This window comes from Carcharhinus amblyrhynchos, chromosome 26 (assembly GCF_965287045.1).
Source record: "Carcharhinus amblyrhynchos chromosome 26, sCarAmb.v2.hapA, whole genome shotgun sequence".
NCBI lineage: Eukaryota > Metazoa > Chordata > Chondrichthyes > Carcharhiniformes > Carcharhinidae > Carcharhinus > Carcharhinus amblyrhynchos.
This window is the reverse complement of record NC_137349.1, coordinates 16,459,968-16,532,056: the sequence shown is the minus strand read 5'-3', so window position 1 is coordinate 16,532,056 and position 72,089 is coordinate 16,459,968. Positions and strand designations below refer to the sequence as shown.

General features: G+C 43.8%; 1 protein-coding gene and 1 non-coding gene across 3 annotated transcripts; both read left to right on the top strand.

The window, feature by feature from the left end:
- Nucleotides 1-5,780: 5,780 nt before the first annotated feature.
- Nucleotides 5,781-5,853, top strand: trnak-cuu (transfer RNA lysine (anticodon CUU)). Its single transcript has one exon. It is a non-coding gene; the product is annotated as a tRNA-Lys (tRNA).
- Nucleotides 5,854-33,657: 27,804 nt separating this feature from the next.
- On the top strand, nt 33,658-66,803 carry LOC145358783 (midnolin-like). Of its 2 annotated transcripts, none has more exons than XM_080213071.1 (8): nt 33,658-33,836; nt 36,253-36,690; nt 37,021-37,108; nt 37,242-37,304; nt 51,380-51,766; nt 53,944-54,061; nt 54,526-54,810; nt 63,591-66,803. In XM_080213071.1, the coding sequence occupies exons 2-8, from the start codon at nt 36,479-36,481 to the stop codon at nt 63,851-63,853; spliced, it is 1,416 nt and encodes a 471-aa protein (XP_080069197.1). In that variant the 5' UTR covers nt 33,658-33,836; nt 36,253-36,478; the 3' UTR covers nt 63,854-66,803. The 2 variants fall into 2 exon arrangements, with proteins under 2 accessions (XP_080069197.1, XP_080069196.1); XM_080213070.1 differs by having other exon boundaries at nt 36,075-36,690.
- The last annotated feature ends 5,286 nt before the right edge of the window (nt 66,804-72,089 follow it).

Here is a 72,089-nt window from a genome sequence, read left to right as displayed (position 1 = left end):
GATTTTATGGTTGCCCCAGTGAGTAGGTTAGTAGGCTGGTGGGAGGAGGTTTCCAATATTGCGTGCCATGCCATGGGTAGGCATGCTTTTACAAGAGATGGCAGAAACATTGAGAACCCTGCCCACTCATTGGCCCATCAGCGTTGAGGAAGGAGGGTGCACACACTGTCCAGTTTCACTGGGCAAGCTGATGGCTGGGAAGGGCTGCCATCTTTACAGGCCCTCTGTGCCCATTGGGGATGCCTTCAAGCCCTTCCCACACCTGCTTTTCCCTTCCCCCCCCCCCCTCCCTATGCACCCCAGCCACTGTCCCCCTCACCAAGGCCTGCCAGCATGGTCCCAGTGAGATCCCAAACTTACCTTAAAGTCCAGGTTGCATCACATTAACCTTCGGTCTGGGACCAGGCATCTCCCATACGCTTGATTGACTAGTACTTCTCAGAGACTGGACCTCGCCCCCAATGAGAGCAGAAGATGGCACGGTGGCACACTGGTTAGCACAGCTGCCTCACAGCGCCAGGGACCCGGGTTCGGTTCCCAGCCTTGGTCACTATCTGTGCAGAGTCTGCAAGTTCTCCCTGTGTCTGCGTGTGTTTGTCCGGTAGCTCTTGTTTCCTCCCACTGTCTGAAAGACGTGTAGGTTAGGTGCATTGGCCATGCTAAATTCTCCTTCAGTGTACCCAAACAGGTGCCGGAATGTAGTGACGAGGGGATTTTCACTGTAACTTTATTGCAATGTTAATGTAAACCTACTTGTGAGCTGATAAATAAACTTTTGGGTGGCATGGTGGTTAGCACTGCTGCCTCACAGCGCCAGGGATCCAGGTTCAATTCTGGCCTTGGGTCACTGTGGAGTTTGCACATTCTCCCCGTGTCTGCATGGGTTTCCTCTGGGTGTTCTGGTTTTCTCCTACAGTCCAAAGGTGTGCAGGTTAGGTTGATTGGCCATGTTAAATTGGCCTAGTGCCAGGGGGATTAGTGGGGTAAATATGTGGGATTACAGGAATAGGGATCTGGGTGGGATTGTGTTCAATGCAGACTTGATGGGCCAAATGGCCTCCCTCTGCACTGTAGGGATTCTATATTAAAAAAAAGACCTGCCTCAGGACAATTAACAGTCCAATGGTCATTAAATTGCTGTGGGCAGGCTGACCATGTAGAAGGCCCTGCAAATTCCAGCTCCATATAAACAACTTTTGCTGTTCTACCATTATCAATCCACTCTGCTTTTCATCAAAGAACTCTATCAGGTTTGTCAGACATGATTTGCCGTAACTAATCCTTTCCAGCTGGCCCTATTAACTCTTGTTTCCCAACTGAGAATAAATGGCTGGAATTCTCTGGTCTCACGTGCCCTGCTACCGCTGCCTGTGAGAAAATGGAGAATTCGGCATTCAGCCAAATCTCCATTCATAGCAGCGGGACCCGAGAACCCAGCCATGGGCGAGGCCAGAGAATTCCAACCTCTGTTTTTGACAAGAGTCTCTAATAACTTTCCCACTATTGACATTAGACTAGGCTGTAGTTAACCAAGTTTATTAGGCTGGCACAGTGGTTAGCACTGCTGCCACACTGCTCCAGGGACGAGGGTTCAATTCCTGTCTTGGGTCACTGTGCAGAGTTTGCACGTTGTCCCCATGTCTGTGTGGGTTTCCTCCGATTTCCTCCCACGGTCTGGTTAGTTGCATTGGCCACGCTAAATTCTCCCTCAGTGTACCTGAATAGATGCCAGAGTGTGGCAACTATGGGGTTCACACAGTAGCTTCATTGCACTGTTAATGTAAGCCCACTTGTGACACTAGTAAATAAATTTTATTCTTATCCCTCTTTCTTGTAAAAGGGGTATAATATTTACAATCCCCCACTTTGTTGACACCACCCCATATACAAGGTTTGGTAGATTGCGTACTGAGCGTCTGCTAGCTTCCTGAAGCAACCCAGAACACAAATCAGGATCACTAGATTGAAACAGGGTAGACCTCAGCAACCTCCTGGGTGACAGATCAAGCCTCCTTCAGGATCATACTACTCATCTCTGTGAGACGAAGGGCAGAATTTTCCTGGCTGGTTTCTCCAGTCCCGCTGCAGTGAATGGAGTTTTGGCTGAGCACCACATTTTCCGTTCTTGCTGGCAGTGGTGGCAGGCCGAATGAGATCGGAGAGTTCTGGCTGAGGAAGGTGCTGGGAAAGATGCCCTGAACACATTGTTTGTCTCACCTACTCTGGCCATATTACTGCGACCAACAGGGAGCCCAGTACAGCAGTTGGACAACAAGTCTAGAGAAGGATATCATTTACAATCATAGAATTATTACAGTGCAGAAAGAGGCCATTTAGCCCTTTGAGTCTGTCCCAACCACAATCCCCCCCCCCACAAAGCCCTATCCCCATAACCCCTTATTTACCCTGCTAATCCACCTGACACTTAAGGGGCAATTTAACATGGGCAGTCAACCTACCCTCCACATCTCTGGACAGTGGGAGGAAACCAGAGCACCTGGAGGAAACCGACGCAGGCACAGGGAGATTATGCAAACTCCATGCAGAATCACCCAAGGTTGGAATTGAACCCAGGTCCCTGACGCTGTGAGGCAGCAGTGCTAACCACTCTGTCACCGGGCCACCCATAAAACACAAAGAACATGCAAACGTGCACTGTTGATGCCAGAACAGAAAGATTAGAAATACGCCCAGTCCTGGCTGAGAGAGAACTTGTTAGGTATAAAATCCTGAGACTGGCATTAAGTGAGACTTGTCCAGTAAATGACCAACAAGTTACAGACGCTGGAACTATATGCACCTTCTGAATGGTTTCAGTAGGGAAGAGAGTCGTGAAGCAGGGGTAAGGTTTTTCTACCATGTCCAGCCTAGTCGGTTCTATTAGCTTATGCATTTCTCTGACACTTGCCTCCATGTTTACTCCTCGATCTCCTTTTCACTATTTGGGGTCTATCCTGATATACCCGGTAACGAGACAACTCCTTTTCATGTTCTATAACTCTAGCCAACTTGATTTAGTCTTTTACCCCTTGAATGTATTGGATCTTTGTAGAACTTGTTCAAATTGTTATTGTTTTCCCTCCTTCATTTCTGCTTCCTAATTCCTCCAGAAATGTTCAGTTCCTGTTCATGATTAAAGCAGGTCTCTATTGTTGCCACCATATCACACCCCATGTGGCTTTCAGACCCTGCCACTCATCAGTCTCATTTCTCCCACGCCTCGCATTAATTTGCTTTCCAAATGTCCCGCTCGTCAACTTTCATTCCTTCTTCCATTCGACGCCTGGCCTTTCTACGTGATAGGCTGTGGCCTAGTGGTATCATCACTGGGTTCGTGATCCAGAGGCTCAGGGTAATTCTCTGGGGACTTGGGTTTGAATCCTGCCATGGTTTTAGATGGCGAAATTTGACTTCAATCAAAAAAGAATCTGGAATTTAAAAAGTCTAATGACCACAAATCAAATGTCATTAAAACCCATCTGGTTCACTAATTCCTTTAGGGAAGGAAACCTGCCGTCCTTATGTGCATGTGACTTGAGAACCACAGCAATGTCATTGACTCTTAAATACCCTTCTGAAACGGAGGACAGTTAGAACCTTACAGTGCAGAAAGAGGACATTCAGCCCATCGGGTCTGCATCAACCCCACTCCTACCCAGGCTCTATCTGCATAACCCCAAGCATTTATTCTAGCTAGTCCCCCTGACACTAGGGGGCAATTTAGTGTGGCCAATTCACCTAACACACACACCTTTGGACCGTGGAAGGAAACCGGAGCACCCGGAGGAAACCCACACAGACACGGGGAGAATGTGCAAACTCCACACAGACAGTGACCCAAGCCGGCAATTGAACCCAGGCCCTGGCGCTGTGAGACAGCAGTGCTAACCACGGAGCTGCCCGTAGTTAAGGATGGGCAATAAATGCTGGGTCAGCCAGCTATGCTCACATCCCGTGAGCAAATTACAAAAAACAATATCCTTGATATTTGTCCCTCCTATGTTTCGGTGCATCCTGTCCTTTCTTGTCAGTTGGCCCTCCCTTGTCCAATGAATTTAAACCTTCCAACCCACAGCACTCGTCAACTTTCCACAATCTTCGGACTTTAAAAAAATTTTCTAGCTTGTCATCAGCCAGCCACTACTTCCTGATTCACTGCTCCTCCTCTTGTTACCCATGGCAACCTGGTGGCATCTTAACATGAAATCCCTGACTTTCCACCTTTGTTCAACAGGAGTTACCAAATATGGTTATTTAAATTATGCGCAGGAATGGAATTATTTTGAGGTATACATAGGCTTGGGCAAACTAGTTGGACTTTACATTTATTTTTCCCTCTTTGCTTGAGGCTAGTGACTCACTATACATTTCTATGGGTCCTCCAGTATCTCGTGCAAAGGAACCTGGACAGCGCATCCAAGTTGGCTATTTAATTGAGGAGGCCATCACAGTTAAACTTGCTTCTGTCTGATGGTCACACGTATCTGTGATTAAATGTCTATTGCTGTAGTGATGTAGATTTGTCCCCTACGCCAGTCAGGAGGGAAGGGAACAAAAGGAGGGGTCGGAGAGTGGGGGGAGGAGGGGGGGGTGGGGGGCTGCGAGGGGTGGAGAGAATGTCAACAAGCACACACATTTGAGTTCACTTCAAGTAGGGGTATTTTGATCTTTTACTTTCAATAGCGTCAATGACTAAGAATTGAAGGGAAAGTTAAAGGTTTTCTATTTAATTTTGTACGATTTACTGAGTACGTTTACTTCCTAAAAATAAATCCATGAGATTTAAGAAATGCAAAAAAAGTACCCTTCAAAGAAGCACACTCCACTTTCGTTACAAAGTCACAAGATGCTTACAAATCAGGACTTGAGGGCGCTCAGGCCTAACTTATCTGTGCAGAATGACCCTAAATTCCCCCTATGCAGCCTTTATCTTTCTTTGCGTGGTTTTGAAGGCTGGCCACAAACAGTAAACCACATTTTCCCCTCTCAGAATGGATGATGAAACATTCTGCCTGATGATCCAATTCAGCTGGGTAAATCCACAATGTATTCAGATACTAAGCCACACAGACCAGGAAGATCCCAGTTTCGACCATGAAATTTAAAAAAAGAGATTCCAGAAATACCAACTGCCACTGAATGGTAAAATCCCAGTGCAATCATTGACTATTATAGCAACGTACATACAGTGAGGAGGCAACAGTTAAACTTGCTTCTGTCTGATGGTCACACACATCTGTGGTTAGATGTCTACTGCTGTAGTGCTGTAGATTTGACCCCTACATTGCTGCTGGACTAATAATCCAGAGACACAGTGTTAGGGACCTGGGTTCAAATCCCATCACTGCAGATTATTGAAATTTGAATTCAATAGAAATCTGGAGTTAAAAGTCTAATGATGACAATGAAAACATTGTTGATTTTCTATAAAAAGAAAACTCATCTGGTTCACTAATGTCCTTCAGGGTGACTTAACTGCCCCTCTGAAATGCCAACATCAATCCCACCCAGGCCTTATCCCTGTAACATCATGTATTGACCCTGCCAATCTCCCTAACCTACAGTTCTTGGCACACCAATGGGCAGTTTAGCATGGCCAATCCACCCAACCTGCATGTAATGTTTCTCTTGTGTGTTTTTTTGTGTTTAAAATAAATTTTTGTTACGTCTTTTTGAACAGATCCTTTGCTTTTTGTGAGTTTTTGAATAAAGTCTAAGTTTTTAGACATTAGCCAGCTTTTTAAAAGAAAACCCCCACTACAGGGTGGAAATCTAGAGGTGGCTAGATAGCTCAGTCGGTAGAGCATGAGACTCTTAATCTCAGGGTCATGGGTTCAAGACCCACGTTGGGCGAATGCTTGCTTTTCGGGGTGGCACAGTAGCACAATGGTTAGCACTGCTGCTTCACAGCTCCAGGGACCTGAGTTTGAATCCTGGCTCGGGTCATTGTCTGTGTGGAGTTTGCACATTCTCCCTGTGTCTGCATGGGTTTCCTCCAGATGCTCCAGTTTCCTCCTGTGCTCCAAAAATGTGCGGGTTAGGTGGATTGGCCATTCTTAATTGTCCCTCAGTGCCCCGGGATGCATAAGTTAGAAGGATTAGTGGATGAATATGGGGATTGTGGTTGGTGCAGATGTGATGGGCCGAATGGCCTTTTTCTGCGCTGTCGGTTTCTATGATTATTCAAATTTAGCACTTGGGGCAAACGGGATCAAAGGTTGTGGGAAAAAGCAGGATTAGGTTATTGAATTGGATGATCAGCCATGAACACAGTGAATGGGGCAGAGCAGGCTCAAAGAGACAAATGGTCTCCTCCTGCTCCTATCTACTATGTTTCTATGTGAAACCAGAGCACCTGGAGAAAACCCACGCAAACACGGGGAAAATGTGCAAATTCCACAGACAGTCACTCAAGGCTGGAATTGAACCCAGGCCCCTGCCACTGTGCCACCTAAATGTGACCTTGGTCACATTCCCGGTTATATCTTGTCATGCTTAAACTAACCGATTCTGCCTCTCTTATTAAAGATTTATCCTCTAATGAGGCAAAACAGAAAGGCCAATCCAAAGCTCCAGCTGCTCCAAACTCAAACAAGATAAACCAGTGTACAAGTGCTGCGATGGTGAATAGGACTACATGGCCTGGGTATCGAGAAGTGACTTTCCAGTGCTTGAGGGCTACACGAAGCATTAGGGTTGTAGATTGAATATCCTTACAATCAAATGTGGGGGAATTGGGTGTTTTTGAGCATTTAATCTACATTTTGGTGTAGTCTTCACTCCCATACGGAGGAGCCATGATTTGAATAGGTCTCACTTCAGTTGCTTTCAGAACACGCAAGGGAGACTTCAGAAGTTGCAAATCAGTGGCAACTATTTGTCTTTCTATTGCCAATCCTCTCTCCCTGTCTCTTTGTGAAGCAAGTCAACTGCCAATTGGCAAGGTAGCCCCACCACACAAAAGAGGAACTTGATTGCATAAAGAGACCCTGAACAAAGCATTGTTTCATTTGTCTCGTGGACAACAGAGAAACCATATATTTCTAAAGTACTTGTTACATTTTCCAAAGGTTTTGGACAGAAACGAGTGTAATAGTTCCAAAACTAATTGGAAACCATGTACCTCAACATCAGTGCAACATTCATTCAAGGGCAGTGCTGTGGTTGCAGCGAATGCATTAGTACCAACAATAACTATCTAAATGTGGCATCTCTTTCAACTGCTATGTTTGAACATATTGATGTCAACGCTACCTGGGGAGGTCAATTGAGCTCAGTTGGCTGGACAGCTAAAAGTTCATTTATTAGTGTCACAAGTAGGCTTACATTAGCACTGCAATTAAGTTACTGTGAAAATCCCCTAGTTGCCACCCTCCGGCGCCTATTCAGGTACACTGATGGAGAATTTAGCATGGCCAATGCACCCTACCCAGTATGTCTTTGGACTGTGGGAGGAAACCGGAGGAAACACATGCAGACACGGGGAGAATGTGCAAAGTTCACATAGACAGTAACCCAAGCAGGGAATCGAACGCGGGTCTCTGGAGCTGTGAGGCAGCAGTGCTGACCACTCTGCCACCAAGAGCGATGCCAGAAGTGGGGCTCAATTTCCATATCAATTGAGGTTACTCACGGAGACTCTGTCTTCTCACCTGACATGTGGTGATCCTCCGGTTCAAATCACCCTCAGTCAGCTCTCCTCCTCAAAGGGAGAGCAGCTATGGTCATCTGGGACTATGGAAATTATGGCACGATGGCACAGTGGATAGCCTCACAGCACCAGGGACGCGGGTCATTGTCTGTGTGGAGTTTGCACATTTTCCCTGTGTCTGTGTGAGTTTCCTCTGGGTGCTCCAGTTTCATTCCATGCTCCAAAGATGTGCAGGTTCAGTGCTTTGGCGTGATAAATTGCCCCTTTGTGTCAGGGGGGTCAGCAGGGTGAATATGTGAGGTTTCAGGGTTAGTTACTGGGTGGGATTGTTCCTGAGTCGATGGGCTGAATGACTTCTTTCTGCACTGTAAGGATGCTATGATTTTATGAAATGATATACCTCAGAGTACTGTTGAACTGTGTTTACCTTTGCAATAAGCAGAATGTCTTTTCAATGACATTGTTCATGAACAAAGCTTATTTTTTGGAGAATGAACTCTGTCAGAGACACAGCCGGGTCTACTAACAGTGCGATACTAAGCATCTCCATCTTTCATCTTCAGAAAACATTAGTTTGTTAATAAATGGTTTACTTTGAATTCTCGTTTAACCCCCGATCTGTGGTGACTTTCAACATTTCATCGTGCATTTTGCCCCCATTAATCACCTAGGATTCTGAACAAAGCCCTCAGTGTGGTGTTAATTGTTGAACCTGAAAAGGTGAGATTAAGCCTTGCCAATTATTGCAGTGGACAGATGGTTTAGGATTTTCACATTGTGATGTCTGTTAGCTTTCAAATTAGATGACTTTGTTTATGTCTTTTAAATGGGATAAGCCAATTCTCGTGGCTTCACTTGAAACTGAATGATAAGCTATCTACACTGTCTTCATATGGGTGTATAATTGCACCTACCAATGCAGTGTTGCCTTCCCTTAAACAGCAATGGATGATGAAGTCAATGTTATTCCTGCACTACTGTGATTGAGTGAAAGGTTAATGTTGGTGACAGTTGGAATATCCATAGATGTGTGGGTTAGGTGGATTGGCCATGTTAAATTGTCCCTTAGTGTCCCAAGATGTGTAAATTAGAGGGATTAGCAGGGTAAACATTTGGGGTTACAGGGAACAAGTCTGAATGAGATTGCCCCTTAGTGTCAAGAGGGATTATGTGGGGTTACAAGGAAAGGATCTTGGTAGGATTGTTGTCAGTGCAGACTTGATGGGCCGAATGGCCTCATTTGCACAGTAGGGGTTCAATGATTTTATGATATTTCAGCCTTGCGAGCTTCCAGAGGGGGGAGGTTAGATAAAAATAGAAGAAAATGAAGAGCTTGCTATACAACCTCTGGACATCACAAAGCTCTTTATGACCAAAGAAATATGTTTAAAGCGTCATCTCTGTTGTAGTCCAAAATCATGATGTGGAGATGCCGGCATTGGACTGGGGTAAACACAGTAAGAAGCCTCACAACACCAGGTTAAAGTCCAACAAGTTTATTTGATAGTAAATCCACAAGCTTTCGGAAATGCTGTTCGTCAGGCGTGTGGAAAGAACTTTCCACGCACCTGACGAAGGAACAGCATTTCTGAAAGCTTGTGGGTTTACTATCAAATAAACTTACTGGACTTTAACCTGGTGTTGTGAGACTTCTTACTGTGTAGTCCAAAGTGACAGCCATCTTGTACATCATTCATTCCCACAAATTCCAAAGAAATAAATGACCAGGTCATCTGTTTTAGATGTTGGTTGAAGGATAAATATTGACCAAGAAGCCAGGGAAGACTCCTCTGCTCTTCTCCAAAATATTGCTACAGGAGTTTTTGTATCCACTCAACATAGAAGACAGGGCCTTAATTAGACATCTAGGCATTCATGCCATGCTCCAGCTGCAGCAAAGTAGGAGAATTTGACGGCGAGCCAAATCTCCTCTGTTCGCTGCAGCGAGATGGGAAAATCCTGCCACCATGAAGAGTGGTAAGATTCTGGCCCTAATCTGAAAATCTGGCAAAAAGGCCTGGATGTTCAACCTCAAGGTGAGGGGTTGGGAAGATTCCAGGCCAGGGTTCCTGAGTCCACCTCTGAAGAAAGTTCCAATAAGATCTTCACTGATGGCGGGGGCTATGGGGAAGATGGAGTCGGCCTAGCCAATCCGGGAAGAAGTTTGGAAGACACAAGGGCTGCCTGGTATGGAAGTGAGCTGTTTAAAAGGTCTGCCCCACGCTATACGACTTTGTCCCAGTTAAAATAAAAACACAAGGCACTCCAATCCTCATCTCTCATACCTCCTCAGCCTCCAAACACTCCCTGCCCCTCATCCATACCATCTCAACCCTCAACCCACAATAGCCCTTCATGTCTGCTATGCCCAAACCTTCCATGCACCCTATAAAGCTCCTCATCCAACCTTTGCACAGTTTTGCCCTCCCATCACCCCTATGGTCTCACGTGCTCCCATGCTGAGCTCTGCCCTTCCATCCACTGCTATAACCTCTCATGTCAAGATGTGGCACTTCCATGCCTATTGACGCATTACGTACTCCCTGGAACCAATGAACCCTGCAGTGACAATATAAAAATAATTTTTTTTAGAAAATTCATATGTAACTTTTTCTTATGTTAAAATAAAATCATTTCACTACAAGCTAATCAAAGTGTCTATCATCCAGACCATTTACGGTATCAGTGCTTTATCAACCAATAGTATCAACACACACGTGTTTTTATACTCTAATGGTTGTCTGGGCTCTCAGCCAAGCATACATAATGAAGCTTGACTGGGAGCCCAGACATCCATTAAGCTTGTCAAGACAGCTGCAGAGCTTGGCATAGGGAATGTTCCTTTTAAATGGTCCCCTCACGCAGACTAGGGTTCACAGTTCATCTGAGGATCCGTGAACCACAAAACCTGGCATTGCTCTTTGATAATTGTGGAGGTGTAGGATATATCTTATCTGTGTGATGGAGATGGCCAGGTGAGGTGTGCTTTTTGATGGGAACAAGCCCACACTCTATAAAGGTACTCCTAAAAATCAGACAGCCCAGAAACGGGGGTGGGAGTTGGGATACACCCACCATTTTTAAAGGGTTCCCGAGCCATCCCCGGGTGAAAACCCAGACCACAATGTCCCTGTTAGACAATGCCTGGTAAATGGGGGATTTTAACATTGTGTCAGTAAGTCAGCCTTTAGCAGCGAGTTAACAGAAATTGGAATCCAACCCATTGAGTATACTTTTAGAAAAAGTACATTGGAGAACAAGATACCATGCCAAGACAGCAAAGGGAAATGAAGCAGAAGCACTTACAATATGAACCTGCAATCAATACCTCAGAAATCTTCCAAAGCAAACAGATCACATTATGTAAAGTGATGTTTAAAACAATCATTTATCTGCAGCACAGATTACCCGCATCAATATACAGTGCTGAGTCAATAACAGGGTTTTCTTTTCCCGAATGTTTACAGTATGAAAGGTTATGTTCCTTGTAATGCCAGTCAAGTGTCAACCTGGAATGTGGTTAAGAAGCTTATGAAGGTGAATCATCGATATGTCGATCCGGAAATCTTTGACTATGTTAAAATAAATCTGAAGCTAGGAAGTGAATAACAATATCCTGCAGTCCAGATAACTGCGGGCTGAATAAGGCATCATGTGGTGCAATATTAAACACCAAGTGCCAGGAAGGTCCAAGGCAATTAGGGTTGGAAAAGAAATGTGATGCCCACATCTGATGAATGAATTAAAAAGAGTGAGCTTCAGGCATTGGAAAATTTCTGTTTGAGAATATTCGGCTTTCAAAGGACTTAAAGGAGCGAGCATCGTTATAATTTCTTTCAAAAGCAATATTCAGATATGTTTAGTTCTGTATGGTGAACACGCTATGGTAGGAAGGGTGACTGGAAAGAGAAGAGGAATATATTGGGTGGGATTTTCTGCCTTGTTCACAATTGGCTCACAATTGGCCACTGGCAGGCTCTTGCAGTTGATGTCTATGGCATTTTGTGTGGTTCACCTGTCTCGCTGCTGGGGAACTCGCCATGACGGTTAGTGGGACTCATCTTCATTTGAGCCAGAAGATCCAGCTGATTGTTTATCATGGCAAGCCACAGAATCCAATGATGAGTTATCTGAGGGAGTACGGTAACACTATGGCTGGAATTTTCCAGTCTCGTTCGCCCTGCCACTGCTGCCAGTGAGAACGGACAAGTTGGCACTCAGCCAGAACTTCATTTATTGCAGCGGGACTGGAGAATCCCATCCCTGAATTTTTGCTGTAGTAAAACATAGCATGGTGCTTAGCAGGAGAATTATGAAGCAAAATTTGATCTGAGTCATGTAAGGAATTTTTTTCAAAGCGGTAGGGATGTCTTCACAGAGGAGAAAGAGATGGAGAAATGGAGGATTCAGGCATAAGCCATAGTCATCTCCGGTGGAGCAATAACAATTGGGAATGCTTAAAGAGGCCAGTGAAGGAGTGCAGAAACATTCGAGGGTTATAGAATCATGGAATCCTACAGTGCAGAAGGAGGCCATTTGACCCATTGGGTCTGCACCGACACCATCCTACCCAGACCTTATCCCCATAACCCCATGCATTTACCCTAGTCCCTCTGACTCTAAGGGGCAATTTAGCATGGCCAATCCACCTAACCCGCACATCTTTGGGCTGTGGGAGGAAACCAGAGCACCCAGAGGAAACCCATGCAGACACGGGGAGAATGTGCAAACTCCACACAGACAGTGACCTAAGCCGGAAATCGAACCCAAGCCCCTGACGCTGTGGGGCAGCACCACTAACTGCTGTGCCACCATGCCACCCCCTTGTAGGACTTAAAGAGACGACAAAGGTTGGGAGAGGTGAAGCCATAGAGCCATGTGAAGCCATGTTTGACAACATGGATGGGAATTTTAAAATTCAGGAATTGCTGGTTCAAGAGCCATGGTAGGCTAGCGAGCACAGGGGTGAATGATTAATGGGACTGACTAATGGGAACTGATGCAAACGATATTATAGACAACAGAGTTTTGGAGGGGTTCAAGTTAATGGAAAGAAGAAGATGGACAAGGGCTTCAGCAACGAGATGCATTGAGATGGGGCCAAGACAGACAGTAAGACACAGATGGAAATGGATGGTTTTGGTGAGGGAGTGAATTTGTGGTGGGAATTTCATCTGGGAATGAAGTAGGATGGTGAGATTGCGAATTGTCTGGTTCAGCCTCAGACTGCTCCCAGGGAGAGGGGTAGAGTCAGTAACCAGGTTACAGAGTTTTTTTAGCTGGGCTGAGGGAAACCTGCTGCAGTTTTCCCAATATTTAATGGGGAGCAAATTTCTACTCGTTTGGATCAGGATTTTGGCTGAGCAGCAGGACAAGAAGAAAGAGAGATCAGATTTACAGTAAAGTACTGGTTCAGCTAATGTACAGAGAGCCAGCCTCCTCTTCCATAAACACATGATACTAAACATTTTTTTATTAGCTTATGCGTCGCTGGCTGAGCTGGCATTTATTACCCATCCCTAATTGCCACTGAGGGGGTAGTGAAAATTTAACCACATTTCTGTGGGTCTAGAGTCACGTGTAGGCCAGGCCAGGTAAGGATGGCAGATTTCCTTCCCTAAAGAACATTAGTGAACCAGATGTTTCATGGTCATCATGAGACTTTTAATTCCAGATTTTTAATTGAATTCAAATTTCACCATCTGGATCTGAACCCAGGTCCCCAGACTGGAATCCTGGGTCTCTGGATTATGAATCCAGTGACAATACCTGTACACCACCACCTCCCCATGTGTTCCATTTATAGTGAGTTCCCTTCTCACTGTATTAAAGTGTTTCCAATCAATGTGATAAGTATTGCCTTTACTATCCGATTCACCCTAGTGCTGCTTATCCTTTTATGTTTTTAATCAACAACAAGCTCGTATGGAATATAATTTCTTATGTAATCCGCAGCCTTCAAATCCATTATTGCTGCATAATATCATTCTTTACTGCATGTCGCAAAGGTAATACTCACTTTTATATTCTTACTGAAGGACTGTAAGAACTTAACAAACAGTATTTAACAAAGAGCTGCAATTGATTCCCTTAATCTGGCTTCCAATGGGGGTACCATAAGCATAGACATGGGTCAAGGGTGAAGGAGGAAAAACACATTGTTAAGATGGTGGCACTGGCTCGTTGGGCCGAAGGGCCTGTTTCCCGTGCTGTGTTGTTCTTTGTTCTTTGATGTTGCCTCCACCTTCCTTTACCCCAGACCTCTCAGCTTCCATTAAGGAGAATTCTTCAAATTGTGAGGAAGGAGATCATTAGGTTTAGCAGAGAGAGCTCATTTAAAAGGCTTTCATCCTTTACCTTTGTAAGGTCACAAACGCCCTGAATGTTTATGCTATGTTTCATGCAGGTTGCCACTAGATAACACCGCTGTCACCATTGCAAAGTCTCAAGGAATGAAAGTGGACGGACCACCTGGCATCAACCTAAGTACCAAAAATGATAATGGTGAACCCAGCCCTGACAACTCTGCAAAGCCGTCCTTACTAATTTGGGGACTTGTGCCAAAATTGGGAGAGCTGTCTCACAGACTAGTCAAGGAGGTGCATGTCGTTTTTAAAAGTCTATTTATTAGTGTCACAAGTAGGTTTACACTAATACTGCAACGAAGTTACTCAAACACCCTAGTCACCACACTCCAGCACCTGTTCAAGTACACTGAGCATGGCCAATGTACCTGACCAGTAAGTCTTTCACACTGCGGGAGGAAACCAGAGCACCCAGAGGAAACTCACGCAGACATGGGAAGAACATGTGGAATCCACACAGACAGTGACCCAAGCCATGAATTGAACCTGGGTCCCTGGCGCTGTGAGGCAGCAGTGCTAACTACTGTGCCACCGTGCCACCCCCTGCTTCTTCTTGTTCTCATTGTTTGGTACGTCAGATTAACTGTCAGGAAACCACATCATGAAATTATGACACTTCTTCTGTAAAGGACATGCAAATTTTGCTCATCAGGAAATTATTGTAACTTCTCTTCCTGTTTTTTTTCTCAAAGTGTGACGAAGAACTCTGTCTCAACATCTATTGCCCAGCCAGCTGTTAACGCCAAACACTCTTATGTTACATCCTTCCCAAATACCAATTCAGAAACATGCAACCCTGGGAACTTTAGAGACCCAACCCAAAGGGAAAGCACTGAATCACACGCGTGTGACCAACTGCAGCTGCTGGTGACGTTATTGTGAGACAGTACTGTCTGGATCACAAAGTTCCAACATCTCTTGGCTGACTAAGTGATAATCTGAATTTCACGGCTCCTGCCTTTAAGAAGGACAATGCTTACACGGCATCAAGCAGTGTTGTGAACATGAAGGAGGCTCCAAAGCCAATGTTTTTCTTCATGGATACATTGAGATTTTCCATTGAGTTTTGGTGTAACAAATGGGGGGGAGCTGTCTCTCTGGTCTCCAAGTTATTAGGGCTGGGCTGCAGTCAAACAATACACAGGCCTTCACTTATCTCGCTTTTGGTTGCCTGCAGATCAGTAGCCCATGCTGAACAAGTGACGTGGCAAAATTGTGCATGAATGCTGCAGTATTCCCACCAAACCCCCTTCCAGGTCTGCACAGAATGAGTACAGAGCTAGCCTGCCTCTGCAAGGGTGCAGCCAGCTATTCCAGGAGTTAGCTGCCAGAAGATGAAGGCTAACTCAATCCCAGGAGATTCCAGTTGCCTTACAGCATTTGCCACTTCCCAGCTACTAATGTAGTTGCATGGAGGAAAAATACTCCGTACACTGGCAGCAGGGGGAAGCCCTGTAGTAAGAAGCACTAGGCATGCAGATGGCATGGTTTCTCATCAAAATTATTATTGCACTAAAATTGCTATCAGTGCAAGCATTGTTCATGCAAGGTTTACAACTTACCTTCACCAGGTGATGAATTACTGCATACAAGGGGTTTGGAAATGTCCATAGATTATACTAGGCTACTAAAGAGAGTAGCAAACAAGACTGTTAATACTAAGGCTAGTTATTAATGCCAAGGTGAGACATGGAAGTCAAGTTGCATGAATAGCATAACTGCCTCTAGTTGGCAATGAAATATCCTTCAGATCATGTTTTGACTGCTACTGCTCCTTTGCTGCTCCCCTAGGTGTCATTTCAGCCTTCTTCCTTCACCTTTGTAAGGTCACAAATGCCCTGAATGTTTATGCTATGATTCATTGCACCAGGTATCACCGCTGTCACCGCGACAAAGTCCAAGAGAGTTGATGCAGATGGACCAAATGGTCTCCTTCTGCACTGTAGAAATTCTATAAGGAATGAAGCCGGACAGCCCACCCAACACCGACTGAGGTTCTGGGAATGATAACAGTGAACCCCAGCCTCAATGACCCTGCAAAATCGTCCTCGCTAACATTTGGGGGCTTGCGCCAAAACTGTCAGAGCTGTCTCACAGACTAGTCAAGCAACAACCTGACAGAGTCCTACTCACAGAATCAAATCTTACAGACAATATCCTAGCCACCACCATCACCATCACATGAGGTATGTCCTGAACCTGGGAAGGACATAGGTAGTAGCACAGTGGTTAAGAGTTAGTGGGAGTTGCCCTGGGAGTCTTCGACATTGACTCCAGAGTCCATGACATCAAATCAAATAAAGGCAAGGAAACCTCTTGCTGACTGCCACCTACTGCCCACCCTAAACACCTCCCTCTGCTGCCACCACCACTCCCCCACCCCTCAGTCAGTACTCTTCCAATTAGAACACTAGTCTAGTCTGGCTGAGACAGTTCAGTGTCTATCACCAAGAGTGCTTCAATTGTACCGTTACTGATCAGGCTGGTCAAAGCTGGTAGACTGAGTCTCGTGGCAGGTAGAGAAGGAATCAACAGAGGGAAAAACCTACTTGACTTCTTCCTCACCAACTCCTCCAGCATTGAGAACACTCTTTCTGAATCTACTCTGCCTAACCCTGTTAGAATTTTATAAGTTTCTATGAGATCCCCTCTCAATCTCCTGAACACCAGTGAATATAATCCTAACCAACGTAATCTCTTCTCATACGACAAATCTGCCATCCCAGGATCAGCCTGGTAAACCTTTGCAGAACTCCCTTTATAGTGAGAAAACTTTTCTCAGATAAGGATTCCAAAACTGCAATACACTTTCCACCTGGAGAAGTTACACCTCAGGATTACTCGCACGCCAAATAGTGGAACAGCATGAGAAAGACAGAGCTAAGAGATCCTGCAAACAATAAACCAGATCTAAGTCCTGCAGTTCAGCCACATCCAGTCATGAATGGTGGTGGACAGTTAAACAACAGAAAGTGAGGTTCCACAATACCCCATTCTCTATGAGGTCTCCAGCATTAGAGGTGCCAGACTTCAGTAATTTTGTTCATCGTTCTATCAAGAGATAGCTAAATATTGCACTCAGGGCGAATGGGATCAAAAATTATGGGGAAAAAGCAGGATCAGGCTATTGAGTTGGGTGATCAGTCATGATCGTAATGAATGGTGGAGCAGCTCGAAGGGCCAAATGGCCTCCATCTGTTCTTATCTGCTCTGTTTCCAGGTTTCTATGTTTCTACTCCACTTGATGAGAAGAATTGGCTGAAGGCACTGGATGCTGCAAAAGCAATGGGCCCTGACAATATTTCAGAGATAGTACTGAAGACTTGTGCTCCAGAACTAGCTACATCCCTAGCTAATCTGTTACAGTAAGAAACTCAAAAACAGTAGTCATCATGTACTTTTTTTCAAACCACATTTGTAGCCTGACTGATGCCACTGAGGTAGCTACTTGTCATGTGCTTTAAAAAAGCCTATGTACATTATTATCCATTTATTCAATTACAAAAGTTCAATAAAACTCCAAATGATCCAGTTTGTAGCCATGTGTAGCTCGCAGGAGTATCCTTCATTACTCTGAGTAGTGTGCTGGCGAGCACTCATGCTCAGAAAAGTTGCAGTTAAAGTTTATTTTTTAGTGTCACATTTCTGAAACCCACTTATTTCTCTCTACACAGATTCCATTTTCACTCATGCTATTAGACTGAAGGATGGATTTAATTCTTCCGAATGTGAAGGAGATTTCTTGCCTTCAACTTACTTATTACTGGAAATTGAATATGTAGCACTCTCAGATATTCCTCCCTCTTTACCGTAACAGATGTGTTACTCTGTTTATATTAGGAATTCCACATAAATCATGAAGCATTTTCCAACAATAGTCACACCATGTCATTTCAAGGGACTTTATCTTCCGAACCATTTAAAAGTAAGCACTTAACAGATTCCCCTTCTTGAACTCATAGTAACTAGAAAGTCCAGGTAGGGGCATGGTGGAACAAAGAACAACAATGTACGGCACAGTTGTGTTGTAAATTACGTTGAGTACACACCTGTCCATATTTGGAATTTTAGAGCAGAAGTGACTCATGATGTATAGTAACTGCAGGATAATTGTTGTTCTCTAAATTGTACCCTTATTAAATTGACTGGTGAATGTTATCAGTTAACTCAGCAAAGTGCTGAATCGGTGCCATTAGGGGACGGTAGATATAATGTTTTGTTCATCCTGTATCAAGTCAGCAAATCATTTATGTTACCACTGTCTAATAGAAGAAGTATCCCAACAGTGCAGAAGGAGGCTAATGAGTCCATCAAGTCTGCACCGACAACAATCCCACCCAGGGCTGATCCCCATAACCACATGTCTTTACCCTGCTAGTTCTCTCTGACACTAAGAGTCAATTTAGTATGGCCAATCCACCTAACCTGCACATCTTTTGGACTGTGGGAGGAAACAGGAGAACCTGGAGGAAAGCACAGACGCGGGGAGGAACATGCAAACTCCATACAGTCACCCGTGGCCGGAATTGAACCCGAGTCACTGGCACTGTGGGGCAGTAGTACTAACCACTGTGGCATCGTGCTGCCCTAACAATGGCACCCAACATGGGAACCTTCTTCTATTAGACAGCGGGTAACATAATAAATGATTTGCTGACCAGGGTGAATGAAACATTATATCTGCAGATCGCCTCATGGCATTGATTCAGCACTTTGCTGAGTTAACTGATCCCAGCCATAGTTACCAACTGGAAAAGATTCCTAATCCTGATCGCTGGTCTCCGACTGGGAAAGGGAATGTGAGTCACAATGGGTGTGGACAGATTCGGGCTGAGGTGGATATGCTTGTAGACTTGAACAAGCTGCGGGACAGTTGATTCCAGGCGTTTCCTGGAAGGTTTGAACACATCGATGGCATAAGTATGTGTGGTTTGCGCTGTTATATCATTGAGATTATTAATGGGGAATTGATGAAAGTTGGGTTCATGACAAAACGGCGTGACACATGAATTTTGATGTTCATTCGTCCCACTTCTGGAGCCAAAATGGCTCATTGATGTAGCACAGCTCCCACTAAGCTCGCAGGAATACCCTTCATTACTCTGAGTAGTGTGCTGGCATGCACTCGTGCTCAGAAAAGTTAAAGTTAAAGTTTATGTATTAGTAGGCTTACATTAACATTGCAATGAAGTTACTGTGAAAATCCCCTTGCCGCTGACACTAAGGGGCAATTTAGCATGGCCAATCCACCTAACCTGCACGTCTTTGGCCTGTCTGGAGAAACCAGAGCGCCTGGAGGAAAGCCATGCAGACGCGGGGACAGTGTGCAAATTCTACACAGACAGTGACCCAAGGTTGGGATCAAACTTCATATAGGCTTCATGTTATGTCAGAATCAGTACAATCCAGTTTTTGGGTCAAATGCTGCAAATTTGAACTTTATTCAGATACTGAGGCAAACTGATTATTTTGGCTTCAGTGGTTGTACCTCGGTTTCATCAGAAATGAATCAATTTCATTGCTGAGTTGGCGGGTGTGGGATGAATTTCATGTTAGATTAATTCTCATCACCAACAGATAAAGCAATTAATAAAAAAATGAAAATATCCACAAGAAAGATTTATCAATTGGCCGATAGTAAAACTGCTACTCCAATGGTCGTGATATGTGTGTAACCCTTTCTCCATAACCTCTAAACGATTCCATTTATTCATTTAAAGACCAGAAGAGATACAAAAGAAAAATAAAACTGATTAATGCACGATATTTTTAAGTTTAATTTTTAGTGTCGTAAGTAGGCTTACATTAACACTGCAGTGAAGTTACTGTGAAAATCACATGGTTGCCACACTCCAGCACCTGTTCAGGTACACTGAGGGAGAATTTTGCATGGCCAATGCACCTAATCAGCATGTTTTTCGGACTGTGGGAGGAAACTGGAGCACCGCGAGGAAACCCATGCAGATACGAGGAGAATGTGAAAACTCCACACAGACAGTGACCCAAACCGGACATTGAATCTAGGTTCCTGGTGCTGTGAGGCTGCAGTGCTAACCATTGTGCCACCATGTTGATGACCTTTCCTACATTCCAGCAATGTCTGTATTTCAAAAGTACTTCATTGCTTGTAAAATGCTTTTGGGAGCTTTTGAGATTATGAAAGGTGCTGTATAATTGCAAGTTTCTTTTAATTAATTAACTAAAGCATACATCTGTGTGTATATAAAAACACTTGACATAAGATCTCAGGTTTTCCAGGAAGTCCAGCAGAGAAAGGGTGTTTGTGTTTGGTCGACTATGTTGTTAAAGACATCCAGGTGATAGGAATCATTTGAATAGGGACTGAGAACGTGTTTAAAGAGAGTCTGCTGCAACTGTGAGTTAGTAGGTAGGAGGTAGAGTGCTGTAATGCTGCAGGGTCCAGGACTAGGGAAGGGAAATAGCGCGAGAACAGAGACCAGGATCAGGAAGAACAGAAACCAGGATTATGGAGATTAAGTAGGTGAAGCAAAGCTGTGTTGGGAATAGTAATGACAGCGTGTGGAGGGTTTTTTTTTATATTTGTTCAGGGGATGTGGGTGCATTTATTTTCCATCCCTAATAGCCCTTAACTGAGACGCTTGCTAAGCCATTTCAGTGGGTATTTATGAGTCAACCACATTGCCACATGTAGGTCAGACTAGGTAAGGATGGACGAATTCCCCTAAAGCATATTAGTGAACGAGGTGGGTTTTAATGACAGATCAACATTGTCATCTTTTGATTCCAGATTTTTATTGAATTCAAATTCCAGCATCTGCTTTACCTTTGGTCTCTGGATTACTAGTCCAGTGATGATACCACAGTGCCACTGCCGGCCTGAGTGGGTGGAGGTGAGTGCAAAGTGATGGCTGGCACAGCTCTTTGAATGTGGGGTTGAGAGGGACATTCCTCCTCCTCTCATTTTATGTTCAAGTAAGTATATTTAAATAATTTACCTTCCTGGATCTGGCCTGACTGGTCACTGTAAGAAATGCTGCTTAGGCTGGACATACACCTGGTTTACCTGAGTGCAACCAGTACATGGGCTTTAAATCTTCTTCCAATGATGGACACAAAGCCAGATTTGTTTGCCTTGAGTAAGATAGCAAGCTGTGGCTCGTAATGAAATACAATAATCTTCCTGCCCGCTGTAGGTGATTGTTAGGGTGACACGGTGGCACAGCGGTTAGGACTGCTACCTCACAGCACCAGGGACCTGGGTTTGATTCTAGGCTTGGGCCACTTTGTGTGGAGCCTGCATGATACCCCCATGTCTGAATGGGTTTCCTCTGGGTGCTCTGGTTTTCTCCCACAATCCAAAAGACATGCTGCTGTGCTAAATTCTCCCTCAGTGTACCCGAACAGGTGCTGGAGTGTTGAGACTAGAGAAATTTCATAGCAACTACACTACAGTGTAGTAAGCTTACCTGTGATACTAATAAAAAAAACCTTAAACTTTAGTGCCTGAATTTCTGGGCTGTTATGTCACCTGCATCTTAACTGAAGTAGATCTTGAGTCACACAGTGGTCACATGTGTAAATGGGACAAAGGCAATAAAAATTACTTGGGGCTTCCCTTTGTCCTTGCAGGTGCCCAAGTTAACAATCATCCATCCCACCTCCTGGCTGGACTTTCCTGTCACGAGTAAGAATATTGTGCATGAAGTCCCACAAAGAATCTGTGAAAATGAGGAAATGGTTATTTTTGTTAAAAGTAACATTTCCTCCCTTTAAATTTCACAGTGGCTGGGAAATACTGCTAAGGACAAAAACCCTAATGTGTTTAGATTGGTTTATTTTCTCACGTGTAATGTTTAGGTCAATAGTTTTATTCTGACGTAGTAGTAATCATTTATTTATGAACACTTGGCTTGAAATTCCTCAATGCGCTATTTTTAACACTTCGGGTATGGTATTGCATTTGCGTCAAACTGGCCTTCTGCACTGTGTTAACGAAGCAATTCGCTGTTTTAAAATGAGAAAAGGGTAGAGAAACAGCCTCGCAGTTTTACATCCTTTTGGTTTTAGGCTGTGTTTACCAATGTTATAAATAATGACTCAGCTAAGACACCATTCCTTTATAAAATATTTGTTGAATGAAAAATCAAATATAACACACATTAAATGCTTCAGTTAAAATTAATGAGCTGAAAAGCAGTCACATCGTTGCACATGGGTCTACACTAATTAATGCCAGTGAGGCATAGTCATCTGTCAGTGACATGAGCGCGCTGTAGAGACTAAAATACTGTGGAGACTGGAAGTCTAAACCTAAAGGCAAAGTGCTGGAAGTACTCAGCAGGGCTGGCAGCATTCCTGGAGAGAGAAATGGATTCAGTGTTTTGAGTTGAATATGATTGTTCTTCAAGGAAGGAGGTCATATTTGACTCCAATCATTGGATGGGATTTTCTCCATCCACTGTTGCCTGGTGGTTAGATCACCTGGTCCCACCATTGTCAATGGGCTTTCCTGTTGAATGCACCTGTCGCTGCAGGGAAACCCACAGCAGGGATGGGTGAGACCGGAAGATACCACTTGCGTGAACGGCTGGAAAAGTCTGGCCATCAACTCTGTTTCTTGCTCAATAGATACTGCCAAAGCTACTTAGTATTTCGAGCACTTTCTCTTTTTATTACACTGCTGCCCACAGACTTTATAGGCCTGCCTGAGTGCGCGCCAATATCAGGCAAAGGTTGTCTTTGATTCAATTGGATCTAGCCCAAGGGTGTGACAAAATAAAACTAACACAGGCTGCATTTTCCTGGCTCAATGTCATACTGCACCAGTCAAGGTGACAGAAATGACTATGGCCACACCACAGCAGCATCAATCTTGGAGCACAGATCGATCAATCATAGAATCCTAAAATCTCTACTGTGCAGAAGCAGGCCATTTGGCCCTTTCGGTCTGCACCATCTCTCCAATGGAGCATTCCATCCAGGTCCTATCCACGTAACACCATGTATTTACCCCGCTAATCCCCCTCACCTACACATCTTGGGAAAATAAAGAGCAATTTAGCATGACCAATCATCCCAACCTGCACATCTTTGGACTGAGAGAGGAAACTGGAACACACAGAGGAAACCTACACAAACATCGGAAGAATGTGCAAACTCCACTCAGACAGTCACCCAAGGCTGGAATTGAACCTGGGTCCCTGACACTGTGAGGCAGCAGTGCTAACCACTGTGCCACCGTGCCACCTATTTCTTCTCTTAGTGCTTGCTGACACTCTGCTGGACTAACCAAAGAAGGATTTCTCAAAGTCATCCCTTGTTATCTTCACCTGGTATGCACCTATTCCTGTTGGGCATGGTGCTTGAAGTTCAGCATATTGGGTTATGGGGAGATGGGGTAAGGAGGGAAAATTCAGTCCGTCATGAGTCCTTCAAAGCAACAGCCAAAATTTAATGGGATGTGGCCACCCTAAGTGTGGGTGCATTCATATGGGAGCAAAAATGATTTCAGCTAAGACTTTCCAATTGCTTAAGAAAGTGAAATTTAGGTTTTAGCCTTTTCAAAGCCAAAAGGATTACAAAAGTTTGTGGAAAAATTGTGAAGAAGATGCTGTATAGATGCATGTTTCTTTATCGTATGAACAGGTAAGTCAGTATCTTCCAATACAACGGTCAGGTTTTATTAACCTACCTTTACAGATGGTAGTAGACCTACTGCGTATTTCCAGTGATTTCTATTTTTCTATTTGAAACCTCTTTCTTTACCCTTTTTTTGGTAAAGTCTGAACACAGTATTCTAAATTCCTGTTTAACATTTCACTGTAGATATAGAGTTTACTGTAATGCCAGCATTATCTTTTTTCAAATAAATGACTTGGACATTTGTATGATAAAGCTGTGATGCATCACAAATATGAATAGAGGATGTATAATTGATGAATGTGTAATATGTTGTATTTCACTGACTAGGGCAGTGACTAATTGAGACATTTGTGTACCTTTAAGAAGTGTTTTTTTAAATCATGTACTCTGCAGTAGTAAGCAAACTTCTTCAATTTGTTTTTCTCATGGTTGCTAGACTATCTACGAGAATCTTGTTATTGCTGCTTAAATAGGAGTTTATTTTTTTTACTGAGATGTTTATGACTCTGTATTGTTAGGAGAAAAACTGGTTGGCAGGTCACGTGATAGGAGGTTTTTTTTCATTTTTAGTTTGAAACTGCAGGTTTGAGTTTTAGTTTTAGAAGGGGCAACAAGCTGAACAGAAGTCTCGCTCTCTCTCCTTGGTTTTGGAAATTCTGCTGGTCATCTGAAAGCAAGGTCTTGCCTTTCTGAAGGGGGAAATGAGCTGTTGGTGTATTTCCTAGAGTCCCTGATGTTTTGGGAAGCTGTTCTGACTTCAAACTGTTCTGAGACTATCCAGAGAACTGCAGACTTCCTCCAAAGGACTTAGTTCCAGTATCATGTGAGCATTAGACTTTGCAGTGTTGAACTTGTTTAAAGGGTTTCATCTATAGCAAGGGTTTTGGTTTGATTGGAACAACTTAGATATAGTTGATAAAGATTATACATTATTGTCGTTTTGTTTTGGTAATTGATAAAAGTTGTTGCTAATTTTCTTTTCATTCATATTAACTATATTCATAAATAAACTTTGTTTGATAAAAGCTTCCTAGTGGCTCATTTGAATCATACCTAATGTGAAACGTTTCATGCTTATCCTAGCCAAATTCAAGATGCAAAAGTTATGATCCAGGCAGGCTCCATGAAATACTTTGGAGTTTCTAACCTGAACCATACACAGGCAACCAATATTTAGCGGTGACTAGGGTGCCGCTTTTAGCAAATTCAAAGTTAGGTACAGGGTGACTAGGTGAGTTTCAGGAAATGACCTGTTTAAAAGTTGTACCAAAGCAAATTATTTCAATTGCAGTGTGTTGATAACATTCAGCTCATTCAGAAAGAAGGCGCATTCCAATGCAAACCTTTCCTCACTGGGCAGAATGAATCCTATTTCTCTGCTTAAGATCTGGGGACCAATTTGCATTAGTCTGGTTTTGAATCAAACTTTACAAATGATAAACAGCATCAGAGAACCAAGCCAAAAACTAATGCTGCCTTTTTTTTCACACGAGCAATTCAAAGAGAATGGTTAGGATGACACGGTAGCACAGTGGTTAGCACTGCTGCCTCACAGCACCAACGACTCAAGTTCAATTCCAGCCTCAAGGAACTGTCCGTGTGGTGTTTGCACATTCTCTCCATGTCTGCATGGGTTTCCTCAGGGTGCTCCGGTTTCTTCCTACACTCCAAAGTTGTGCAGATTTGTGGATTGGCCAATCTAAATTACGACTTAGTGTCAGGGAGATTAGAAGGGCAAATGGGCTTATGGGATCGTTGTTGGTGCAGACTCAATGGGCCAAATCCTGTAGGGATTTTATGATTCTCTGAGAATAGCACTAGCTCAAAGAAAACATATTAGTCACAAGTAATCTGACATTAACACTGCAATAAGTTTACTGTGACAATTCCCTGGTCACCGCACTCTGGCGCCTGTTCGGGTACACTGTGCATGGCCAATGCAGCTAACCAGCACATCTCTTGGACTGTGGGAGGAAACCCATGCAGACACGAAGGTGAATGGGCTGAAGGTGCAGACTCCGCACAGGCAGTGACTCAAACCGGGAATCGGACCCGGGTCCCTGTGAGGCAGCAGTGCTAACTGCTGTGCCACTGGGCCACCTGCAGGACTGTGCAATTGAAAACTGAACCGATGATAACACTCTCGATGAAACTGAATTATTAATAAATTCAAAAATCTCATATCTGTGTCCATTTCCTGTCTTTTTTTACCCCCCATGAATTCTTATTCTCACACTGCTAATGGAAAGCCTCCATACTTTAATTAGTGTTCTATTAGTGGAGGTGTTACAGCACCAAGAGTGGTAGGATGGTGCAATAACAGCATAATTTGTTTAGGAAGATCATTTGTATTATGGTTACGGGCCAAGGAGTTTAAAATGGGAAGTTACAATAACAAGGACAGAGTGAATGACTTTGAAGTGAATTTAGCTAAATTCTGTGTATCTCCGTCCTCTAACACCATTCGCCTGAAATCTACACTTGCTGTCGTGCACAGGGTGACAGGAGATTGACTGCAATAGATGGGTTTTGCTCGTTACCTGTGCTAATTGCATGACCAGGAAGTAAAACTTCTAAGGAAGACCACTTTAACAATTTTCTTGATTGTCATAGTGAAGGTAGATAAACTGCTTTATAATAAGCAACATCAAAACGGTTAAGAAACAATACGTTTCATTGAAAAAGTATCACTTGAGGTAAAAAAAACTTTGCTAGAAGAGAAAATATTGCTGTGCTTATTTTGCCACAAGTGGTTTCTCACATTCGAACCTCCTCTGGTTCTGGCCTTTGACCTATAATACACCACCATCTCCATTAATTTCCTCTCCCTTTGACACCTTTACTCTCATTAAATTAGAGAGAGTCATGTCTCTGCTGCCCCCGATGCACAACACTCAGCTTTGTAGTCTCGATGCGTATGCTGTTGGTTAGCAAGTGACTGAGGTGGCACAATGGTATGGTGGCACAGTGCTTAGCACTGGTGCCTCACAACGCCAGGGACCCGGGTTTGACTCCCGGCTTGGGACACTATCTGCGCAGAGTCTGCACATTCTCCCCATGGTCTTTGTGGGTTTCCTCCGGCTGCTACGGTCTCCTCCCACAGTCCGAAAGACTGGTTAGCTTCACTGACCATGCTAAATTCTCCCTCAGTGTACCCGAACAGGTGCCAGAGTGTGGCAACTAGGGAATTTTCACAGTCGCTTCATTACAGTTTTAATGTAAGCCTACTTCTGATGCTAATAAATAAACTTTATAACTTAAAACTTTTGTCCAGTGCAGCGATGTCTTGATTTGAATATTCTCATCCTTGTTTTCATATCCCTCAATAGCCTTCTCCCTCCCTGTCTGTGTAACCTCCTGCAACCTTCTGAGACTTCAGCACTTTGCCACAGAATCGTAGAATTCCTTTCATGCAGAAGAAGACCATTTGGCCCATTGAGTCTGCATCGACAACAATCCCACACTGGCCCTATTTCTGTAACACCACAATTTATCCTGCTAATCCCCCTGACACAAAGGGGCAACTTATCATGGTCAATTAACCTAACCTGCACATCTTTGGAGTGTGGAAGGAAACCGGAGCATCTGAAGGAAACACACGCAGACACAGGGAGAATGTGCAAACTCCACACAGACAGTTGGCCAAGGTCGGAATTTAACCAGGGTCCCTGGCACAATGAGGCAGCAGAGTTACCTCCAATTCTGGCCCTTTGCATGTGTCCAATTTATATTGCTACACTATTGCTGGCATTACTGTCTGAGCCTGACACTCTGGAATTCCCTTGCTAAATTTCTTAGTCTCTTTCTGCTTCTTTTAGATGTGATTTTAAAACCGTTATCTTTTGGTCACCTATCCTTTAGCTGGCTCAGTGTCAAATGTTTTTTGATAATTGCTTGTGTGAAGCACTTTGCAATGTTTTGCTGTTAAAGGCATTTTTAAAAAAATTATTGCAAGTTGTTTGTGTCAAATATGGCTTGACCACCAGGCCCCTTAATTTGTATTAGCCAAATTCTCAGCTCATTCTAAAATTACCTTGTAGAGAAATAATAGCTTCAAAATCTTCTACAATCTTCTGACTCTGTGCAAGGAACTTACAAAATCCTGGATCCTGGAAGAATCAAAACCATCCAATCGTCTACCTTTTCTGACCTCTTTTTATCTCAGTCCTTCTCCTAATGGACTGTCCAACTCTTTTAATCCTGGATAATGCCAACGTGACCAGACATTTTCTTGATTTGATTTCCTTAAATTGTTATCAGCATTCATTGTCAACTGCTTATTTACTCCCTGAACCATGGAACATTGAGTAATCCAAAGGCATTATAGGAAGAACTTCACTTTTACATCTTGTTTGTCAGCTTGGAAAAAAAACTATATTAAATTATTGGCATTCGATGATAAGTGTACAGATAAACTCTGATGAATAACATGTGACCACCATGAAATCAGATCAAAAGCATCCTCATGATACTTCAGTGAGACAAGTTTGTGGCAAATTTAATATTGAAAGGCCCTAATTGCTTAGTGTGCAATAACAGAACATCATGGGTTCAACTACATAAACTAAGGAAGTCCTAGGTTTTAGTTTTGGAATACATTGAATTTATTTTCTCAGGGAGCTGTGTTCAATGCTCCCTGGAATAAGAGTTTAAAATGTATCTATTGGTGTCACAAGTAGGCTTACATTAACACTGCAATAAAGTTACTGTGAAAATCCCCTAATCGCCATACTCCAGCACCTGTTCGGACACACTGAGGGAGAATTTAGCATGGCCAATACACCTAACCAGCATGTCTTTTGGACCCCGGAAGAAACATGGGGAGAATGTGCAGACTCCACACAGACAGTGACCCAAGCTGAGAACTGAACCCAGGTCCCTGGCCCTGTGAGGCAGCAGTTTTAACCATTGTGCCACCATGCCAGGTATATGAATGTCTGCTTGTAATTTATTGCAGCCCTCTTCCATGACTATCTTTTTCAATTTAGCATTTGGTCTTCAATTTGGAAATCGTGTTTTTGATTGCAAAGTCTAAATCATTAATATAAATTGTGAGCAACATTCGTTCCAACACCTACCCTTTCAGGGACCCACCTTCTCACTTTCTGTCACTCTGAATAGCTACCTTTCACCCTGATGCTCAGTAACTATTTGCACTTATTATGCCATTGAAAAACTCATTTACTCCTAAATGCACCAGCACTATTTTTTTCAGCTGTCATTATTGTGGAACTGCAGTAATGATTGTGTTCAAATCCCGTGCCATTAGTGATTTCAGCACCAAGCCTATCAGCAAAGACTGCAGTAGAGCTCCCTGTACAGGGATGAGATATCTCTTTCAGCAACCTCTCTTTCAGCAACCTTTGGCTTTCCACGTTTAACTGCACTTTTGTAGATGCCAGATGTTGCAGTCAGATTTATCCTGTAATAATGGCTAGCGTTAATAGCATTGCTGGTATCATTACAGCAAAGTCCAGGCCACTAACTTTGGTCTTGCCGATGTTAATTAAGCTTTGGCTCATGCACAGCTTGGCATTGGAAACAAAAAGCACAGCTACAATTGTAGAATTAATAGACATGATGCAGAGACAAAACTGGATTTTGAGAACATAAATTTGGAATCATGTTTTCTGATAATGTCTTCGTGTTATAGTATTTACCCATAGAAACCCTACAGTGCAGAAGGAGACCATTTGGCCCATCAAGTCTGCACCGACATCAATCCCAGCCCAGGTGCTGTCCCCACAATCCCCACATTTATCTTGCTAATCCCTCTAACCTATACATCATGGGACACAATGGGTAATTTAGCATGGGGAATCAACCTAACCCACACATCTTTGGACTGTGGGAGGAAACCGGAGCACCTGGAGAAAACCCACGCAGACACAGGGAGAATGTTCAAACTCCATCCAGACAGTGACCCAAGGTGGGAATCAAACCCAGGTCCCTGGAGCTGTGAGGCAGCAGTGCTAACCACTGTGCCATCATGCCGCCAAAACTTTTTTAAGCCACGGCCTTGACTGCATTCTTAGATACATGTTAAGGCTCTCAGCACTATTCAAAGTACAGGGGAGTTCTCCCTAATGACCAATACAATTAACCCTGAAACAGCACCTTCATAGAATAAAATCATAGAATCGCTACAGTGCAGAAGGAGGCCATTCAGCCATCAAGTCTTCACCAACCATAATCCCATGCAGGCCCTATCCCTGTGGCCCTATTTATTACCTTATTAATCTCCCAGACACTAATGGGCAATTTAACATGGCCAATAAACCTAACCCACACATCTTTGGACTGTGGGAGGAAACCTTAGACAAGACCTGAAGTTCTGTAGCACTTGAACGGCTCTTTCTGTGCCAGCCCAAACCTAATCCCTTTGCCAGAGCCCTACAAGATGGGTGCTGGAGCCAGTATTATTCACAATTTATATTAATGAGTGTATGTAAGTCCTGCGACATTTTTCGAGTTTTATGTTGCAAGGAAGAAATAACGATGGCAATGCTGCTTTTATACATCGTGAGCTGGGCCTTCATGCATGAGTACACTTTTCTGGTCAGTGAGTACACATTTCTGGTGTGTGAGTACACATTTTTCGTGTGTAAGTTCTCATTCTTTTTGCAAGTAATGTAGCAGGTTTCTGTGGTACCTGCTACCAAGTGCATGGACAGAATAGTTAGTATGTGCCAAGCACAAACACAATCTATATTGCTACTGGGATGCACTGTCACTGGGCTCAGACACACCAGCAGTCTTAAAACAAATCCTGAGAGTTTTAACTTTAGAACCAATACAGGTTTAGAGAAGGATACCTCACTTATGAACTTGCAGCAGCTGATGAGAAAGGAATCAAGTGACTTAACACAGCAAGGTAGGAACTGAAGCTCCCAGTAGCAGGACAGGAAACAGAGACCTGGAATAGTCAGACACCTTCATAACCAGCCAGCTAACAGAAGCCAGGCAATCACAAAGAGCCAGGCAGACCTCAGCAGTCAAGCACCGGAGGCCAGCATCCAGCTGCAGCCCACCAGAAGCAAAAGGGGGAGGGAGATAAGGGGTGGTGTCCAGCTCTGTGGTCATGGACACAGGGACAAGAAGATTGTGATCTGAATTAACAGAAGTCACGACAGAATCATACACAGGAGAGACAGCAGCTGAATCAAGAGTGGGGAGAAAAATAAGAATTGACGACAGGAAATGTGCAAGGGACACCAGCAGAGTTGAGGAGTGCAGTGATTTTTATAACAAACTTCTAAATACAGACTTCTCATGGGACCCAGAGCACAAGACTTCTTTATAAGTGATGAGGTTTGCTATTAAGAATGATTATCTCTTCTCTAGTTCCTGTTATTTTTCCATAGGGGAGGCGATGGCTTATTGCTGGCCTATTAATCCAGAAACTCAATTAATGTTCAGGGGACCAGGGTTCAAATCCTGCCAAGGCAGATAGTGGAATTTGAATTCAATAAAAATATCTGGAATTAAGAATCTACTGACAATCATGAAACCATTGTCGAAAAAACCCATCTGGTTCACTAATGCCCTTTTGGGAAGGAAATGTGCCGTCCTTACCTGGTCTGGCCTACATATGACTGCAGAGCCACAGCAATGTAGTTGACTCTCAACTGCCCTCTGAAGTGGCCTACCAAGCCATTCAGTTGTATCAATTGCTCAAGAAGGCAGCTCACCAACACCTTCTCAAGGGCAACTAGGGATGGGCAATAAATGCTGGCCAACCAGCAATATCCATGACCCATGAGTAAACAAAAACCTCTCCTGTTCCTGATTTTTAATCTTTCTCACTGGGATACATCCTGCAGCAACCTCTGCTCTGTAGAATCACGGGGTGCTAGAAGAAAGAAGTTTGATGAGGGTGAGGGAGGGAGGCTATCTGAGATGACCCAGGTATAGCTGGAGACCCTACTCCTAGATACGTTTCTGCTGTGTTGAGACAAATAGAGCAGAGGGAAGTAGGCCAAATGAGTGGAGGAGGAGTGTTAGACTGTGCTGAAGGCCATGGTGAGATTGACTGCAGTCCTGGCCACATAGGGTTCGAATATGTTGCAGTCCAAAGATGTGCAGTAAGGTGGATTAGTCATGCCCCTTAGTGTCCCAAGATGTGAAGGCTAGGGGATTAATGGAGATGGGGTGGGCCTGGTTAGGATGCTATGTTGAAGAGTTGGTGCACACTCGATGGGCCGAATGGCCTCTTCCTGCGCTGTTGGGTTTCTATGATTTCTATGAGTTGGAGGGATGGACATGGAACTGAGTGGTAACGGTGTTCCCTAGCCCCAAAAATCTTGACCAATTCCCCATTGATTAAACGCCCTCCTGAATTGACAAAGATTGCCTTGTCCAAAAAAAGCTTCAGCTCTGTGCTATTGTGCCTGCCCTCACAAACCAGTTCAGCAGGTTGTTGCAGAGGGACAGCATTCTCCCAAATTTGTCATTTCCTGTGGCTCTTGCATCTCACCACAGAGTCACTACTGTGTCCACATCGGTGCCAGTGGAATTGCAGAGGTTCCAGGCTGTGAGTCAGTGGCGAGCTGGCAGTTGGTGAGCCATCAGGCACACTATGTGCTCGGTGTTGAGTTACATGTTTATGGAGCCAAGAGCTTGGCTTCAACTGTGATTCTTTTCCCCGTCAGCTAAAAGAGGATTTTCCTCCCAATGAATACCAGGGGTCAGCCTACCTTTTACACCAGGTGCTCAAACAAGTTGCACATTGAAGTGCCCAGGATTACTGCCTATAGCTGACTGCCAATCTCATTTGAACTGGGAAGTGGGGGGAGGAGGAATAACAACCTTTCCAAAATAAAATCTCAGGAATGTGTCTCTTGGGTCCCTGTAACTTGAGTTATTAAGTTTTCTTGTTCTTTTTATTTAAAAAAAATGTTTTGATTCAAACACCATTGACTTAACAGAGCAGGCTGGATTGTTATGTGTTGGCCAAGTCTTCCCATGCCTTTCCTACCTGAAGCTATATCCAATTTGCAGGTTTTGGAGACGAATCCACAGTTTACAAATCTTGGTCCAAAAGCAGCTCTCTAATATAAACAGTGCAGTGGTGTTCTAATGTGAAAAATGTGTTCCTGTGTGAGACATCACTGCCAGTAACAGAAACGCCTTCTCCGTTCAAGTCATTCCCCATAGTGACTTTAAAATGACAGTAACTGTGAGTCACAGAGAAAGTTAATTTGACCAACCCTGAGACAAATTATTAGTGTTCCCTTCTGAGAGCATCAGCTGTGTGTGAGTATGTGTGTGCTCGAAGGTGATGCCAACTCCTGGCTTGAGTGTATAATGCAAAATCAGAGATAATTCATTTGAATCGTGTTTGTCATAGTCTAACCATTATTGATCTGTACCGCTGTCCCAAACCCGTGGGATTAATCCTGCGCTCGATTTTGAATAGTAGCTTGGATGTATTTGATCATTAGAATTGCAGACAGGCAGTCACGTCTGTTCAATATTAAATACTTTGTATCGGAAAGAGCGGGCTGACAGAACAAAGGTATGTGTGCAACGCCACAATTTAATTGGAATTGACTTTTTTTTTGGTGGGGAATGCATTCTGTATGACGCGCGCAGAACACAAACCCTAGAAGTGCGTTACTAATGTCCTAGGGTCTGATATTAAATGTTGATAGCTGTTTGTTATGACACCACCTAACCACGTAATCGCGTAACTATGTTCTGTGCCAAGAGAGTGCCCCCAAGCTATCACGAGTTGCCAGCCAGTTAAGCCCATCCCGACAAAGGAGACAAAAGCTCCAAACTTTGTCTGATTGAGGGGAGGGGGTTCGTGCAATCTCTCCCTCCCCCCAATCCCCCCGTGAGAAAATGCCTTTGTTTTTTTTGCCTCGCTGACTTCTAAAACTGAAAGAGTGACTGTGGTTGCTATTGCTGGTGATGTCAGCCAGTTATTATGGCTCCGCCTTTGTTGCTGAAAGGCTTCCTGCATTTCCAGACTCCCACCGCACCCGGGCGTCGGCGTCACATCTATCTCCTTAAATAGCAAAGACAACCCGCCCGAGCCAAGCACTTAAAGCAGCAACTTCAGGAGGACTGCCAGCAAGCCAGCCACCCGACCTTGAAAGGGATTTACAATTGGTGCCCCCTAACTTAAAGGAACCTACTTTATGAAGTGAGGCCGCCGCCGTTTAAGAATAAGTGCGATTTAATTAAAACTGGTAAGTCAGTAAGATACAAAACAATAATAATAAAAAAACAGAAAATGCTGGAAAATCTCTGCAGGTCTGACAGCATCTGTGGAGAGAGAATAGAACCAACGTTTCGAGTCTGGATGACCCTTCGTCAGAACGCAAGATTGCCGTGCCCTCCATAGAATAGGTCACCTTGCGTAACAAAAACGATCTGGCAACAATAGTCAGTTAGTAAAAACTCAGTCATTGAAGAAATTCAGCTAAAAAAACACGCTGTATAAGTTCCACAAAACTAAATGGTTCTAATTCCATTAAAAAAAAAGCTCAGTATTCAGTGAAGCCAATCTGTATCAGTGAATGTGAAAAAGGTCATATGTACTGTTGACTGCGAGTAAGTACTGTGGGGACTTCGTGTGGGATAGCTTTGTTACTGCACCATTTAACTGTTTGTGTGGATGGGAGGGGGGGGGCGTGGGCTCCTTTTCTTTTAGCCCAAGTCAGCTCCTCTTGTCCCGATTTCCCCAAAACGGTTGCTTCTTCCAGCACGGAAATGTTTGAAAAGTTTGAGGCATTGTTGAGTGGTCCGTCCTCATCAATGTGTGTGTTACCAATCGTTCGTTTCGCTGAAGCAGTACCACAATTTGTCAGAAGGTCGCACTGTTGCTCGTTTACTGAGCGACGGTGGCGTTTCTGTTAGGTAACAACAGCAAGCTGGCGGAGGTTTTCATTAATATCTTTATAGTACTGATGCAAATAAGTCACCGGAATACTTATAATTCAGGCTTTAGTACAAACAGCAATGAGTCACGCAGCCGGAGTCTCTGAATTGGGATAATTCAGAATGTGTAATGGTTAATTTACAGGAGCGGGCTGGAATTTTAAGTAATGCATTACCCCCCCCCCCCCCCCAGCCCCGACTAAAATCGGTCAGATTACATTAGAATGAAGTCTAATTTAAATTCAGCGTTTTTCTTTGAAGCGGACCCCAGGTTCCGGGACAAATACATTGCAAAAGATATTTATTTTTTTAAATCCATTCTTTTCTTGCTGCAAATCGAGGGACGAAAATATTATTTCTATTGTCCAAGATTACCCATGTGGATGAAAATTGCACGCAAATGTTCATTACTGAAGTATAGATTCGACTACAATGTATTTGCTTGCTGGAGGAGTGGGAAGGGGGAGGGGGAGAGGGAGAGACTGGCAAGCACGTTTGATTCATTCTTAAGCACAATACGTGGTTATTGTGGGTTCTTTTGGATTCAGTAAATGGAAAAATTGAGATTGTGTGGGATTTTAGGAAGGGGGCATTCTCATTAAAGGTGCTTTTTGGCGGAAGAGATTTTTTTGCGGAGTTTAGAAAGATATGGGGCAGAGCATTTGCAGCTCTCTGAAACATAAGCTTTGTTTCTTGATTCATTGCGAATTTCAGTTCAGGTATACAGAGTGTGAGTGTGGAGAGAGAGAGAGCGGGGGAGGGAGCAAATGTATTTGCTTGCTGGGAGGGTGAGAGAGGGGGAAGAGACTGACGTTTGATTCATTCTCAAGCACAATACGTGATTTTTGGATTCGATAAATGAGAGAATTGTGTAGGATTTTGGGGAGGGGGGCATTCTCTCATTGAGGTGTTTTTTTTGGGGTGGCGAAGGGGAATTTTTTTATTGCAGACTTTCGAAAAGATCTGAGACACAACGTTTGCAGCTCTCTGAAACATAAGCTTTGTTTCTTGATTCATTGCGAATTTCAGTTCAGGTATACAGTGTGTGTGTGGAAAGAGAGCGCGGGGGGTAGGGAGCAAATGTATTTGCTTGCTGGGAGGGTGAGAGGGGGGAAGAGACTGACGTTTGATTCATTCTCAATACGTGATTTTTGGATTCAATAAATGGGAGAATTGTGTAGGATTTTGGGGAGGGGGGCATCCTCTCATTGAGGTGTTTTTTTGGGGGGTATAAATGCAGACTTTCGAAAAGATCTGGGACACAACGTTTGCAGCTCTGAAACATAAGCTTTGTTTCTTGATTCATTGCGAATTTCAATTCAGGTATACTGTGTGTGAGTGAGTGGAGAGAGAGCGGTGGGGGAGGAGGGAGCCGGGCTGTACCGTGGCAGGCGGCGCAGTCTTTTGTGAATGGCTGAAACTGACTGGCTGGGCGCCTGACGTCACAATGGAGGTGGCAGCCCATTGGCTGGTGCCCGGGAACAGGTGGATACATGCGGGGAGGGCGGCGGCGCTGATTGGCTGACGCTGTGTTTTCTTTGTTACAGAACGTTCTATGAGGATTACTCTCCCGGGGACCGCGGCGGAGTCAGCCAGAGTCAGTCAGGGGCTGTGTGTGTGTGTGTGTGTGAGAGGGAGAGGCACACTTTAGAGCTCTGAGCTCAAATCACTAGTGCTTTTTCTTCGTCTTCTCTTCCCTCACCCCCCTCCCCCTTTTACCTCCAGACCTTTCGAAGGAAAAAGCCTCAAACGGATCAACCTCTTCCCCCCACCAAAAAAAAACAAATCATAAAAGAGAAAGATCGCAGCCCTTTTGGTTAATCAAGAGAGCGTTGGGATTTTTTTTGCCAATCCACCTTCTCTTTACACGCACACGACATTTGCATGATTCCTTTTAAGTGTCTGAGGGACCTTTTTTGTTGACTCAAAGAGACCGATCAGAGGTAATCGAATGGACCATACAAGCACCAGGAGCTGCAGCCGAGCCCCAACTTGCGAGGCCCATCCGAACGAGCCTTCAATGCGTGTAGTTATCAATACGACGACCGGAGCCCAGTATGATCTTTCTGTTCCAGTAGACGAGACAGTAGAGGGACTCAAGAGGAGGTTATCGCAGCGTTTGAAGGTTGCCAAGGAGCGTCTAGTCCTCTTGCACAAAGAAACGTACGTACAACTGCACCCCCCACCTTTGTTCTGAAGCAAAGCCCCCCTCTCCCCTCCCCATCCGAATTTCCATGACCAGTTTATGCGCCAGGCAGTAAGTCATTCATAACCAAGCCTGTGTTACTTTGTTAGTTAATGGCAGTCTAGCGATGTAAACTTTCCATTAGGATGTCCTTTTGAACTCGTTCGTGAAGCTTGTGCCGTTTCCCCAGCCACCCCCCCCCCCCCCCCCCCGTGTTTATGCAGTTTAAATGATCCTTCTGTGGAGGTATATTTCTGAGCTCTGGTTTGTATCTTGTGCTTTCTCTTTTTCAAAACAAAAACTTTTAGGCGTTTAAATTCGGGAAAGCTGCAAGATCACGGAGTAGCCGAAGGAAGCAAACTAACCCTTGTTCCTACCGTGGAGGCTGGACTCATGGTAAGCTCGCCGTCTGATCTGGTTTATCGAATATCGATGTGTCTGTCGTCGCATTTTGATTTTTTTTCTTACCTTTTGTTTGAAAAGATTTGTACTATAATTAAAATCTTTCATTTTGTTTTGCCTCCCCAAGTCTCAAGCTTCTCGCCCGGAGCAATCAGTCATGCAAGCTTTGGAAAGCTTAACGGAAACTCAGGTAAGGTTTAAAGCCGGCAGCACAGTACAATGACAGCCCAGCTGATGACTATGCGTGATACATTCTGGATATGTACAAGAAATGTTTGATAATTAAACGCAAAGTTGCAAGTCGAAGTTATATTCCATTGCTGTGCTAATTTGGACCTTGACAGATGCCTATATGAGAATGGATTCCTGCGAATTTCACACTTAAAGATATGCATTTTATTAATAAAACTTTGCGTGCATGTTACGATAATACTGTAGATTAATTTAGACTTGGTCAGTTACAACTGCTGTCAAGTGATATATAGATTTTGGCCAGTTACATTTCTTAAATGTTGCACCTCAATATCTATATCAACCGCGATGTTAGTGTCTAATGTCACTGGTGTGTGAATTCAGCCCCTCGGATCCGGCTCCAGGGGGTCTGAATGTTTTACAACGCAGCTCCGGAGACCATCCCCCCCAGGTCCCTGTGTCCTTTTTTCTCTGTATTGTTCAGGGTGTGCGTGTTTCATGGAACACTTGGGAGTTCCTTGACGACAGCTGTGTTTAATCTACACAGAGAATATTGTTCGGACCCAAAACTCCTCCCTCTGGTGACGACTCGCAAGACCTCCTCCTGTAGCGTGACCCGATAGTGAAAAGCTTCTCTTTCTCCTCCTCCCCCCAGTCTCCTCCCCGCCCCCCCCCACCCCACCAGATTTCCTGAACCGTGGATTCACCTTTCACCTCCTAAGTTCACCAACAATTTATCTCCCCTTTTCTAATCCTAACCATCACCATCCTCCCCCCCCCCCCCGATAAAGTGGAACTGCTAAATAATTCGCCTGGTCTCGGTTACCAGTGACTTTTGTTAGAAGGTTTCCTGATGGGCTTCAGATAGCTGCTTTTTTTTGTTTAAAAATGCATTTTGATTATTTTGATGTGTGAGTAAGAGGCTCTTTTTAAAAAAAGACTCGGATTAATGCAGAGGCAATGTCAGGCTGAATGCTGCAGCTTAATTTTACTTCCTTGCTTTGCCGCTGACACAATTTCCTTTTGAAGTCCTGTCTGGTTTAAATGGACAAGATACTGCTGTGGGGATGGGGCGGCGCTGACTTGGCCACGCAGCCCAGACGACTGGCTGTCAAGATAGTCTTTGAGCCGTCTGCGACATCTCTCAATGCTTTAAGCCGCTCCTTTTGTTACAGGTCTGCATAAAAGGCCGGATCTGTAGCCCAGTTGGACCCAGGCAAAGCAGCCGCACAGTTCAATCTTAACCTACACCCCACCCCCCCTCTCTCTCTCACACACACACTGCATTGCTTCCAAAAACTATATATATTCAAACTGAGCATCCAATTCGTATGATGTAGATCGAGGCGACACAAATAAAACCCAGGCCAGAGGAAGCTGGGGGAACCTCAGCAGGGTCTATCAGCAGAGAAACAGTTTGACGTTGGGTGGAAGCAAGTTACTCCGGATGCTGGAATCTGAAACCAAAAGAGAATATGCTGGAAAACCTCAGCAGGTCTGGCAGCATCTGTAAGGAGAGAAAACGTTTCGAGTCCAGATGACCCTTTGTCAAAGCGTTGGATTTGCTGAGGTTTTTTTCCCAGCTTCCTCGTCTTATTGCAGATTCCGCAGTGTTCGGGCTTATTTCTGACACAAAAGGTGCCTTTCAGATACTGCTGTTAAATGCAATTGTTTCCCACCCGCGTTAATGGGATGTCGCTGTACATAGCATTGGGGAGCTCACCTTTGATTTTTTTTAAAGAAATTGGGAAGCTCACCTTTGATTTTTTTTTAAAGAAAATATATAAATAGCTGGAGCCTGTTTGCCTTTAATTGATGTACAGTACCATCAGATCAGACTTGAGACACTCTCTCCAATGACTTTTTAACATCCCCGAATCGATTGTTCTGTTTTATTTATGGGCAGCACAATGGTTAGCATAGCTGCCTCACAGTGCCAGGGACCCGGATTCGATTCCCAACTTGGGTCACTGTCTGTATAGAGTTTGCATGTTTTCCCTGTGTCTGCGTGGGTTTCTCCCGGGGGCTCTGGTTTCCACCCACAGTCCAGTGATGTGGGGATTAGGTTGATTGGCCATGGTAAATTGACCCTAATGTCGCAGGGATTAGCAGGGTAAATATGTGGGGTTATGGGAATAGGGCCAGGGTGGGGTTGTGATCAGTGCAGACTTGACAGGCTGAATGGTCTCTCCTGCCCTATAGGGATTCTATAACTTACACAGGTAATGAGGATATGTTGGAGTGGCGGGGACAGGGGCAGTTAATTATATGTGTGAAATCTAGATCCTGCCAGCCATTGTATTAATATTAAATGTTCAGTTGTATATTTTGCCCATTGGATGCAGGCAATATGCTAAGCAAGCAATTTCAGCTTTATGATTCGAGCTTGACAGGTTCATTGGAAATGTAGCTTTTTTAGTATATATTTTAAAAATGATGTTTCATTGTTCATTAGCCCAATCTCTCTCTCTCTTTCTCTGCTCAGACTGGTCTGGTAATGTAGATAAGCATATTTCCTGGGGAGAATGTACTTTTAAACTGGAAATCCTGTATTCTTTGTGAGCAGTCAGCTAAGTCAGGCTGATGGAAGAGGGGTGGAGGAAATAAAGTCCTCGTAGTCTGCAACTGTTATCAGCAACTGCACCACGTGGTCTTAATGATTGCATGAATAATGCCTACTCAAAATAGCTTTGTTCTCGGGTCGTCAGTGACCTCCTTGATATACTTACTGCATATCTTAACTGAGCCTGTTATTCCACTCTGATCGTGATCCTTATTTAATCAGATTCTTTGTGGATGAGTGTGTGTGTAGTAGCTGCCCCACCACCAGCCAATCTTGGCATCACAGCTTGTTCCTGCATTTCACAGATCTGAGTCAAAGAACATTAAATTCCGGGTAGAATTCCTTTTACTGCAAGCTGATGATCTCTTCCCCCCCCCCCCCCCAAAACCTTCCTCCCTCCCACTCCTCCGCCTCCTTTCCCTTCGGGAAGGACAGACATCCTGGAAATTTGTAATCCAGAATAGCAGAGGCATAACAATGACGTAGGTTATAGCTGCGTCACAGTTGCCAAAACACACACTGTGTTGTCAAACATATATGTGGAATAAGATAACAAGTGCACCTACTTTATAACTGAATGGAAAAATAATCACCTCGCACAAAGGACTATGCTGGCTGGCTCCAGTGTTATTGCTAGTTACTGCATTTGCCAATAGACGTATTTTGAAAATTTTCACCATCCTTAAATATTATTTGACACTTTCTTTGTCTTCGCCTAGTCAAATCTAGGCATTTTATGGTGCAAGCTGAACTTGAGTTGTTTTGATCAGCCGTGCACATCAGCTCAAGTAGCAACCCTAGTCTTAATGAAGAAATGGCATCTAGCTCCCACTGGCAATGAGGTAAAGTTAGGTGATCACTCAAGTTCAGTCACATTTCAATTGACTGGGAGACATCAGTTTCAAGCGTATGATAATGTCAGCGCTCTTTATAACTGGCTCAGCTTTCAAAAGCCTTTTTTTTTAAGCACCCAATTACACATGATCTTGTTTGCCTGCAATTTTTGTAAGCGCAAAGACACCCAGCTTAATAAACTACTTTTTGAGATTTAGCACATGATTGGTCTGGGGAGTCTTTTTCTATCGAGGGGGTCGATAGACCACTCCTGTCTGCCCCTCTGCCATGGCTGTATTAATGGCCGGGTGTCTCTGGGAACATGCGGTGTCTGAGGGCACCGTTGACTCCTTCTGTGCCAGCTGGGCACCGCAGGGACTGGGGTGCATTATTGACCCCTTTAATCACATTTTGATTTGGTGTTTTAAGTTTCCCTTTCCACTTTGTCCTTTGTTTCGGCCGGTTCCCCTCCTTTTGGGAGCTGTCCCCTTTTTAATTTGTGCCCCCGTTAATTTGATTTTGATTTAGTTTATTTTGTTGGCCAGAAAGAGCGGAGTCTTTCTCTAAAAACACAATCCGGTAAAGTTGCAATGTGAGCAAATCTCTTGCCTCAGTAAACTGAATCCTGCCGTCCACCCTCTCCCCACCCCCCCTTCATTTGCAGCAGTTGCTTGTTTTTTTTCCATTGGTGCCTCCATGTGGAATGCAGTTGACCGGAAGACCATTCTGCTGAGTGCTGGGACTATTTTTGAAAGCTGGTCAAACAAAGCCCTGATGCTTTGTTTCAGGGAGGCCAGTGTACTCAGTAACAGCGTGTAACTTTAAGGTTATGAAGTAGCTCTTTTTTTTAAAAAAAGAAAGGATCTGAGTGACTAACTTTAAAAGTGGAACACTTAAAAACAAAAAAAATCCATTTCTCCATTTTTTTGGTCAAAAGGTCCAAGCAGCAAATATTTTGGTCTTCGGCATTTAAGGCCCTTTGAACCTACCCCACCCTTCATCTAAATGAAAGCTGATATGTATCTTTTATTTATTCACCTTGGCTCTGTATCCCTTGATGCAAGTAAGGGAGAGGGGAAAAGAGGTTTGTGATAGATTTAGCTGGGGAAAGATAGTGGAGGCATAAATGTTGTGCTGAATGTTGCTGTGTAATAACAATGTTTCTGTCGTGAGAAGGCTTTGTACTATTTTGTTTCAAAATGAAACTATACAGTGTTGCCCCTTGAACATTGTGGTCATATCTATAGGAATTTGACACAGTTGACCACACAGTACTTCCCTAACACCACTCCTCCTCTAATGCCCAACTGGGTGTGCTCCTCCTCCTCCTCATCCCTAACCTCCTCCAGCTCTACAATCCTCCAAAATCACTATCCCTTTTCTGGCCTCTTTCACATCTACATATTAATTGTTCCACCATTGACGGCCACGCTTTCAGCTGCCCAAGGCCCTAAAACTCAGGAATTCTCTCTTTTTTTCTCTCCCCTTTTAAGATAATCTTTCACATCAACTCTTGACCAAGCTTCCAGCCTGAATATTTTTACAAGGATCAGCATCAAATTTTATCTATTAACTCTCCTGTGAGGTGTCTTGGGGCATTAATGTGTATTTGTGTATATATGCACACACAAGTTGTTGTATATACAATGAATTTTGAAAAAATGTTAAATTTGGCTAATCCTTTGGAAAATATTCTCTCTTTTATTAAATTCAAGTTTGAGTTAAGGCATTGCAAACCACAGAGCTTAATCAAGGTATACTTCTACCTGTAGGAAGATTCAGTCTGCGTACAGCATTCCTTTAATTAAATTTAGGGTTATGATTTTATATCCTGTCTCTGTGGCCTTTTCAAGTAATGCAAGATTTTTTTTTGTCTCCCCTCCTTATTGCGTCCAGGGTAAGGATTATTTTTAGCAGCTAGAGTATGAATGAAAAATGAGTTTGTGCTGGTATGTGGGCTGCGAGTTCCTTTCTTTCCTTCAGCTAATGATGGCTAGGGAATAGAGCACTCAGCTGAATCATGGCATTTAAAAAGAAGCTGCATTTTAAATTGCTCGCTGTGATGCAAGGTTAAAAGAGACAAACATGCATATACACAAAATATTGATTTCCCCCTCCACCCCCACCCAATATATCTAAAATAGCCATTGTGGACAACAGCAGAGGGATTTAGTGATGGTTCTTCATATGATGTTCCACTACAAAGAAGATTTTAAAATGAATCCTGAAGTCCTGACCTATTTTAAATTGAGTTGGAACTGAAAGAGCCCAGCAGAAATGAGGACCTACCATCATATATTGCTGTCCTTTATGCAGTAGCGTTATGTTGCTTCTGATCCTCCAGCTAAGGCTAGGTCATTGGGACCGCTATCTTTGCTTCAATTGCTAATTAGTGTGTTCTATTGAATGGAACTAAATTTTGAGCATCTTTTGTTCTTTTGATATTATTCACTCCACCTTGCACTTTATTTATTGTACATGTAAACCATGCATTTTAATGCATCGTGAATGCTATAAATTTTAATTGAATTAGCATCAAGCAAGCCCCCAAAAAAGCCCATTCACTCCTTTTAAGGCTCTTCAGGAGGCATTGAAATGGTGGCATTGTATCCGGGCAGCTGAAGGGCTTTTGTAGCAGTGGGTTTTTTTTGGAGCTCTTAAGGTAGCTATATATGGTGGCGAGAGAGGTGCATGTGAAATTCTTTTGTTTTCATGCGGGGGTGAGGCTAAATGCCTGATGGGTTTACATCTGAGGCGAATGGAGAATCTGCAATCGTGACGCCTGAAAGTTTGATACTGCGCCTCTTTTGTGAGTGAAGTGGGTTGAGTCGTGACTGATTAGATTGCAGGGGACCACCTTCGAGATCCAATTAGCACTGGCCTGTGGTTGTGGTTTTTGTTGTAGTGCGGCTGGAAACAATGAGTGGGTTCGCTAAATGAATTCCAAGAAAATATTTTGCACTAAGAGCAGCCTTTTATCCACTCAGCTAAGGAAAATGGTTCTTTTTAAAACATTTTTTTGATTGTGTATTTATGAATAAATAGTAGGACTTGGTTCTTTATTTAGGTGTGCAGATGCCACTTTATGATATCCAGCTCCTTGTGGCTAGTGGTTTCCATGGGGTAGAGAAAAGAGCTGAGACGATTTAAGAGCATACAGAAAAAAGTGCACAGTAATATTTAGAACAGGAATGGTCTTGTGTGTTGAGCAGTTACGTACCGATGAGTGCTGCAATACAGTGGCTGCAAATGAGTTTCTGTGAACTGTGGGGACCTCTATAAATGGATCTGTCAGCAGTGAATTTTCAGAAGGCTGCAGTTTAGCAGTCTTGACGCTTTGTGGCTGCAAATATATGCATTTCAGCTTTCCTTTCAATTTGATTACTGCTGGAGCAATTTGCAGTCAAAATAAAATGAAACCAGGATTCCAGTGAGGAGATCTCAATGGAAAACATGTCAACATAGCCAACCTGAGTTTTTTAAATGTGTCCAGTGGCTACTGTGGCAAATACATTTTTTTGCTATATCACAACCAACATTCCTCTTTTAGCGTTACTTGCATGCAGGATAGAATTGTGCAGATTGCATTAGTGAGATGAGGATTGATGCGGATTGACATAGTGATTGTGCAGACTGGTATATCTTCAGCAGAAGCTGTTGTACGTAGTAGGAAATACCCCCCCAGGGCGCACACAAAAAAAATTCCATTGCCAAAAAAAGGCTTTGGTCCCAATAGCACTTGTGAGCTTTGGCTAGTGGCTGGAAACTGGCTATGTGCTTGAATAAGAAGGGAAAGAAACTTTTTAATGCGGGCCTGCTACCAATTAAAAGCTGATTGTTGGCTCAACTAACCTGGTAGCTAATAGCTGCATCATGATTGCAGTTACATATGGTGCAGTGTGTATTGTTACTGCTTGGGGTTTTTTTGTGAAATGAAAAGCGCAGGAGGGTCAAAGTCTGCGTCTTAAATTTCAAAGAGCCTTCAGTTAGTCTTTGGCAGCTGGTAGGTTGAAAAAGCCAAGATGGCTTTCAAGGAGGTGGAGGGGGGGGAGGTTAGGCTATGTTCCTTATCAGCCTGCATTATACTGGTCTGGGATTTGTATGGGTCTACATTACTTAATCAATACGTTCCAGGGTACTTCTAAGTAGGCCCTTTTTTTCCCCCTTACTGAGGAGGGGGGAAGGGGAGAGAGACAGATAGCGGGTGGGAGGGGAGGCCAAGCGCTGCAAATTGCAGAGGCCTCTTCATGGAGCAGATGGGGGTGAGATTTATGGTGTGACTTGTAGGGACGAGATGAGCAATTGATGTTTGCAGCACATCTCTTACACCCTTCATGTTTAGTTAAGGTCAGGCCCACGCGGGTTCTGCAGCTCATCACCAACTTGGAAGTGGGATTACATATTCTGAAAGGCAAATGGGAGACATATTCACTTCAATCCGTGCTCATTTCAGCAATGCAGGGAGAGAAGCCTTCAGATTTACACTTTGTTCTTAGAAACAGGAGGAAGGTTAACCTCTAAACAAGGGTAGCGTTTCTCATTGATTGTGATGCAGACAAATCTCTTGTTAGTCATCCCTCGATTGTATAAAGCATGTTTCATGCAAATAATGCGCTTTAAGATCTAACCTCTCTTGCATAAGATAAAGAAAGGTGCCCAGGCATACGCAGTTAAAGTAATGAGTACCTGTCATGTTCCAGTTCCACAGCCAGATAACATTTGAATTATTTTTCTTTGCTTCCCTAAGGTTTTTTTTCATTTCTGGATCTGAAGGATAGCGACTAGTATAACGTCAGATCGTTTTGACTAATGCGATTTCTATTTCTGCTATTCCAGAAAGATAGTGTCATTGCACAAGGGCATCAGTAGGTGGTGAAACTGTTTAAACACATTCAAACTTTTAACTTCCTGATGACTCTCCTGGCTGGCCTTGACTACTTCCTTTAACTTTCCTACGCCTTTTTAAATTATTTGTTTATCAAGTGCCTCAAATCGAAAACTGAATTTGGGGGCATAATTTGTCATCTCTTGTTTTTTTTTTGTGTGTGTGTAGTCACGAATGATGCACACTTTCCACACATTTTGTTTTCTTTAAATTAGAAGGCACTCCCGGTTTCCTCACTCAACCCCCCCTCAGTACATTACTGAGTCAATCATTGTTGAATGATTTTATTTTGGGGAGGGGCTTTGAGTTATCATATGGGCAGAAAGACACCTTATCTGTACTGGCTGGAAACAAAAGCAGCCATTCTTTGTGCTGTGCCTTCATCTGTCCCCAGGCTCTGAACTCTGCTTGTAAAGGCTAACCCCACACCCCCACCCCCACCAACTTGTATATGAATTCTCACCGAGCGCAACCACAGGGGTTTAACCACTCATTCAGTATCTCGGGGGCTGACATTTTGAAATGACATTTTTCATTCCACCAACTCCGCTGAGTACATGGAGTATTCAACTCCCCATTATTTTGTTGGGTTGTCCCACTTAACCTTTGAGGGCTTAGCTGTCGGTTGCATAGTGCACGTACACATTTTTGGATTTTAGATTCACATTTTCCCTTTCTTCCCTCTTCTCCCCCACGCACCCCCTCCCCCCCAATCACTTTGGTGTCCTCATTGTCTCACCTGCCACTTACTTCCTGAAAGCTTTGAATCACATCAGGTTATGGTTCCACTGACCCTATTGGCCATTCCTCCATGAGTGAGCCAGAATTCCCTTTGTGTCGCTGACTGATTCCACTACTAAAAGCTCCCATCTGTTACGTATTCAAAGGATTCACTGCGCGATAGTACTCATAGTTTGGATTGTAGGTCAGGAGCTGAACTGGGATCTTCCATTGTTATGAAGTGTATTTATGTCATTCACACCAACGTCAGATTTTGCCCTCTAAAACAGCTAATATGGATGTAGGTGGGTTTATTCTGATGTAATGAACTTAATTCTATAATTGTAGGCGGCATGGTGGCACAATGATTAGCACTGTTGTCTCTCAGCTCCAGGGACCCAGGTTCAATTACAACCATAGGTGACTGTGGAGTTTCTCCTCATGTCTGCGTGGGCTTTCTCCCACAATCCAAAGATGTGCAGATTAGGCAGATTGGCTGTGCTAAATTGCCCCTTACTGTCCCAAGATGTGTAGGTTAGAGAGTTTGACCATGGTAAATGGGTGGGGCTACAGGGATAGGGCGGGGGAGAGGGCCTGGGTGAGATAGAGTCGGTGCCAGCTTGATGAACTGAATGGACTGCACAGATTCTGTGATGTGCAAGAAAAACCTGTAGCATGCAGAAAAGTATTTTTGCTTTTCTGTAAAAATTCCTCCAAAAAATACACTGGAGTTTTGACATTGATCACTGATGCATTTATTGTATGGTCTTTTTAGTGTTGAGGGTGGGGGGTGGTATCACTGTGATGACTCACAACCAAAATCATAGTGAAAAACAGCCAGTATTTTGGGACTGGGTACCTAACAATTGCTTTCGTCATTGGATCCAAACCAATGACTTTCTGATATACTATTTCTTGTTCAGAGTGCAAAAGCTCTGAACGAGCACTGGCTGAAGGAATGCAGGAGGGGAGAATGAACTTGGCTTAAGTTTTTGCTTTGATCTTTCATTTCAAAACAGAGCTCCAACTTCCTTTGTGTGCCAAATATGGCTATGTAGAAGTTTACTATGTATACTACACATCATTTGAATGATATATACGTTTTGGTGGTTTAAAAGCTTAGGGTGTGAATGTGTAACAGTAATGTTAAATCAGCACAGTTACTGCATCTATTTGCTTTTGTTGAGATGCGTATAACCTTGAAATGGTTGTTTCTTTTTTTTTAAAAAAACAGTTGTACAGAAGTGGATCAAATTTAAAGTGTAACTTTAAAGCTTGTATCCTAATTTTCACCAACAATTGTTGTTTGTTTCCTTGAACACTAACAATCACAGTAGCGCAGAGGATAGCACTGCTGCTTCACAGGTCCAGGAACCGGGGTTCAATTCCTGGCTTGGGTCGCTGTCTGTGTGGAGTTTGCACATTCTCCCCATGGATTTCCTCTTTCAGTCCAATGATGTGCGGATTAGGTTGATTGGCCAAGCTAAATTGTGCCTTAGTGTCCCGGCATGTGTAGGTTAGAGGGATTAGTGGGTAAAATATGAAGGGTATGGGATAAGGACTGAGTGGGTTTGTTGTCGGTCAGACGTGATGGGCCAAATGGCCCCTTTCTGTACTGTATGGTTTCTAATCCAGTCCCCATCACACCAAATGAAACTGCTTACGTTATATGTGACCTTTGCCCTTTTATCCAGCCAATAGATTGGAATAAGAGTGCATAATTTTAATTGCGAGTCTTTAGTGAGAAACCCAAGTGCCTCTCCTCCTTGTGAATGGAGGATGTATTTATTTTAATAAATTGCCTACAGCGCATACAGCAAGTTCTGAATGACTTGCTGGGTTTTAACCTCATGGAGTGGCGACCACAGCAGCCAGCGGAGAGGCAAAATCAGCAAGTGGCTGAACTGATGCAGGGCCGTTCAGGTTCATTTGAGGAGGTTGACTCCATCACCGTATATGGTTAAGGCAGTGTGTGTGTGTGCGTATAAACGTGCAGTCTGCTGAGAGACCCATCAGACTGTGACTACATTTCTCTTCCCCATTGCTAGTGCATGACTTGTTGTAGCATGTTTTCGTGAACAAAGTAATGTGAGTGATCGCAGGGTTGTCGGAGCAAGTGTGTTGCCAAATGCTGGAGTGATTGTGTATTTAGTATCTAGGCCTGATTTGATATTGTGCCAAATCATTTGTTTTTTATTAAAAGATTAGCGTCTAAAATAAACATTTCTTGTATTTAATTCCAATGGAGAAAAGGTGAATAACACAACCAAGTTGGCTGAAATGTTAAGAATGCCAAGTTCAGAGCCAAAAGGCTTGCTTTATTAGACTGAAGATATTTTTCTGGACAAAGATTAAATCTTCAGTATCTTGGTAGAATCAATATTTTCAGAATAGCTTTTGGATGTAGACCAATGTCTTCCAGAGATTACTGTTCCATTTTTCCAAATTTGGAGAACATGTCTTCAATTCATGTCAGTCTCCCAGCCACAAACGATATAGAGAATGTGCCACAAGGTTGCTTTGAAATCTTGTCTCACCTCTTTGGGTGGATGGCAGCATGCACCTGTGATGGGTCTCACCGTCTTGTATGACTGTTGACAGCCGTTGAGAGGTTGCTCTGCAAAAGCAGATTATATTTCCGATCTTTAGCCATCTGGTTTCCCACACAATCAGGTGCCCGGGCTCAGGAGTTGGGAGATGAATTGCCAGAGACAGTGGAATTGTGTAAATTCCCCTGCCAGCTTGGTAGTTATTATTGAAGCTTGCAGCTATAGCCATTCTGGAGTGCAGCTGTTGGATGCATTGTACACAGTGCAAGTTATAGAATTATTGCTTGAATGTTGTGGTGGGGTGGGGGGGGGGGGAACAGAGGATTGAGGAATCTTGGAGATATCAATGAGCACAGTGAAGAGTCCGAACAATTTTGTGTGCAGAAAACCATGTGGCATTATCTCTTGGTTATCAGTTCTTTTCAATGCCTTGGCATACAGACCGGATTGTAACAGCAATAGTACAAACCATTCAGGTTTTCCCAATTTGTACTCGCCCCCCACCACCCCCCCCCCCCCCCCCCCAAACATTTGCTTTTTCCAGTCATTTCACAACTGCATGTGACTAACACTCCTAAGCGCGCAAGTGAGAAATGTAAATACAGATGGCTGGTATAGATAAAGGGAGAACACAACTGGATGTAAAAGTGTAATGGGCACACCATCTGAACTTGTGATGCCGTTATGCAGCCAGCCATTGCGTAACTTAAATGCACAAAAGGAGTTGCAGATGTATGTAGATCTAGGGAGACCTAGGCAATATGTGCCTGTTAACTCCCCAGACTGTGGGTTGCAAAGTCTAGGCAACAGCACATTTTGACATTAAAATATATACAGAATTAATTAGTCTTAAATGTTGGAAAGAGCCTTTATCCATGTAGTTGCTCCCCTTGAGCAGAAAGTTAAACAAAGATGAACTTTCTTTGTTACCAGTTGATGTTGTTCAGAATTCTCATCAACTTTGACCTTTCTTAAAAAAAATGCAACAACGTGCCTAGTTCAAGATTTCCAACAAAAGCTTATCTTACCCTCACGTTAGGTGGCCTTGAGTCACTATTAGGGGTGTTACAATGGATTCCAACACTCCTGTGCTAAGGAAGGGAGCAAAATCAGCATGCTTCATGTTCCTGCTCACTGCCCAGTGACTTCTGTTCACTAGGAATGTTTCATTTGCAGACACCAGTAGAAGGCATCGATCTTTAGTTAAATTGTGATTTTAATACACTTAAAGAATAGCGAGGCCCAGGTGCCCCTGGAACTTTAGACCCAGAATCTGGCTGTCATTGTGACGAGTAGAGCAGCAGAAAGGTTCTGCACTCCAAAGGAAGTGTTTTCCACGGAACACATTATTCGGGATGGCACAGAGGTTAGCATTGCTGCCTGATAGCAATAGGGACCCAGGTTCGATTCTGACCTCGGGTAACTGTGTGGAGTTGGCATGTTGTCCCCATGTCTGTGAGGTTTCCTCCGGGTGTTCTAGTTTCCTCACATTCCAAAGATGTGCAGATTAGGTTGATTGGCTGTGCTAAATTGCCCCTTAGTGTCAGGTGGATTAGCAGGGTAAATATCTAGAGTTACAGGGATAGGGCCTGGGTGGGATTGTTGTTGGTGCAGGCTTGATGGGCCAAATGGCCTCCTTCTGCACAGTAGGGATTCTACAATTCCGATTCTGTAATTTTATAAATCCTCCTAAGTTGAGACTTCTGTGCATTAGTTCAACTCTGGCAGGCTGAAACCCTTCACAAAATGTGGCTAATTCTGCTGTCAATAGTTGAGTCCTCTGCTCATTTTGAAATGTGTTTTTGCCATGCAGATTAAAGTGATTAAAACCCTGCTAGGAATGAAGCACTGGAATAGCACCTTGAATATTAAAGAGATGCATGCCAAATCTCACTTTCCACAAACTCTGGAAGTTGAAAGAGTGCATAAATATTTACTGTTTTAACCTGTCATCTTCGGCTGTCACATAAAACAGATGCAAAGTAATTCATTTGGTTGCAATGAACCTTGAGTCTTTTTTTTTGCTTCACCAACTAAGAGTTTGCCACTTTAAAGGAGCTTAAAACTCTTTACAGTAGGATTCCTTTGTTAATCCAGCATTTAGTATTGTCCCAAAAGCAATTGTGATTTATGCCTTGCTGTACCTGCTTTTTCTATTGTGAATTTGCAGAGATTTCATTTTCATTTGGCATCTGTACAGAAAAGAATTTGAGTTGGACTTGAACTGTGTGGAGATAATTTCCTATTTTAAAAATACTAAATCTGATGAATAATTCATTTAAACATATGATTCCACTTGGAGTGATTAAGCCCATTGAATCTTCTGATGTGAAGTCATGCGATAAAACTTAGCCGAGGAACTTCCATTCTGCATTAAGCTTGTAACTCATTTACTGCCATCTCCATTAAGCTCATAACTCATTTTGCTTTCATCTCTGAAAGGGTTAATGTGTCTGAAGCGAGATCAAAAGTTTTTAAGCATGCTTCATTCTGTTTTTTTTTCTCTCTCTCCTTTTTTTCAGGTCAATGACTTTTTGTCAGGACGGTCACCCTTGACCCTTGCCCTGCGGGTTGGAGATCACATGATGTTTGTTCAGCTCCAGTTGGCGGCGCAGCAGGCTGGCAGCCAGCTCCAGCACAGGCACGTGATAGCCAGTCGGGAGAGTAGCGGAGGGGCAGCGGCGCCCAGCTTTGCTAACGCTCAAGGACTTCACAGGCAAACAGTCGGAGCCTCAAACTGTAACCACATATCGGCCTGCCAGCAAGCAATGGCAAGCCCCGGCCCCACGGCAGCAACCACGTGCTTCAGCGCAGCCCGGCCACCTTCAGTCACTGCTGGATCGTTCCGGTCGCATGGAGCCAGTACGTCAACAACCAGCCACAACATTGCTTCTTCATCTTGCACTGAGGTAGGATAAAGGATAGTGATGTTGCATAATATAATAAAGGCACACCTTTAAAGCTTTCTCTACGTTTGGCCCATCGAGACTGCACCGACAACAATCCCACCCTGGCCCTATCCCTGAATCTCACAAACATTTACCCTGCTAGGCCCCCTGACACTAAGGGTCAATTTAGCATGGCCAATCAACCTGACCTGCACATCTTTGGAGTGTGTGAGGAAACCCCATGAGGACACGGGGAGAACTTGCAGATTCCACGCAGACAGTGACCCTAGCTGGGAATCGGACTTGAGTCCCTGGCGCTGTGAGGCAGCAGTGCGAACCACTGTACCACCAGGCCAATTTCTGTTTTGTTCTCAAGAGTTGCAATGGTTCACCCAAAATTTGACTTAGTAGTTTAACCTCCACTAGCATGAAGTAGCCTCAGTATCCCTGGGCCAAGGGGGGCATTAAAGTTCCTGGTCCTCATTGCTGTGTGGTGCAGGTTGCTAGAGGTACATGTGTGCACATGGCTGATGACAAGATTGGGCTCCACTGCATATTCCCTCTGATCAATAAGTCGCTGACACTCGCACATGTCAAATGCCTTATAGAACTGCATTTGCAGCATAAATTTGAACGTTCAGGAGAGACATTTGAGGAATGTGCAAGGTGGAGGACTAGGGGAAGCGGCTAATTCTTTCTTTGTGTTTGGAAAGGAACGTGTCAGTATAGTAGAGAATATTAGGGCCGGGTGGGGATCCAGCAACATTGTCACTCAAAACCTGTCCCCCATCCCTGAGAGCAATCTGTAGAGGAACGTTTTGTTAATTGGTTTTAAAATTCTGCAGCAAATAATTGGTACTATCTGGAGCCTGTTCATCTCTAATGTTACGATCAGTATTGCGCTGTTTGGACACTTTAAGGACCTGCTAAAAATATTAATAGCTGGTCTACTGGGGCTCCCTTTTGTTTCAAGATACAACAGAATGTTTTATTAATATCTCATTGCTGATAGCCAGGTTCTGGGCCATGGTGTCATTTGGGAATAGTCAGCTGTCTTTCTGCTCTGCCTGCCAAAAGCATTGACTGAGTTGAAATTAAGATAATTTATTAATGCGCTGAGCTTTCCCTGATTAGCAGTAATGACCAGCTCAGATGGGTCCATGAGCAAACCCGGTTGCCTTAACTAGTGATATATAGCTTTGCATTAGCGTGAGGTTGCCCTGTTAATCGGCCCAATTAACATTGAGTGTTTCAGACAGTTGGAAAATGTTGAACGGGGCGGGGGAAAGGTGCCAGGTTAGGTAGAGCAATACACTTGGCTGTGTTGTAACCGGGGCAGGAAATATTTCTCCTATGGGGAAAGAAGGAACATGTGCTGTCGCTCAGCTTATCTGCAAGGATTCTGTTCTTGCAGCTCCCGGATTGCATTCTGTTAAAGAGTGGCATTTTAGTAAGTGCGGCCAACAAAGAGTTTAAGAAGTTTATTTAGTAATCGCAAGTAAGGCTTGCATTAACACTGCAATGAAGTTACTGTGAAATTCCCCTAGTCGCCACAGTCTGGCACCTGTTCAGGTCAATGCACCCGACCTGCATGCCTTTCAGAATGTGGGAGGAAACCAGTGCATCCCGAGGAAATCCATGCAGGCACGGGAAGAACGTGCAGACTCCACACACACTGACCCACTTCAGGAATCGAACCCGAGTCCCTGGCGCTGTGAGGCAGCAGGGCTAACCACTGTGCCACCAGTTATATCTATTGGTTTAATTGGGTGCAGGGGATGGGGAACAAACAGTTGGTGCTTGTAAGTACAAAACTGGTGCGTGCTACTTTTGTTCCTTTGTCATTGAGTATGATCCATCAGTAAGGCCTTCCAGTTTATCATTCACTTCAGCATTATTGATCTGTAGATGCGCCCAATAGTTCAGCAAACTTCACCTGGGTTGTAGTAAACCAGTTGCAACACAGTCGGGAGGAGAAAGTGAAAGGAAGGGGCTGGAATTCTCCCAATGTTGTATGCCCCGGTGCCAGTGATAGTGGAGAATTCAGCACTCAGCCAACTCTCCATTCATAGCAGCGGAGAATTCTAGCAATGGACGAGGTTGGAGAACCCCAGGCCAGGCTCCATCCAATTGTTCATTTGTAGTTCTTTTGTCTGGTTTCTCATTACTGGCTGTAGTGACGTGAATTTTTTTTTCAGGGTGACTGCAGTACGAGAAGCAGTAGCCCTACAACTTCAAGCAAGTCTCGAAAGCCAGGTGCCATCATTGAGAGCTTTGTCAACCATGCCCCTGGAGTTTTTTCCGGAACGTTCTCTGGTAATTCAACATGCATGGATTTCATTCAGATTTCTTTTGCTGGAAAGAGGCATTAGAATTGTCAAATTTTGGCTTGAACTATCTCTTGTCTATTTTTTTTTGTCTGATTTCTCTTCCTACATCAAGCACGAAATAGTTTTGGCTTGAACTATCTGTTAATTTTTTGATTTTCTTTCTCCCTACATTAAGCATGTTGCAAGCACTCTTTCTCCTGTCTTCTCAATGCTTTTTATTGCGTGTGGGATCTGTAAAATTTGCTCTCAATCTGTGTCTGTTTCTCGTGGCAGGTAAAATGATTTAATTGGTCGCATTGCTCTAAAGGACTTAATTGGGTTGCTCTGCTGTAACAGGAGGAAGTGCTCTGGTTTTATCCTCCTGGTGGGTTGTGGCTTAGTTATGGCTTCAATCTCTTCAATCTTCCGCATTCATAGATATATTTTTTCCTTCTTTCCTTCCCAAACCAGGCACTTTGCATCCAAACTGCCAGGACAGCACTGGAAGGCCCCGCCGAGACATCACCACCATCCTGCAGATTCTGAACGACCTGCTGAGTGCGACCCGCCACTACCAGGGGATGCCGCAGTCCCTCACGCAACTGCGCTGCCAGACGCAGTGCGCGCCCAACACGCCGTCGCCATCGCCACCTTCCCCCGGCTGCTCCAACAAAACTACCTCTGAAGACACGATGCCGCAACCCCTGCACTCCCTCGTTCAGTGCCAGAGCCAGATTAGGATGTGCAAGTCAAGCGGTGAGTCATCCAACAGTGTTTGTGCAACAACCTTTAGTAGTTTTAAAAACTTAAGCTCCTAACTTTCCTTCCAAATAGGCTCCCACTAAGTCAGATTAGTCCTTGGGAATAGTCGCATTCAACTTGAAAGAAAGTTCTTGCATTTTAATCTTAAAATTTTGTTTATTAGTGTCACAAGTAAGCTTATGTTAACACTGCAGTGAAGTTACTGTGAAAATTCACTAGTCGTCACACACTTCGGCACCTGTTTGGATACACTGAGGGTGAATTTAGTATGGTCAATGCACCCTAACCAGCACATCTTTCGGACTGTGGGGGGAAACCAGAGCACCCAGAGGGAACCCAAGCAGACACGGGGAGAACATGCAGACTCCGCACAATGACCCAAATCTTCCCGAATTATAATTTTGTTGTTAGTACTTTTCCACCTGGCCATTAGTCATTTTGCAAGTCTTAGGTTCTACATGTATTAGCCCATCACAGGCAGGCTCAATGCTGCTATTGGCTGATGCACGCACATTGTCAGCCATGTGGAAACGTTGATCGTTTTACACCTTCCTAAGCCACAGGTGCTGAGATACTGGAAATGGGGAGTGCAAAAAAAAATCTTGTATAATTATATTCAAAATCTTGTTCATCTTTCCCAGAAGCAGTAAATAGTTTTACATTAAATTATGCATTATGAGACGATTAGTACATACTTTAGGAGTAACTCTGGGGTAGCCTCCAGTGAATGTTAGATTTGAGTTTGCTTGTATTGTGTGCTTTGTTGGGTAGTGGCAGCATCCCTTGCCTCCAAAGTATATAAGAGTTGGCCCGAGGTTGCATGTTTATCTGAAACCTCACTGGCCCTCCAAGTCTTGGTCTGCAAGTGCAGATTGAGGAAAATGCCTCGCCCTGCTGGTTAAATAACTGCTAAAATCTAGTCTATAAAGACCCACGATAGAAGGACAAGTAGCTGGCTAAGGCCCTGGAAGAAGCAGTCTCCCAGAATGAGTCAGTGGCATTAGGGAGACGAGATGACAGGGGGAAATCAAGAGGAGGGAAGGGGGCAAAATTGTCAACTGAGACACAGGGGAAACCAGCTGGAACGGAACGCTGATTTAAATGCCTTACTGGCTGGAACAACATTTAAACACTTTTTTTAAAGAGCAAGATGTTCATTTAAATGTTCTGCACTTGGCACTTTTAATTCCAATGTATTTTTACCAGAGGCTGTTTGAGGCACAGAGTGCTGGCGGTTGGGGTGGCATGTGCTTTTCTTGTGATATGGCAGCTGTTGACAAAGTCAGAGCAGATAGAGCAACCATCATTTGGGAGCCGGAGGAATTAACGAGAATGGGTGCCCCGGGAATGTCGCAGCGTTAAAGGCTGGTTGTGAATCAGGCTTGTCTGTACCTGGGCTGCTTTCTCTCCCTCCCCCCTGCCTCAGCAGCTTCTGAAGGCTCCACGGTTATAATTATCAGGTTTCTTGGAACATCTGTCACTTGAAGTGAGAGGAAGGCCTCTTAATGTGTCTCAATGACTTCATGCTGAAAGTATATCATTCAGCCTGATAGTAAATACAGGGAAAAGAATTATGAAAGAGAATTTGTTGGATTTTTTTTCTCTCAAAAGCATGGAGCCTTTTGTATTTTTTTACTATTTAAAGACCCAAACAAGGCGACACTATTCAGACAAATGTGGAAATAGCTGACATTGTAGTAGAGGAGGTCAGCAGCTTGGAACGGAATGAGGAAATTGCAGGAAAGACCATTGACTGCAACACTCACAGCCATGAATAATTTAAACCTTCTTGAAAGATTTTTACAATGATGCTTTTTGCAGTCAAAGTCACACCACAGTCACAACCACACAGTTTTTTTTTCTATATTTATAGAAGGAATTCTGAGCCTAATTGTTTCTTGGTATCAATTGGAGTATTCATCGGTAATTCTGTAGCCTAAATCTAAACCAAGGTCATGATCCCTCTTCCTCCCTATTTTTTTCCTATTAAATGCAAAGTCTTAAGCTTTGTATTTTGCCCGACTTGCTTTCATATGGTCCTGCACAGTGGTTAGCGCTGCTGCCTCACAGCGCCAAGGACTTGGGTTCGATTCCAGCCTCGGATGACTAGGGAATTTGCACATTCTCCCCGTGTCTACGTGGGTTTCCTCCCAAGGCATGCTGGTTAGGTGGATTGGTCACTCTTAAAAATTGCGCCTTAGGTGTCCAAAAGGCATGGAGATAGGTTAGGTGGATTAGCGGTGGTAAATGTACGGGGAATGGGCCTGGGGTAAGATGCTCTTTCAGGGGGTTGGCGCCAACTCAATGGGCCAAATGGCTTCCTTTTGCACTGTAGGGATTCTATGCAGGCTATGCTTCCATCATGTTGTTTGATTGCTCCTTCTGCATCTTATCCATGCTCTCCACCTCCTCTGATCTCAAATGAAAATCTCGTGCTTTGCATTTCCTTCATTTTTTACAAAAGCTACCTCCAAAAAAAAGGGCCATTTCTTTTTGCACTCAACACTTTATTCCCTCTCAGCAACTGGTCACCCTCTGGATATTCAAGTTTGTCCAAGAATTAAATGCTGCAGGCATTTCTGCAGAGTCTGGCAGGATTTCCCTTACACTGGAGGTGAAAGCTTACCGTCTGGCATGGTCTGCTCTCCAGCCTCTACTCGTCTTGCTAAAATTACTATGATCATTTCACTTCTGAATTCTAACATGGACTTCCTCGTTGCTGCATACCAATTATGTTGAACTCTCCTCTTGTTCTAACTCTTGTGACCCCAAAACACTGCATGTTTCTACAGTCTGGGTTTTTAGAAGAAGTAAAAACCAGTTCTATATGACATCTAATCACTGCTTCCTGATCTAACTTCTCTTTTGCTCTTGAATCAGGCAGTCTCGCCGTACAGCGAGCCATTGTGTTTTTTGTTTGTAACCTATGTTCTTCAGAAGGACAAAAGTTCTTTATAGTTTTGTTCCCTTGATTTTGGGCAAGTCAGCGAACAAATATCCCCCTTGTAGCGCAATGCCTGAGACTTGTTTTTGCACGGTTGTTATCATAGAATCCCTACAGTGCAGAAGAAGGCCCTTCGGGCCACCGAGTCTGCACCTACCACAATCCCACCCAGGCCCTATTCCCATAACCCCACATATTTACCCTGCTAATCCCTTGACATTAAGGAGCAATTTTAGCATGGCCAATCAACCTAACCTGCACATCTTTGCACTTTGGGGTGGGGGGGAGGTGGGGGGGCAGGAACTGGAGCTCCTGGGGGAAACCCACACAGACATGGGGAGAATGTGCGGACTTCCCACACAGTGAGAGTTCACATCCTTGGTGCAAATCAGTAAGCGAAATGAACCAGGGATGCACACTTGATCTAGCATTGTGAAATGTTAAAATGAAATGAATTGGCTCCACTAACAGGAGGTCTTTGCTGACCTTTTGTTGTGGCAGAATGTGCAACTACAAGAACAGTAGGGTCTTTTGGCCTCACGTAATAAAGAACACAGCACTCGCCTCCCAAAAGTTCATTTGCAGCAACTGCCAGGGATTGTGGACCTTGAGGCTATGTTTGTGTCTGGAACACAGCAGATGGCAGCGATTTACACACTGTGTAATGGCGAGGAACAGCCTACCCATGCTACAGACCCAGGCCGACATGGGAATCGAAGCTCTAATAACACTTAAGATTCTGGAATAAACTGGCACTCGTGAACTGACATTGCTCGAACAACTCGATAGTGTGCCAATGAGAATTGGTTTCTTAATGGAAGTTGTACAAAGTCTGGGGAGAGGGAGAAGCTCTATCAAAGAGAGGCCCTAAGACAAATGATTGAATGCTTTCACATCTAAGGCTACTGCACTGCTGAGAATTGTTTTGTTAACGCAAACGCTTCTTTATCTTTGCTCACATTTGCAAAGCTGCAATAATAGAATAAGGAAGAGAAAGTCGCTCCTTTGCAACAAAAAAAAGTTACCTTCCCTGCCTCTTGGTAATTTGCCTAAGATGTGCTCTCGAGGAGAGTAGCGACTTGTAATTGGAAATGCAACCAATTTAGGCCCAAATTTGCATTTCTTGCGCCAGCCCAGAATCTCGTTGTGTTTGTGCCTCGGAGTCCTGTCTCGATGGGAGCCATAAAGAAAGGGGAACAATGGAGCATTTTCTTCACTTTTGTTTTTGGCAGATGTGGGGAGCCTGCAGGGACTAGCTTCTCCATTATTTGCATTCTGTCCGCCCACACACCAGCAGGCAGCAGCAGTTGCATCGAAGGGTGGTGGTTTGAACAGAGAGGGTGGGGGGAAGAGTGGGGGAGGCGGGGGAGGGCAGTTGGGGCAGGAAGACGTAGGTAAGCACAGCCACACTGCGTATGCTTTAGCTGTGATATACCTTGTGGTTTCCACCTCATGCTCTTGTACAAGTTGTGTTCAACGTTCAACTAGCTGGAGTTAACTGGTTTCACCCTGTAATCGGCTGTGCATATTTGGCAGAGGACTAAAGCATAATAAATTTGAAGAGCTGGTGACAACTTCCTTCCCTTTTTGCCCTCCGACCACCATTCATACATTCGCGCATAAGGCAATGTGCCCTAATTGCGCAGGGCTCAGACCTATATATTCGATAGCTCTGTCTGTAGACAATGAACTGTTGCTAGGGCTTAGTTTGACTTTGCCTCATTACTGGGCAATATTGAGGAATGTTGCAGCCCACCTTGGATTTCTGATGGGTGGAAGACTTTTTTTTATATACTTGTCGTCAGGTGTTGGCTCAATTACGCATTATCAGACTCTGCCAGGTATTTTTAAACCTGCGGCAGCCAAACAGGAAATTGCTTTTTTAGCAACAGCTGAATGTAAGCACTGGGGTTTAATTGATGCTTGCTGCTCTTCCGGGAGCTGCATAGGCAGCTGTAGTGGCTTGCAACTGTAAGGAAACTGCCATAATGTATAATTAAGGATTTCTGATTCTTGTAGCCTAAGGTGGAGGGGGGCCACCAGTCTGGGATCTCCACTTGCTGGAGGTTTATCTGAGATATGCTTTGAGGGAATGCTTTCTTCTTTTAAAAAGCTGTCTTGTTAGCAAGTAACTTCCGATAAAGGGTCCCGCTATGGCTGAGATCAGCAAAATCATGACAGACCAGGCACCGACACTGGTTTATATGGCACAGTGACGCAAGATACCATTCACTGTATTTGGAATATTAAACCATAATCCCATTTGCCAGCACAGATGGATGCAAGAGATCTTGTGAAATGATGACCTGGTGCCCTATAAGTTCTGTAAGTTCCCCCCGTAACCAGTACCACCATCATTAGAAAATCAGATAATCTGTCCACTCATTTGGATCCTGCTGTGCACTGACTGTCTGCTGGCCCTGTAGAAAATGTGACTGCAAGCCAAAGATAATCCATTACTTGTAAAAGCGCTGAAGGTGTGACCGGGTGCTTTATAAGTGCAAGACTTCTCTGGTGGGTAGCTTGGTGGCACAGTGGTTAGCACTGCTGCCTCAGAGCGCCAGGGACCCGGGTTCGATTCTCGGCTTGGGTGGCTGTCTGCATGGAGTTTGCAGATTCTCTCTGTGTCTGCGTGGATTTCTTCTGGTTTCCTCCCATAGTTCAAACACACGTGGGTTAGGTGGATTGGCCGTGCTAAATTGCCCCTTGTGTGTCAGGGGGACTAGCTAGGGTAAAAGCATGGGGTTATGGGGATAGGACCTGGGTGGGAATGTGGTTGGTGCAGATTTGATGGGCTGAATGGCCTCCTCCTGCACTGTAGGGATTCTCTGATTCACTAAACATGAATGAGTAAGGAAAATAGTAGATGAGGCAGTTGTCACAGAAATAAGCTAAATTTTGCAACAGGAAATTGCTGTCTCATCATTTTAAAATGTGAGTTTAGAATTTCACTGTGTTCCAGCCCTGGCTACCTCATTTCTAGCAAAGGGAAATCAATACTTTCATAAGCAAATCAAATTTAATCTTTGGAATCCTTTCCTGTCTGACTGGCAGTGGAGATAAAATACAGCAGTAAAGGTTTGACAAGACCTTGTTCTCACGAGGTGCCTATTCTAAATGGGTCTTGTTTAAACAATATAGAGTGAATGGTTGGAGATAAGTTTTGCCAATTCCCCAACCTTCCACCATAAGATCTTAATGGTTCTTATTTGTTTGCTGATGACTCACACCGGCAGGTTTTGTGCATCCGGTGGCAACGCAAGGACACCAAGATTTATTTTTGAAAGGATACTGGATCTTGGCAATTTCTGATGGGGCAACGTGTCCCCAGTAAAGATCCTGTTCTGGCAGCAATGAGCTTCTTGTACCTCTGGCTTTGCCCACTGCTTCATGGTAGGGACATTGTGGAGTAACATCATGATGTCAGTACTTCAATGGCCATGACTTTTGGGCCAATCTGTGCATACACAGTACTATCGAGAATTCATTTTACCTTTAGTTCACTGGGAGATGGGTTGCACTGTTACAAGACCTGGTCTGCAATTAGATACTAGCTCTCAAACTACTTTCTTGGATACTCCATGTATAATGGTCAACTTTAAATATCTCATTCATCCAACGAGCTGTCAGACGTGCAGATCTTGACAAACTACCTCCGGCGGTTATTTATAACCATTAGTAAGCATCATAGCTTGATTTTTGGGAAATATAATGGCCACCTTGCAGAAGTGGTCACTGGATTTTGATCTTCCCTTTCCGTTACTTGGGTAATGCAGCTGTGACCGTAATCTTAAGAATTGGGATCAGCAAGGCCAAAATCTGGTTGGGAATTATATTCAGGACGTTCCTACCCTGTATGATTCAGCAACATGGACTGAGTGAGCCTCACGGACTCTTGAGGGCGGAATTTTCCGGCTGTGCTCGCCCCAAAGCCGGAAAATCCCGCCCGAGGTCAATGGACCTTTGCGTGGTCCCGTGGTGGGCGGGACAGGAAATTTCCTCCCTAAGTAAATATGCAGAGGTATTGAAGGATGTGGGGGTTGGAAATCTGGCTGGAAATGGTTCCAGAAGTATCTTTCTGTTGCTTTTGCAAGTACTTCCTCAGCTATCCCTGCACTCCAAAGGTAATTGAAAATCCCAGTATGTAGTTAAGTCATTCCACTGCACAGAGTTTCCATACTTTCCAAACTTGAACCAACTGGAAATGGCCATTAGTGGTTCTCTCAATCCTTCCACTTCACATCTCCACACAAACTAAAAGCAAGTTGGGACTTTGGGATCCTAGCTGGCCCTTTGAATTTCCATTGGCTTATGTATTCTGTCAAGTAAAGATCTAATAGAAGCTATAGGGATAACCGTTAACTCTCTGTTCCCATGGTAACGAATGAATGTAGTAGCACTGATGTTTAATCAATACAATTCCCATGAGTTTTTAGTGCAGGATTATCTCCTCTAATGTACTGATATTATTTAATTCCATTCAGTGGGGTGAAGCCACAGCTTTGAAATGACTTGGTCTGCAGTGACTAATGCACCCTCATTTAGCGACCGGCTTTTTAATTCTCTCCCAGCGCAAGAGGCCCAAGATATCCCATTGAGATTAAAGGCCTAGATTGGAAAAACAGCCCAATCAATATGGAATTAAAGGCAGCAGTGAACAGATTCAAGAAATCAAAGGCTCTGAATTAATAACTAAAATCTAAAAACCGATCTGATATTTGCCACAGTCGGGAGTATGACGTTGACGCAATGACTCAAAACGCGAGCAACTTTGTCACTGAGGATAAACGACCAATCCCAGCTTGGAAAAATGTTGGCGAGCAGCCAGGCCAGTTTACTTGACAATTAAGATGGGACTATTGTGAAGTGCTCAACAAAATCCAAACCAGGATCACCTTAGGTGCATTGGCCGTGCAAAATTCTCTCTGTACCCAAATAGACACCAGAGTGTGTGGTAACTAGGGGATTTTCACAGTAACTTCATTGCAGTGTTAATGTAAGCTTGAGTGTGACACTAATAAATAAACTTTTTAATTTCCATTTTCTTGAGCAACCCCATGGAACAAAACCAGGCTTAGTCCTTTCAGGCACAATGGGCCCCACTGGTATAAAAAGATATTTCCATTTGGCTGTATTCTGTAAAATGACCCAATTTCTGTCTAGTGCATGAAAACTTATTGGTTAGCACTGCTGTCCCCCAGTGCCAGCGACCTGGGTTCGATTCCTAGCTTGGATGACAGCGTGTTCAGAGTCTGCGCATTCTCCCCGTGTCAGCGTGGGTTTCCTCCGGGTGCTCTGGTTTCCCCATCCCACAGTCCAAAAGATGTGCTGGTTAGGTGCATTGGCCATGCTAAATTCTCCCTCAGTGTACCCGAACAGGCGCTGGAGTGTGACGACTAGGGGATTTTCACAGCAACTTTGTTGCAGTATTAATGTAAGCCTACTTGTGACATGAATAAATAAACTTTACTTGCCATTTGTTTTGAATATTTAAAATCAGGTTGGGTGCAAAACCAAAGTACCTGAGTGATGGCACAGTGATTAGCACTGCTGCCTCTCAATGCCAGGGACTGGGTTTGATACCTGGCTTGGGCCACTGTCTGTGCAGAGTCTGCACATTCTCCCCGTGTCTGCATGGGTTTCCTCCAGGTGCTCCGGTTTCCTCCCACAGTGCAAAGATGTGCGGGTCAGGTGCATTGACTCGAGTGGGTGCCGGAATGCGGGAATTTCACAGTGATTTCATTGCAGCGTTAATGTAAGCCTTCCTTGTAACTAACAAATTAACCTTAAACTTTAATTTCATCGTTTTTTTTTCCCCTCCCCGATGCAGGCGACCGACTGAGGCAGACAGAAAACCGTGCGACCCGCTGCAAGGTTGAGCGTCTGCAGTTGCTGATGCAGCAGAAGAGGTTGCGCAGGAAGGCCCGCCGTGATGCCCGGGCACCGTACCAGTGGCTGCCCAACCGCAAGTCCAGCCGCACAAATAGCAACAGCAGCGTATCCAGCGACGGCAGCCTAGACTTGGACTTTGAGGACTCCGTATGGAAGCCTGAGGTCAAAGCTGACATGAAGTCTGAATTTGTCGTGGCGTAAGAGCTGCCTGGTCGAGGGAGGGTGTGACATGCAGGACTTCACTTTTTGATTTCAGCGACCCCAGTGTACTCTGAGCGAGGGTTTCCCAGAGGCTGCAGTTGGGGGTGGACAAAGGATGATGGCGAGAGGGGTGTGAAGAAGCGAGCAAGCACAAGGGTCTCCTGAAATCAGGACTGTACATCTGAAAAAACTTTTTAATTCCCACAAAAATAAACAAAGAATGCCGCCTGTAGCTCAAGAGGGAAAGAAGTGACAGGATTAAGTGGATTTAACAAACAGCAGTTTGACGTGCCTGCGGTATCAATAAACAGCTTGTGTTACAAAATGGTCAATTATGACGGAGATTGGAGAAGACTTGCCTTTCCTCATGGAGTCTGTGAGATAAAGCTGCTTGTTGCCATGGTTGCATTGTTCTTCACACAAAGGTAGCAGGAGAGCTGCAATCACACAAAAAAAAAGTCGTCTTTGCTTCATTGGAGGCCAATGGGGGTACTACACTTTTTATCGGACGGAACAGAAATGAAGTCTTTTTTTAAGAAACTCTATGTAGCATTCTTCACCGACACTCTCAAAAGCATTCAGTTACTGAAATTTTGCACAATTTTTAACAGCGTTGACAGCAGGTAGCTTTCATTTTTGAGCAAGTTTTTCCGATGGTGACTGCGAGTGTACGTGGCAACACACATCTTGCCAGCCCTGATGAAACTCTGGATTCTGAGGGAGCAGGTGGGGAGAAGGGGAAAGGGATAGCAAGCTTTTCTCTGCATCATATTCATGGTGGCCAGTGTCAAAAGGGGAAAGGCTTAAATGGTTGGCACAAGTAGAACTCTTCTGGGCAAACTGACATTAAATTCAGTCATTTTTGCCCTGTTTTGGAGAGAGGGAAAGGGTTGAATCTATCCAGGGACAGGTCCAATAAACACCTCTTTTGTAATTTTTTTTTTTCCTACACAACTGAGCCAGATCATTTTAGAGGTACACTTGTGGTACAGTACTAGCTAGAGTAGACTTTAGAGAAGTTGTGAGATCCATCACTCAATTTGTCTCTTTTTTTTAAATTGCATTTTGCATACCACCCCTTGGCTTACCAGAAGACGGAAGCCATGTTGGTTCTGTTTTCAGTGCAGCGCAGTGCAGTCCAGGCAGTGGGCATCGGAGTAGGCCTGGGAGCGAAGGTGATTCTTACAATGTGGACCTTGGTTGGCACAAAACCTCTTAGTTGTTTGTTCCACACGCTACACGTGTTATCTATTTAGTCCAATGGTACAATTTCTAATTTTCTGAGGAAATGGGCAGAGTTCCCACTAATTTTTTTAAGAATAAATTTTTATTTTGGGGTGGTGTGTATGGGGGGGGGCGGGCTAGGGAGGTGGGGCGGGTGGTCGTTAAATCAAAATTTGCTGCATAAGCCTGTATACTCTTTCTCAAATTCAGTACTTAACAATATTGGCTGTTCCAAAATGGCCCAATACCCTCAAAGCTGAGTGTTAGCTTAGTGATCCTTAGTGGAGCCCAGTTTGGCGTTGATTTTTGAGTAATGTGGGGATTGCTAAACGGAGAGTACAATGCCGTGTGTGTGTGTGTGTGTGTGTGCGCGTGGAGTGTGTTTCCAACCCAAGTTTTGAAATGATTGGGTTCGTGTTCCATCCGGCAGGGTAACTGCGATTGCAACTGAAGTCAGAATGAGAGGTTCCTGAGGTCCTACCATTGCAATACTGTGACGTCACAATACTATACACAACCCAACCTTTTCCTCACCAGTCTCAGTAACACAAGTGCCTTTTTTTTGTTCCCAAGTCTTATTCCTGTCTCCTCGGCGTGTCGGCTGGGAGAGTTCCCCTCCTCTTTCACCTGTGCCCTTATACGGTCTGCGGAAAGACCCAATTTTTTTTTCTCTCTCTCTTCACTCACCATCTTCCTCTTGTTGCTGCATTCCTTGTCTTCGTTATAGAACTGAAAACCTGTTTAATGCTCGCTGCTGTACAAAAATGTCGGAACACTCTTCTCCAAACTAACTTCGTTCTTTCATCCAGATGTCATGGGGGTGTGCCGTCAGGACCACTCCTCCCCCCTTCCCCCCCCCGTTATGTCCTGTACCGTCGTGGCTAGGCACACATTGTAACATCCCACTTCTGTTTGTGAACCTCCTGCTTGTATTTACTGTAGGTTTTTAAGATATATATATATATACATACATACATATATATATATTTAACTGACTTTGTATTGTGTGCTATCCGTTGTGCCCCTATCCTGGTTTTAAAAGAAAAACGTAAAGATGCATTAATTCACCAATTTGTTGGTGAGGATTAAATGTATGAACACCTCATTTAAATATTCTGTATTCTTGTAGCCAATTTAAAAAAAAATACAATGTTCTAGCTAGGCTGGTGTAGCACAAATGTGACTGTATTAATTTATAAACCAAAATGGTGACTGTGAACTAGGTATTTATTTGTGCATTTGAAAGTTTGGAGGGAAAAAAAACAAAGTCACAGCTTGAACATGGCCAGGGTTGATGCAATCTCCTCTATTGGAATCTGCACCAGTTTCCACTTATCCTAAGCAATACATTTCATTGTGACTTGGAACGGACGGGCCTTGTAGTTCACTTGGGATGGGATGAGTTAAATGTAACCAAACTTCTCCTGTCACTTGGGATTTTGCATTTACCTCTGCCTTACACACTTGGCAAGACAATAGGGTGGACCCACTGTCACCCTAAGCATTGGAATGAAGCAGAAAACAGTAAATTATAATGTATTGGTATGTAGATAAACTTACATGCATGTATCATTAGGACTTGACAATGGTTTGTGGGACATACAGTAATTGGTTGTTATGTGGTAATCTGAACATGTACAAACTTGTATTAGATTTTTGTATAGCATTCGAAAAAGCGACTCCACAGGTATAAATAATAAAAGACCAAATGTTGGTGATAAACATATGTCTTTGTTCCTTGTGTTGTATTTTTTTTATTGCACGTTCTTTATTCCCCAGCTATTTTTCCCTCTCTGGCTGTACCTATTGAATGCAAACTACACCAAAACCTTGCTGCTGTTCACACCCAGTGGGATTTTGCAGTTACACCAACAGCACACCACTGCCACAGGTTTTCCAGTGGCGAGGTGATCATTCAACAGGGAAAGCCATTGACCATCATATCTCGCTGCCAGTGAGGATCACACTGTCCCCCTGCCTTGAAACGTGCCGCGAGAGGGAGTAAAGGCCTGCCCAGAGTCTTTTGTTTCAGCCAAGTTGGCGTTGGGAAGCTTATAGAATCATGTAGTAAATCACATCTCCTGAGTCCTCACTATACTTTCAAAAAGAAGAACTGGAAAGCAGAACACTGCTTGTATCAACTTTGCCCCAATATTATTTGAGTAGATAACTGAGAACAAATCTGGGGATCATCTTATTCTGTTTCACACTGCATTTTTTTAATTCATTTGTGGAATATGGGTGTCGCTGGCTGGCCCGCATTTATTGCCCACCCCTAGTTCCCTGAGGGCAGTTGAGAGTCAACCACATTACTGTGTGGAGTCACATGTAGGCAGACAGGGTAAGGATGGCAGATTTCCTTTCCTAAAGGGTATTAGTGAACCAGATGGGTCTTTCTGACAGTTGACAATGATTTCATGATCATCATTAGATTCTTAACTTCAGATTTGTTTTAATAAATTCAAATTCCACCACTTACCGTGGTGGGATTTGAACCTGAGTCCCTAGAACATTAGCTGACTTTCGAGATTAATGGTCAAGCAATAATACCACTAGGCTGTCACCTCCCCTGATCAACTGGCTACTGTCTTTTAGGTTCTTTGTGCTTTGAGGGCTATAGTGATATTAATATAGACCTCATTCTCATTTTTAAAATTCTTATGCATTTTATACCCAAGAACAAGATTAAGCTGATTGTGCCCAAAACTGAAGAGCATTTTCCAGTTGTATAAAATTCACTGACAATTAAGCTTTGACTTATCTTTCTGTTCTACTTTGTGATCTTTAACATTTAAGAGAAAGGAGTGACGGGTTGATGCTTTAAGTAACCAAACCATTGATCTCCGAACAATTGCACCTTTCTGCCTTAACCAGGCGTGTACCTAGCTACACCTCCGCGGAACTGGAAAATCTAGGTTACAAGCTGGTGTCTGGGTTGGCCCAGTTATGAACAGGCAGAAACCCTGGACATCTGACCTTTTCTGTTAAGGTTGACGTGTCTGGAAAGTACCCAGGCTACCCCTGAAGCACCGCTTCAGGGGTAGATTTAGCTAGAAGCAATTTCTTTGTTAGACTTATGGCTCCCACTGGAAGTGTAGGTCTGTCTGGGATGGTTTCCCTTTTGCTTGGGCCACAATCTAATGTCAGAAGAGCGTTAGGGTAGGTTAGGTGCTGATTCGTCATGTTGGCAGCACTGTGGATAGGTGCTTAAGGTGCTAATGATGTAACTGTAATTGAAATGGGATTGGAATTGTTAGGATTAGCTTAGGGGTTTTTTAAAAAAAAAGGGTGGCATGGACAAGTTGGGCCAAAGGGCCTGTTTCAATGCTGTAAACCTCTACGACTGTATAACTTGACGGGCTGTGCTTAGTGCTCCTGTGAAGTGGGCCCATTGGAATTTTATATCAAGCAGACTTGGAAAATGTCAAATTCCTTACTTCATTGACTGGAGTTCTGCTCTCTCGATTTTTGCATTGTACTGGCACCAAAATATTCCACCAGCTACAAACCGCCCTCTCATTGATCAGTTTGTAAATAGCTACAATCATCTCAATCTGCCTGTTAAGGGCAGCAACTTTAACAATGCGGAACATGTTACTAGTCCTCAAGCCTAGCCATGTTCCATATTGTAGATTACTTGTGAATATCATGAGTGATTTCACCATCTCAATCCTCGGAATGTAAGAATTAAAAGCCAACCATTTAGTTGTTTCATAAAATCTAAATTGATATGACCTTTGTTACTATATCAATCTTTGTTAATATGTAATGTTTGTAATAAGTGGTGCATTAAGAGAATGCATACATTGGTTGTGAAGGAGACAAAAGGCAATGGAGTTTTTTTTTAAGTGTCGTCTTGCTTTGCAGGGACCAGGAGGTGCAGGTGTACACTTTCTTGAAAATGAGGTCTTCGGCTGCCCATTTTTGCCTACCACCTTCCCTCCTGGATGGGAAGTGGACTGGCAGAATATAAATGGAGTCTGGGAGTTGAAATGCTTGGGCTGGAAATCAAGTTGGAGTGTGTATCAAACCCAACCCCCTCCCACTGCCCCAATCAAGCAAAACCCGTTTAGGTAAAAAAATGAATGTACATGGACTTTCAGGAAGCCTATGACATGGAGCCAGACAGGAAATTGGTGGAGAATAATAAAGGGGAGGTGGCAAATTGCATTACAAACTAGTTGGAAGGGAAGAGAGCAGAGGGGTTAATGTGAGTTTTACTGTGTGGTTGGAAATAGGTATTGTGCGCCATAGAGATCTGTCTGGGGGCTGGTTCTGTTCACCATGTACATCAATGATTTGATTATTGGGCGGCTGAGATTGATGCCCAAAGTTGAAGTGATACGAAAATAGAAGGTACAGTAACTAATTTTCAACACTAGAGAAAGTCCTAATGGATGAATGTTGAAATGGTAGAATGGGTGAAAGGTAACTAATTGAATTTGATGACAACTTACATGAGATAGAACATTTTGATAATAATCGTAAGTATGTTACAAATGGGAGAAAGGTGAGTGATGTGGAAGAGTAGAGGGATTAATGCATCCAGGTTAATAAATCTCTGAAAGCCGCATCTCAACTGCGTAAGGTCACAATGAAGGCTAATAGAACACTGGACTTCATAACCAGAGGTTTAGAACATAAATGCCCAAATGTTTAGGTGGATTGGCTATGCTAAATTTTCCCTTTGTGACTAAAGGTGTGTAGGTTAAGTGGGTTAGCCATGGTAAATGCACAGGGTAATAAAGATAGGGTTGGCCTGGTAAATTGCACTTTTGGAGAGTCGGTGCATGCTTAATGGGCTGAATGGCCACCTGTACTGCATTGATAGTGTGGTATTGAAGAATATGTATAAAATCTTAGCCCTTTGACTACAGTTGGTGTACTGTGTGTAGTTTTGAGCTCCACAGGGATTTTAAGGCGACAGAGTATGGAACACATTCATTGACAAAACTTCTCCAACTTTTACAGATACACCATAGACAGCATTCTTTCCGGTTGTATCACAGCTTGGTATGGCTCCTGCTCTGCCCAAGACCCAAGGAACTATAAAAAGTGAATGTAGCCCAATCCATCATACAAACCAGCCTCCCATCCATTGACTCTGTCTACACTTCCCGCTGCCTCGGTAAAGCAGCCAACATAATCAAGGACCTACGCACCATGGACATACTCTCTTCTGTCTTCTTCCATCAGGATAAAGCTATAAAAGTCCGAGGTCACCCATCAACTGACTCAAGAACAGCTTCTTCCCAGCTGCCATCAGTGCGAGGTAGATCCATTCAAAAGTCTTAAGTTGATCTTTCTCTATACCCTAGTCATGATTGTAACACTAAATTCTGCACTCTCTTCTTTCCTTCTCTGTGAATGGTATGCTTTGTCTGTATAGCACTCAAGAAACAATACTTTTCATTGTATGTTAATACATGTGACAATAAATCAAATCAAATAATAAAACAAATCAAATCAAAAGCATACAAAGAAAATGGGAAAATTGTGCTTATTCGTGCTGGAAACAAGAAGATAAAGGAATAATTTGCAAGGTGTTTAAAGTTACATTGGGATCGAGCAGATTGTTTCCAGTGACTGAGAGATTTGAGAACCAGGAAACGTGGTTGAAGTAAGAGTTTTAGGGGAGACAGCAGGGAAAGTTATTTTACATTGTGCAGCGTAAGGCTATTGAATACAAAACTAGAGTTGATGATTGAAGCAGCGACTGTGTCAACATTTAAGGAGTGGGCATTTGGGAACAGAAGGTACTGTACATGGAGTTCAAACTACGACTCATATACAATAAACACTAATGTGGGCTAGTTGAGTTAAATGGTTTGTTTTTCATGTTGCCGTGTCCATGTGATTCAATGGGCATGTCAAAATGTGACTCACAGTTATGTAGTTTGATTGAGGAAGTGTGATTCTCAGGAATGGAACATATCTATACAGTGATGGTGTACCCACCATGATCCATAGGCGAAATGGCAAAACATTTCACCATCTTTCCTCGTACTTCGTCAAAGTACAATCTCTTGCTGGGGGAGGAGTCCAGATAGTAATCCCACATTCCTCACCCATTCTTAATGCAGGAGCCCACACTGTGACAGGAAGAGGGTAGGTCAGCACTGACCATTAATCAAAATTAGATTCAGTCGGTCTGCTAAGCTGAGTTACGGGCTGCAAGGCATATTACCCGTTGAGCCAAGAGGAAAGATCAAACTTCAGTTTTATTTTGCTCCTTTTTCCTGTCAGTTCCACCTCAGGAGGCGTTGAAGTTTTGTGAGAATATGGCTCCAAAGGTGTTGCCCCCCACCACCGGTGCCCACCCCCCCCCCCCCCACCCCCCGCCTCACTCCAATCTTAATGTGCCTGCCCAATGTGTGTCAGCAAATATTTGCTAATCACAACTGAATCAGATTTGAACTGACCCGAAGCTAACACATCTGCTCTGTTATTACAGGTTTCTGTTCAGTGAGTAGGAATGCAAACCTTCCTGAGTCGCAAGGTGCTGAGTAACAAATTGTCATAATTCTACTAGCATTCCAGCTGAAGTCAACACACATCAATGACCAAATCTATTCATTAGCTGAACCATTTCGGGCCCCTATGCCTGAATCTTGTCCAAAGCTACACGCAAATTAGGAATGGAGTAGATCATTCAATAAAATCATGGCTGATCTAATTTTAGCCTCACACTCCTGTCTGCCACCCATTACCCTTGATTTTTTTGTTGATCAAAAATCTATCCAACTCACCCTTGAATATATTCAATGGCCCAACCTCCACTGCTCTCTGGGGAAGAGAATTCCAAAGACCAATGACCTTCATAGAATTATAGAATCCCTTCAGTACAAAAGAGGGTTTTTGGCCCATCAAGCCTGCACCAACAACAAACCCATTCAGGTCCTATCCCCATGTATTTATCCTGCTAATTGCTCTGACACTAAGGGGCAATTTAGCATGGTCAATCAACCTAACCCACACATCTTTCGATTGTGGGAGGAAACTGGAGCTCCCG

Excerpts from the sequence above, each read along its gene's own strand:
- LOC145358783 (XM_080213071.1), top strand. The coding sequence starts at position 36,479 with ATGGACCATACAAGCACCAGGAGCTGCAGCCGAGCCCCAACTTGCGAG. Across the intron at positions 51,767-53,943 it reads CTTCTTCATCTTGCACTGAG|GGTGACTGCAGTACGAGAAG; the intron begins GTAGGATAAAGG and ends TTTTTTTTTCAG. Across the intron at positions 54,062-54,525 it reads TTTTTCCGGAACGTTCTCTG|GCACTTTGCATCCAAACTGC; the intron begins GTAATTCAACAT and ends TTCCCAAACCAG.